Source organism: Sabethes cyaneus, chromosome 3, assembly GCF_943734655.1.
Source record: "Sabethes cyaneus chromosome 3, idSabCyanKW18_F2, whole genome shotgun sequence".
Classification (NCBI taxonomy): domain Eukaryota; kingdom Metazoa; phylum Arthropoda; class Insecta; order Diptera; family Culicidae; genus Sabethes; species Sabethes cyaneus.
In genome coordinates, this window is record NC_071355.1 from 45,306,308 (window position 1) to 45,378,396 (window position 72,089).

A 72,089-nucleotide genomic window follows, 5' to 3' on the forward strand; every position below is an offset into this window, starting at 1 on the left:
TTTGCATCATTTCTGTTTCTGAATCCGAAATGTTTTATTTCAAAACTTTTTCAAATTGTAGCGCAGACTTCAACATGAATTTTCACTTATTGTACACTTTGACGGCAAATCCTAATTTTCCAGTGAACGTTTTAGCGGCCATGTCGAGTCGTGAGCGGCCTATTTAGTTGAGGATTGCTGATATTCCATTTCAAAATTTTTTATGATGCCAAACGTTAGTAAATATCCGTAAACGTCGATTTGCGAAATTTTACCGAACGCTCGGCTGTCCAAATCTCGGCAAAATTTAGCCGACTTCGGCGCTTTTTTTAAGTGTGTAGGTTGCACGTTGGTAATCTTCTCAACTAGTGTCTGTTGCTCTTGGTTCTGCTCTGTTACTTTTTGCTTTGATCTTGTACTCCGCCAAAAGTTGTCCGCAAAGACGCACATGTCCTCCATGAACATTGTCAAATTTATAAAAACTATCGGTCTAATGGAGAGTTTGTAAATTGTCAGGTTCGTACGACGGCTTATGTCTGATGATCGCAGTGCCTTGCGAAGGGCAAAGTAGGCTCGATGTCCTGCTTGAATAAACCACTGGATGTCCTTATTTGTGACTACTCATTTACTAGTGGTAGGGTTGTAACGTTCGTGTTGCACACAACGCACAGCAGCTTAAGCGCCACTCCGGTTTAGGAGGCTGCTGACGCTTTTGAAAGTCCGGCTATGAGACTCTGTAAAACGGGCGGGTTAAAAGTGGCTAAATCACACCGTTCATCTGACTTTTCCTAACAGGGGTTAAACCAATAATTATTCGTACAGACTGATCGATTAATATCTACAAAATCTCCAAAACAAATGAACTAAACGAATCGAGACGATACGCGAATCTAAATGAGAAAAGATCTTACCATTCATTAATTCGAAAAACAAACAAAAGTTCGATATCTTTCAGGTGGTTTTCAAACTAACAGGCTGTTTATTGAACACATCAGCCTACTGGTCCCGGGACAGGGTAAAGCTACTCAACTTAAGGCTAACAATGGCAAACAGTCTTATTTGCTAGCACTTGCGGTTTTTTGATTTGGTTCTTCCACACAGTTCGACAGCACAGGCCGAACGGTCCTGGTAACACAGGCAGCAGCGATCAATCAGCTGATCCAGGCAGTCAAGCTGATCCAGCTGTAAATGAAGAGCGTATAGCGTTTGCCACCTTAGGGTGAGTGGCAGGCGCCGGTCCGTAGCACGTTCTGAGTGCGCTGAGTGGAGCAGTCAATCCTATGACTTATGACAGCGTGTTCGATGGGTCCGCTTAGCAGATTGGTCTTCTGCCCAAGCCGGAATAAACACCCCACGTTGAATGGGGAACCCTGTTCAACGTGTACATTCGTTATGCGTATGCCTAATAAGTTATTTTAGTCACCGCAGCACGAAGCTTACCTGCTAGTTTTAAGTTTTACGGGCACGAGTCACTTCCTTTTGGTAACTCCTATCCTAGCAGTCGGTCTAAAACTTTAAAAAATACTTATAAGGCCTAACCTTGCTACTCTAGCTCCTTCTCACCTTAAGCACGGGTGGATTTTACTAGCAAAGTCCTTGACTTTGTCAACCACCTTGAAATGCACCTTTAGAAAATCGCGAACTTTGATTACGGAAGAAAAGTTTAGTTTGAAGATCTCCACTCAATTAGCAATGGAGTTGGTCGGATCCCTTATTTATAGCATTTTCGGCATAATAGCAATCGAAATGCTATTATATTTCGCGACAAAGATTAATTCTATCAACCTGTACGATTTATTTCTTGTACATCATTCGCGATTGTTTGCAGAACAATCTCGAGCGCACACCAGTGATTTAAATCACTCAACCATTAGGCAAAGCGAGATGACCAATTTGAGTGGCGCCAATAGTGAGTACGTATCGGCGCGATCGACAGTAACTCTTCTAGTAACCGATAGGTGGCTATTTTCGTAAGTTGCTGTGAGCTTTTTATTTCTAGTGTGCAATTATTGTGCGGTTACGTGCAATCTTCACAGGGATGAATTCATGGCTTACAGGGTTGTCAAGTCTGAAAATTACAAAAACCGGCTGGTCGGTCCTGCCTTCAAAAAAGTTGGGGGGGGGGGGGGGGGGTTGTGGCAGCAAAGCATTGGAGGATTTGCCTGGAACGGTTGACAGTTTCCCGTGTAATGGGAAGAACAGTCAGTTGTGGAGATAGCGAACGGTAGGACATCACAGTCGAAACCAGAACGAACATTGAATTGATTATTGAAGTGTAGCAGATATAGTAGGCATAGCATACCTATAGTAGAAATTTATATAAAGAGTGACATTGAGTGTAAAACCGATCATTAGCATTTCAGAAGCTCTCGAATAAACATTGTTTTAAATAGCTGTCTACAGAAGATAGCTAGTATCAGAGTGACAACTACTTGCTTCTGGCGCTAGTGGTGGACAATTTAATGTATACATATTACCACCAGAAGCAAAGTATTGTCACTGCAAAACTGGCTATTTATCTTCAATAATCCACTGCTCAGGATTGCTAATAAATTTATCAAAAAATTTACAAATTAGACAAAAAGTACAACCCATTACCCATTGATGGAGTTGAGCCGGATAGTTGTAATCCTGTGCCCCAATTCGGTACTACCTAAATAAACCTAATGAACGTTACGAGATTCAGGAGTAAAAAGGAAACTTTCGAAGGAATTTTATAAATAACCACGCTAATAATTTTCGCGTGAGACTCTAAATAGGTGGAAACTCCGCAATATAAACAATTTTTAATTTTTTTAAGTTAACAGGAAAGCAATAATTTGTGTTTTGATTTTGTTAAATTGTTTTCAAATGCACATAGCAATAACTCTGAAATCTATTGAGAATTGAAGATAGACAATGTTAATACTCTGATAAATGTTACATACAACGCATGTAGCATGTGTATATGCTGTATGTAGCATGTATGTATGAAGAATCCTATTATTAAAACGAGGTCGTATCTTGTCACAACTCCTCTTATTTCCCCCCCCAGAAAACATTTCTGGCTGCGCCCGTGCCAAAATGGCGAAGTTGCAAAAGGAGGCAGAACGGAAGTTGACCTAACAATGCTTATGGAAGACTGTAGTGTCGCAGTACCCAATTTCTACGAGATCAAAAGGGATGGAAGAAGTTGTTTGTCCTATCTTCAAAAAGCGTGATCGGCTCCGACTGGTCGTACTAGCGCGAGCATTTTTATCACCGGACAGATCTAACAGAAATGTCAGGAATACAACGTGCCCATGGATCATATCGTTATTGACATTAAAGCAGCAGATAATGTATGAACACGTGTTTACGGACAAACTGACACGACCGATCAGAACTATTGAATCGAGTGATTGTTTCGCGCGAATCTCTCGGGACACTCTCAATTTCCTTCGAGAAGCGGCTTGGGTTTAGACAATGTGACGGCTTATCCTGCATGCTTTTCAATATCGCTCTTGAGGGGGTGATCTGAAAACAGGACATCCGAACAAAAGGCACGGTTTATAGTATGGGTATAGAACTTCTAGTCTTTGCAGATGACTTGGATGTCATAGCCTGGATCTTTGCGACGGAGACGATAACCGTTGACGGCGATGAATTAGAAGTGGTAGATGTGTACGGGCTCGCAGGGGACCGCCGGCAACACTAGCAAGGAGAAACAGCGGCGCAAACAAGTTGAAAAACCTGGGCTTTTGCCCTTCGTAATACACCGCGGTACGAAGCTGACAATGTACATAGCCCTCATTAAACCGGTAGTTCTTTATGGATTTCAAGCTGCGACGCTACTCACCGGGACATTCCCTTCCTTGCCGTGTTCGACCGGAAGGCATTAGCCGAACTAACGCACATTTCTAGGGGGGCTATAGTCCCCGGTATTTTTTCAGACCATTTTTTTGGTCGGCCAGGTCCATTTTTCTAGAAGGGTAAATCTAAGCCCCTCCTCACCGCCCCTCCCCACTAGTTCCGCCAATGCCGGAAGGTGCTGCGGATAATAATATTGATAATACAAACTGAAAGCAGAGAACTACAGGCGCTACTTGAAGACGCTCATCGTACATCTGGTTTCCAACATGCGAAAAGGCTGAACTCGAAAGCAATTTGCGGCTGCTGAAACGCCTGGAAAATTGATGATGAGTGGTCCAAGATCGACCTGAATTGAGACGAATCATTTCTTCGCATTGCATGTGTTTTAAAGCCTTTGGTATGAGAAATTTCATTTCGACCCTTTTCCATTTCTCTTGGCACGAAGTTTCTTGAAGGCTTAATTCTCAAGATATTTTTATTTGGAATATTGGCTTTTATACTTTTTATGTCATTTGGAGCGTTTCCAACTCAATATGCTGCAAAATAAACCATTTTTGTCACGATTTTTCATTCATCATAGTTTTTGGTCAAGAGACTTCAAAAGAATGAGATTTTTTTTTTCAAAAAATCGTATCTTGAAAATTACTTATATAATCAAAATGACGTCACGTCAAAATCACTGGAAAAGCAAAGTTTTCAAAATCATGATAAAATTTTGAAATGAAATCTGACTGCTCTTCTTACATACATTTAAAAGCAAATTGTTGCAACCCGATGTTCAGATCCTAGAAAAATTACTATAGTTACACAAAGAAAGTAGAACGTATCCTTCAAGAGCAACATTTATTTGAAAACACTATGTTAAAACGGGTCACAAAATTTTGCACTCATTTTTGTAATCGGTTCGCTACAAATTAAACAACAACAAACAAGCCACATAAAAATTTCATTGCAAGCTTTATGTTCATAGAACAGAATTACAAGAATTTGCGAGATATTTTAACAAATATATACAATAAAACGAGTCGCTATGAAGATAAACATGAAAAATACGCACGTTGAATATGACAAACGGGTAGCATATAAAAACCAGCAATTTTTATATGGCTGCCTGGCACCATATATTCAAATGCATATGACTAGGGCTCTATTTTGATATTACACTGTGACATATATCTGGCGCCGAATAGTATGACAAATCTTGATCATATATATGGTGTCATTTGATCATTGCCATATAAATATGGCTATTACACCGCGACATATATATGACATAAGACAGTATGACGGGCCGCCTCCATATGTATGTCGCCATATTAATTATGCCATATTTATTTGGCTATTACACCTATATGACAAATTTATATGGCAAACTAGTCATATTTGTATGCAAGTGTAATAGTACCTTAACTTTTGGCAGTTTCAGATTATGGGGGTTTCAGATTATTCCTACGAATAATAGTTCCAAAGTAACTATAATGCTAAAATGAAAGACGGCAGAAAAAAAAGTTCTACTTTTCACCCTTTTGGACCATCGTGCAGTGCTCGTATCGCTTCCTTTACTGATCCCTCCGTGTCCTAGGGTACGAAAGTAACCCCGTTGGCTTCGTACCACTCCAGGACATTCTTTAAATAGTGTCACGAAGCTCCGACCAGATGTTCGTAGAGCCCTCGTGTTACAGTGATAAACAATACACTCTAAACTACTTCTATTCAAATTTTCAAGAGAAAATACTTATTGGGTAATTTTCTACAGTGTTTTCCGTGATGCAATTTGATGTGAGACACCCAAGGGACTGGCAACCCTATCCCTACTCAATGTGTTTGACAGTAGCCAACATCTACTGCCGGCGTGGGTATAATTTGCAAAAATCTGGCTAAAATTTGAAAATAATACCCAACTGCCATCATACCAGCTTTGCAGAGTGAAAAGAACAGAACGTCCGTGGAGACACCTTTTATAGTAAGTGCACGTAAGTTTTTCTTTAGCAAAGTAACTGTCTCAAGTCCGTAGAGGACTATCGGCCTGATTATCATTTTGTACATCGTCAGCTTTGTAAATATATAGTGGCGGCTCCGTAGCCGCAAGATCACCGAGTCTGCTTTGACAAGCGAGTGGTCATGGGTTCGAATCTTAGTAGGATCAGGCCATTCGATGTCAAGTTGCTTTAGCGTGGGTTTATTCTCAGGCCCCTCATTATCCTTCCTTCATGCTGAATTCTATATGACCCTCATAAAGCACTCTTGACAGTGCAAAAAGTCACTCTGATAGTTAAAATGTACTGGTTAACCTCGCCAGGAATGGCTGTAATTGGAGACAGTACTGGCAGTGAGGAGCAAGGTGGGTAAAGTAGAGCTGGGATCGAACGAAGGGTAAACCCCACTACACACAAGCACGCATAAAGTTTAATAAAGTTTAATATCGTTCATTCAATAGCGATTATTGCACAAAAATGCAGTGTAGGTTTTACAGCATTGATGAGTCCATACAGGTTTTTTTTTCACTTTACCGTCGTAACGTTTCGTAAGATGTTGTCCCACGAACACGGTTAAACAGAAAAAATTTTACCCTGTCAGGGCGTAACCAGAGGATATTTTAGAATAAACAGAAAAGCTCACTTGGAGGTAGTTTTTACAGAATGAAAGAAATTAATATACTGACTTACCTGGGGTAGAAAAAAAAATCATCGACGCTTTGATCATGAACAATGCTTTTTTTCTATTCTAAGGTAGGTATTGCTGCTTTGTCGTCATCGTCGATGAAAAAAAAATTGTTTATTCTCTCGACAGGAGCGGTTATAATAATAATAGATTCTAGAAGTATGCATCGGTATTGCTTTGACAATCGGAAATATTTCATTCAGAGGTGAAACGAATGAAAAATCGAGACTCGTAGAGCTGATGTACGATGCACTTGCTTCAAAGGGAAAGTAATTTGTACTACCTATAATAAAATTTCATAAGCTTCAAATGAACCACATCCGCAGGGGGTGCTTAAAGCTAATCAAATTGCGGATGCAAAGTGGTATGGGAAATGATGTACAGTTCAGTTCGCTGGTTGGTTGCTTGGTTGAAGCACTAGAATTACAAATTACATTTACGGTTAGACTTTGTGTAACTCGTTTACCCCGTTTGATCGGTACGTACGATATTACATGAATGAGAAGTGAAATTTCCGCCTTGCTCTAGTCATTCCACAATGGGTTCGAGTAAAAGCAAAACCGAAAAAAATACATAATTTATTATGAGAATAGCTTAATATGAGCAAATTATCAAGTATAAATATATTTCAAAAACCTAAACTATTTTGGGGGAAATTGAAAAAGATTTTTTAGCCAGTAAACAAAGTTTAATGCTCACAATGCGGAACGCACCGAACCGCAGCTACCGCTTGATGGTTATTAGTTCGCGCCTAAACCGGAATGAGCTGGGCTTTCCCGCACCTTCGAAGGAAACGTGCTTTCGAGTCAGCAACAAACAACAACGACACGGCGGGCGCGGTGGGTATGGGCTTTTAGGTTAGGTGCGGACCCGCGAAATTCGCGAGAGGAAAAACAAACTTCAGTAGGATAGAACACTCCGTCAGTCACTGCTGCTGCTCTGTGCTGTGTTGAGCTGTGATGTTTTATGAACAGCCGCGTGTCCTGCTTCAGGGATGACAGCACAGTTTGCTGCTGTGGCCCTGTTTAGGCTAGCAAGCAGTTTGAGTCCGTCAGCTGAGCAGCAACCGGACCGGAATGTTTATGATGATGAAAACTGAAATTTCATCTTCCTGACCTGCCCTGGCAATGCCCGCAGGTTTGAATGAGAAGGTCCATTACTAACTTCTGTTGCCATGGGACGTCAAATAAAGTGGCCCTGAATGGGTGATGAATGAAATTGACTGGTTGGCTCATTAATTCTCGATTATAACCGTACTAGACTCGGTAAACGTACTAGAAAACAGAAAGAATCAGTGGAATTTTGCTTTATGAAACATATTCAATTGCACTAGAATTTTTCAATTTACATCTAGCACATGCCAGTACTTGCTGTGCACCTAACCCTCCGAGTGCCGGTCAACAAGGCACGGCAAGTTGTGTTTTACTTTGCTGGAACCGAATCTAATCCAACATACGGCACCCCGGGACAGACTTAACAAGTCAACACCGATACAAGAAATCACCACGGTTACCTGTCAGTCCTGCAGAAGTCAGTTCCACCTTGTTTTTTTTCTTATCCCTGGTGAGTCTGCTGCTGTTGCTGCTGAAGCTGAGCTTGTGATGGAATACTTTAGCTTCATATTTATTCATTTTCCCCTTCCGAGAACTGCTCTCAGTGCTACTACAATTATACACACCATTGCATTGCTGTTCTTTGTATGTTTTCCTTCTTGGACCTAGGGGAAAATCATTTCCACCCTAGATGTTGGATCAGAAAAATAAAGTAGTTCATCATTCCTACGAAAGTTTCTTCTTTACGAACCGGCTTTCCATAGTAAATTTATCGCAGTTTTGTTATATTGTTCTTTTTATGGCTTAACCAACAACGGCACTGCAAATATCAACTTCCAACCTTTCCGATCTTCGCAGCATTCGGCGATCCGAGAGAGAGTGATATGTGCGAGGAAATTATTCAGTCATGTTCGTTTGCAGAAGCCTGGATTTTCGCAAAATATTTATTCTGGCTGCTGGATGCTGGGCTTCCTTGGTTCGGATGAAATAACACACGCGGTTAAACAGAACATCATCCATCGGAAGCTTAGCATCTCGCAGCTTCGCTTTCCTGTGTTTGGATGTGTAAAAGTTTTCGCATGATTTATGCTCAGTTGAGTTGCAACCAATAGAATGGCTTCGATCGGAAATACACAATGTTTGTGCTGAACGAATGTCGCATCTTTGCGCACATACTACGAAGAGATTTACTTATATTTACATATCTATCTTTTGAAACAAATACCTAATCTTAGGGAAGATCATCGAAAACTTTGGAGTCTAAGAAAATCATCTAATTCGATTATATCACACATGAGAAATGTACATGAATAATAACGTATTTAATACATTCAATTTACATTTAGCACTAGTTGACAAACTTCGTATTGCCACAAATTAAACTGTACTGTACATAAAATTGTTAATTTCGAATGACCTTTGTCACAATTTCGAGTTTTGCAAGTTTCTGAGGAGTTCAACCTTAGATGATTTTTTGGCAGTTACGTAACCATGAAAGAAAGGGTAGTTCAATATACAAATTTTCAATTTTTCCTCACAGTAAAGTAGAAAACCACATTTCTTCAGTTTGCCTTTGATAATTGCATAATATCTCACGGTGGGACGGCAATCCGGACAACTTGGTGAATCGATAGTTGTTTCAATGAAATCGATCTTGTTCGCCTTACACAACTTGACGACATTCCGGCTGTAATATCAGCTTGCCAAATCAGGCCTTCAGGACCTTTGTGTGATCGTATGAATGGCTAAATCCTGTTCTGAAGCCATTCCTTGTAAACTTTTCATTGTTGCCCTAGCGATGTAAACCTTTGTCTTCTCCGCAACTACTCTTGCCAAGTCATCAACTTACAGGGAAATTTATCTGCATAAACAAATTTGAACCTACCCGCAACGCCCCTTTTACGCTTGGCAAGGTAAAATTTGTCACCATCTATTTGTTCGAGATCCATTTTTGCGTATGTTTCATCGTCCATCAAAATGCATCCTTTGTACATACTTGGTCAACACTTGCTCGTACAGCTTCTTTGCACGGGTTTTAGCGTCCCGCTGAAGTGTTAGCTGGCGCGATATGACCGTAAGCCTTCTCGCATACAAATTCGCCGAACTGTACTGTGGCTCATCATGAACTTTTTCGCTAAATCCCGCAACGAGGTCCAGGCTTGTTGGTTTCGGCCGATCCAACGTAAGGGTCTCCCGGTAACGTTTGAGTACATTATTTTCAGTCGATTTTAGAATTTTCAGGAATTTGGCGATCTCTTTTCCTGACCCCGTCGGGTTCTCAACGAGAGTGTGCAGAATATTTTCCAGCCTTTCGCGTTCCATCGTCGATAACTTTTGACTGTGTCCCTCAATCTTAATGAAATTATCACTACTGAAATCATCCGGATCAAAACGCAGTTAATAGGTTCTCGATGTGACAACTAGGGACGCTGCAGTGAATAAAAATAAGCGACCAAATTCTAACTGAAACACACTTTACGTAGAGTTATGATTGATGACTTCAGGAAGGTAAAGGTACTACTGAGTACTTATGTGGTACTGGGTATCAATGATACTGTGTATCAATGACCGGGCAGTTAGCCTCGAGGTACGTATGTTCGAATCTCAGCTGGCTGGGTGCAGCTAGAGTCAATAGGATTATTGCGCTAGTCCCGTAATTGTCCTGTACTCTAATAACCGGCTGCGAAGTCTGTCGATAAAGAAGGATTAAGTCTTAAAGACGTTTAGACTTTGCTCTTTTGGTGTTTCGAAGACAAGATACGGTAGATATTATAACTATTAAGCGTGTCCTAACAAAGTAAATAAGTAAGCTATGTATGAAATTTAACGAATTTCAACACAACAAACAAGAATAATTTCGGGACTGCACCAGCAATGTAAATTATCAACAATTGATCTGTAATGATATCATGTATTGATTTGTTTATTTTATGCAGGGGGAGAATGTGGCATCCTGGTATTTATTAGATACTAGATGACCCGACAAACTTCGTATTGCCAAAAATGAAACTGTGCTGTACATAAATCCTGGGGGCTACCTCCCCGCAGTGGCCGGCGGCTCCGCGGGCCGGTCGCTGACAACACTCTCGGCCTGCGGCCGCCTCGCCCTCAATTATCTATAGGTACCTATAGTAACACTATAGGTAGTTTCTGGTGGTCTTGTTATTGACTAATGTTTTATGGAAGAGTCTAAAATTTCTCGAATTCGATTAGTTTTTAAGTTACGCAACAATTTCTGTTCAATTGTATGAGAGTCCGCCCTCACTACCACAGTTGATTAGTTCTCGAGTTATGGGGAAATTTGTGTTTCATTTGTATGGGAGCCTCCCTCTTGTAGTAGGGAGAGGTCTCAGTACACCATAGAAAAATTTTTGATCCCAAAAACCCCCACATGTCAAATTTGGTACCATTTGCTTGATTAGCTCTTGAATTTATGAGGAAATTTGTATTTCATTTGTATGGGAGCCCCCCCCCCTAAGTATTGCCATTAGAGAGAACCTGGCCAAATACCGACGAGCTAGGAACCAGTTGACCACGATCCTGAGGAGAAAAAAGCGCCAAAAGGAGGACAGAGATCGTGAAGAATTAGAGCAACTATTCCGAGCTAATGACACGCGCAAGTTTTACGAGAAAGTGAACTAAACTCGGAAGGGCTACACACCGAAACCTGACATGTGTAGGGACGAGGGAGGGAATCTAATTATAAACGAGCGTGAGGTGGTCGACAGGTGGAAGCAGTTCTTCGATGAACACCTCAATGGCGAAGTCGCGGAAGGAGGCGGAACGGAAATTAACCTAGGAGCGCCCATGGAAGATAGTGATGTCCTAGCACCTGATCTCCAAGAAGTCAAACGAGAAATCAGGCTGCTGAAGACCAATAAAGCCGCTGGGAAGGACCGCCTATCTGCAGAGCTTTATAAACATAGCGGCGAAGCGCTAGCAAAGGCTCTACACTGGGTTATTTCGAGGAATTGGGAGAAGGAAAAGCTACCGGAGGAATGGATGGAAGGAGTGGTTTGTCCCATCTACAAAAAGGGTGATCGGCTAGACTGCTGCAACTATCGTGGTATTACGCTGGTAAACGCCGCCTACAAGGTATTCTCCCAGATCCTGTTACGCCGGCTGTCACCGGTAGCACAAGGTTTCGTAGGGAATTATCAGGCGGGTTTCATGGGGCCTCGCGCAACTACGGACCAAATTTTTACTATCCGACAGATCTTGCAGGAATGTCGGGAGTACAACGTGCCCACGCATCACATCTTTATCGATTTCAAAGCAGCATACGATACAGTCGATCGAGACAAGCTATGGCAGATAATGCACGAATACGGTTTTCCGGACAAACTGACGCGACTGATCAGAGCTACATTGGATCGAGTGATGTGTTTCGTACGCATCTCTGGGACACTCTCGAGTCCCTTCGAGACGCGGTGAGGGTTGAGACAAGGTGACGGTCTGTTCAACATCGCTTTTGAGGGGATGATCCGACGAGCGGGCATCGAAACGAGAGGCACGATTTTTACCAAGAGTAACCAACTTCTAGGCTTTGCAGATGACTTCGATATCATTGCCAGGAACTTTGCGACGGCGGAGGCAATCTACGCCAGACTGAAAGCGGAGTCTAGGTGAATTGGGCTAAAAATAAATGCGTCGAAGACCAAATACATGAAAGGAAGAGGCTCAAAGGTAACAAATGCGCGCCTTCCACGGACGGTAACCGTTGACGGCGACGAACTAGAAGTGGTAGTGGAGTTCGTGTATTTGGGATCGCTGGTGACCGCGGAGAACAACACTAGTAAGGAGATCCAGCGGCGCATCCAAGCGGGAAATCGGGCCTACTTTGCCCTTCGTAAAACGCTACGATCAGGAAGCATACGCCGCCGCACGAAGCTAGCAATGTACAAAACCATTATTAGACCGGTAGTTCTTTATGGACTTGAAGCCGTGACGCTGCTTACGGAAGACATACGTGCCCTTGCCGTGTTTGAGCAGAAAGTGCTGCGGACGATATTTCGCGGAGTACAAACTGAAAGCGGAGAGTGGCGGAAGCGTACGAATCACGAACCACAGGCACTGCTTGGGGAGACTCCCATCGTACATCTAGCGAAAGTTAGCAGGTTACGGTGGGCCGGTGGGCTCGTTAGGATGCCGAACGATAGTGCGACGAAAAAAGACCTCTTCAACAACCCCACCGGCACCAGCAACAGGGGGCCCAACGTGCACGATGGCTCGACCAGGTCGAAAGCGATTTGCGACTTCTGAGACGACTAGGAAATTGGCGACGAGTGGCCCAAGACCGAGTTGAATGGAGACGCGTGCTTGAAACAGCACGAGCCACCCCGGCTCTATGCTGCTGAAGAAGAAGAAGAAGGTAGCCCCCCCTCTTATAATTTTATTAGGTTCGGGGGCATTTTTTGTATGGAAAACCGGCTAGACCCTTTGTGTTTCATTTGTATGGCAGCCCCCCTTCTTATCATCTTAAGAACCTTCATCGGCCCCAAAAACCCCTACATGGAAATTTTCACGCCGACCGGTTCAGTAGTGTTTGATTCAATAAGGAACATACGGACACACAGACAGAAATCCATTTTTATAGGTATAGATTAGAGGATTTTCGTAGAATGTGTAATGTGTATTAATGACACATTATTAAGGTAGTTTCCGGTAGCGTGTAACCGGCACAGAGAGACAGTGTCGGAGTCGGTTGACACGTAAATGGGACGAGCAGTCAGTTGTGTTGTTGTGTAAGATAGCGAACGGCAGGACATCACAATTAACATTTGTAAAAGAGTTTCAAATTAGGCCTAAAATGGCCGAAAACTTCTGAAGGCCTGAATCCCAAATTAGGCATAAATGCCAAAAAGGGCCAAAATAGAAATGAAATATGACTTCAGCTTATAGTTAAACTTAATGGGTTAAACTAAATTAAACTTAAAAATGGGTTAATCACAGAAGTGTCGTGGGCGCAAAAAGGGTAACTTGTGATGAATCTGTTTTTGAAATTTTTTCGACCGTCTGATATTTTAAAGAAGCTGAAGTCAGTTGCATTCACACGGAATAAACGAAAAATTCATCTTTCGTACCATCAAGTCGTACGAGGAAACTGGTTCATGGAAATTACTTCCCAAACCTGGCCGTAAACGCACTGTAAGGACAACGGAGGCCATCAAACGATTAAGAGAGCGAATTCGACGGAAACCAGATCAGTCTGGATGTAAGATGGCCAAGGAAGTGGGAATTTCACAGTCAACCGTGTAGAATATTTTGAAAGTTGATCATTCTATATGAAAACTAACGGGTGCACAGTTTGACTAAAAAGCGGAGGGTTGTAAGAGTCGAAAGATATCGGCAGCTGCTCAAGCGGCACGGTGCTTGTGACACTCTGTTTTCGGACGAAAGAATGTTCCTGCTACTTGATGCTCACAACCAAGAAAATGTTCAGATATATGCAGCACATATCTCCGACATTCCTGCGGACAAACTGGCTGTTCAAAGGTTCCAAAATGTTTCTAGGGTGATGGTGTAGGGATGTTTCTCCAGAAATTTTAAGATTCCATTGCATTGTTGTTCATTGAATCTGGTGTCATCGATAATGTTTTGAAGAAAAATTTGCTTCCCACCGTCAAAAAACACTACAAGAATGCTCCATACTGCTTCCAACAATATTCTGCAGCGTCTCACCAGACGAAAGCTACACAAGCTTGATGTGAAGATAATTTGCTGGATTTTATTTCTTCGAAGGAGTGGTCTACGTCTTCGCCAGATTTGAATCCACTCGACTTCTATGCATGGGGTTACAAGCTAGGCAAACTAGGGAGCAGCAAAAGATTGACTGTGCATACTTTCGAACAACGTTTGAAGAAAATTTGGGATGATATGCCTAAGGATATCGTGCGATTGTGACTCAACAGCGATTGTGACTCAACAGCGATTGTGACTGGTAATTAAAGCAAAGGGAAAAAGATTGAAATTGGACTAATTTAAGACAAATGTTATGGATGCTTTGTACACGAAATACACTCAAAATTTAAATTTATACAAGCGGTTCGGTCCACTATTTCGAGGTATTAAAAATGTAATTCTTATTTTTTAACCATTTTCGACCAATCAAGTGCAAAAGTTCCAATTTTTGAAGACCTCGTGACAGTAGTGACCCCGTTTCAGCGAGAATTACTCAATAAACTTGTTCAAAGACACCATTCTTGAAAAAATACGAATTTGTACGCTATGATTTTGATGGTTTTGTTCTGCTGCATGAAGATTCTCGAGGTATTCTCCATTGGATTTAGATCTGTAAATAAGCATGTTTCAAACGACATTTAAAAATGTGTAGACTTTAGAGAGGTTAAACTTCCATAATGTATTTTTCATAAAATTTCTTCAACTTCTTCGCTCCTAAACTCCTGGTAATTTGATATTTGATTTGATATTTGAGAAATAGCGACCTGCCTAAATATTTCCATTCCACTTCCACGTGTTCTGCTCTCAGACTGCTCAACTGCTGTCAAGGTTCTGGATGGAGTTGTCCCAGAACAGGAAACTCTATCTAGGCGTACATCAATGAACTGGCACCATCACCTTTACTAGAATCATCTTAATTTGTAAAAAAGAGCAAGTAGAATAAACATTAAACATGCGTCACCATGCGTCTCCATTGTAGCTTACTCTTATGGAGGCGCTTTATATTTTACCATTGAACAGAGCATTCACTGCTTCCACAGAAATAAATTTTACCTATCTGAAAGCGTCTGGACAGATTTGCTACCTTGGGAATTTTTCCCCGCTGACAACGAGCTTTTAAGCCATAACCATGACGTGCAATTCCGCCGGTCATACTTTTTCAACGTAAATACAAACTGACAACAACTGAAGGCAGTGTGATACCGGTCGAATTGGAATAGGTTTTCCCGGTAAAAAAATTGTACGAAGATAAAGGACCGAATCCATCACCCGTTCGAAAGGATCGAATCAAAACAGAAAGGTCCGGAAAGGCGAAAAACATTCTGTTCACGAGCTTTTTATCAACGGCTTTCATGATGCCTACCATCGTCGGCAACAAAGGGCACCTTAAAAGTAGCAGCGACCATACCAAACCATGCCATTCCACAGCACAGGCTTGGCTGCGACGGAGAAGCAACTTTTATTTGTTGACCCATCAACCAGCCATCCAGAGCGCATGTATTTCATTCATGATTCCCGCTGCTTTGCTCTTTTTTTTGTTTTTAACGCGTAAAGCCAACTGCAATCAATCCGCACAGCCGCGGCTGCTTCTCACCAAATGCCGATAGCAGGTCGACCCTAGGAAAACAAAAACCTAGTGGTGATAAAGTATCGGTAGTAAAAAATTTGTCAAACCCGCCGGATATCAAGCATTTTACCACTCGGTCCATTCTCCGACCGACCGGTCTGTTGCATCCGGTGAAATTTATTTCATCACACACAAACTATAACCCGAAAGCTCATACATTTCATCAACCGACATACTGCAGAGGCCCGAAGCATAAAGCTGATTCTGAACTTTCATCAGAACAAGTGAAATACGAGGCTGCGTGTGTAATGAATGATCCGCGAAAAAGTAGAAAAATAAAAATTCAACACAAATTTTAATTCTCTCCGTCGAACAAAAAATAAAAAAAAAACGCACTCACAATACTAGTTTGTTTTTCAATTAAAAATATATGGTTTATGAGAAGCTCTATCGAAGTGATAACTGCGTCGATTCTTGCCGGGAATGTACACTCATGACTGAATGCTGGGTGAGAGGAGGTGGTGGACACTACTCACGACCGAGAGAACGAAATTCAAAATAAATATATGTATTCTCATATCGATCTGCACAGCAAAGCGAGTATGTGCACAGCACTTTGGCATTCCAGTAAAGTCCCAATATTTGCTTTGAGCTTCTCCGTGTTCCAAATTTCATCAAACTGCGGTGCGGTGAACCTCAATCCCTGCCTGTCTGCCTGCCTGCATCGTGGCATTCCCTTTTTCGGCACAATAATCGGTTTTGTTTTTCTGCTCCACTACAATCGATGCTGCTGCACCGATGCGATGATGGCGGTCCAGCGATTTTTGAGCCAGCGAACCGATTGCTAATGGAAGAACAACAAAAAATTATAATTCCTTTTTTGAAAAGCGATCTTTCTACTCTACGGCCAATCACAGTCGGAATTTATTTCAACCCAAATTCAAATTACTATAGCTTATTTTTTCACTCGAACTTCGAAGCAGTAACTTCCATCGTGGGAAAATATTTGCTAAGCAAGAAAAAACTTTGCCAGTAGCAAAATAAACCGTCCCAACCGTCAAACAGCACTCAAATTATCTATCCCCTGCAATCACTCTGCAGCCTTTTTATGAAGAAATAATAAAATCGATCCTCTGTATCGTGACGTATAAACAGCAAACAATAAAACAAACTACCGAAAGTGCCTTGCACAATAAAATAAATTGCACTGTTGCATAACATGTGAGCTTTCCATTCCGATATTAGTCAAGGAAAGCACAGATGAGAAAACGGCAAAAAGCTATAAATCGAGAAAAGAACTTCCAAGTTCGTGTTTTCCCAAACAACGGTAAAAAGGCCAATGATTTCTCCGTCCTTGCTCTCGTCCCCGTGGAGGCCCGGCCGGCCGGTCGGCAGCTCCGGTCGCTCGTCGGAACTGAAATAGCTCGACTGCAGAAAGCTCCCCAATCCAATGATTCCATATTGATTTCCGTTGAAATTTTATCATTATGAAGAAAGATCTTCAACCCCTGGGCCCCCCATGGTCCGTTCCCACTCCGATTGAGTGCTGAGAAGTAAAAGACAGAGCTGGAAGAGACGGGAAAAAACTTTTCTGCCCGGAGCCTTTTTTTATTGATGGCCTCCGGATTGGCCAAATGGGATTTCTAATGTACGCCTCCGGGCGTGTTCGGATCGCACACTAATTGTGTGCGGCCCGTTGTTGTCGGAATGGATGTAAATTAATTTTATGCTTTTGCTCGGTTTCTCAGTAATAGTGTGTTATATTTGTTTTGAAATTCTCTTTTGAAAATAATCCTTATATGATCTCGAATTGAGGTAAGCAACAATTATTAAATGCAATGAAATAGTTAGAAATAAAACAAATTTAAGTGGAATTACGAGCTAATTAAGTCAAAGAAAAGAAAATTAAAAACTTATTTTCTATACACATCCAGACGGTTGACGTAGGACTCACATTAGGTAGGGGTTTAAAGTAAATATCTGAATATCAAAAGAAACTTTGATATTGACGGCTCTAAAATGGAATGTAATTCGTGATTTGTGTTGACTATTGCACGCGTTCGCGTTCTATGATCCGGATCCAGAGGTGGGCATAACCAGATCGTGGTATTGCTGTTGTTGCTATGACCGTCCATTGAAGCAAAAGTTAGTTTAATTAACTGACTGCGGGCAACGTAGGCTCTTATATGATTGCTAAAAGTCTAAGAAAACTGCTGTTAGCGTTTCATCCTTAGAAGCCTGCTCGTGTTTTTATACGACGATTGTATTTGGCAAGCTGAGAAACCCTGAAAAAAATGTATGTAAAATGTAAATTCACGTTTTCTCGCTTATTCTCATTTTTCACTATGTAGCAATTAAATAAATTACAGAGCAAGATGACAAAGTATGGCCCAAGAAATGCTTATTTAACTGGCTACAGAGGACTGGTGGTGCTCAGCAGTCAGGTCTCTGAACGCGGTCGAAAGCGAGACGATATCGACGATTACCGACACGACGACGCACCGAATTGTTCATACCGTTCGTTGCGACGGTAGCACAAGGTATCATTGCTGAGATAGAGTTTAGAGCGACGCATGTTCTGATGCTGGGATAAGCGATATTCTGTTCCAACGTTATTAAAACTCTACATCTCTGACACATTCCAGCGTTACGGGACACTATCCCGACTATGCAGATCGGTTCCTGTTTCATCAAATCCCTGGCATTCTAGTGGAAAATGAAGTACTCGTTAAACAACTATTTTACAAGGTATTTGCCAAAAAATTAGTGAAACAGGAGGCGATTCATAGGGTAACAATCCCAAGTAAGAAATTTGGGTTTTATTACACTATTATGATTGCATTTAAGACCAAAACTGGTCTTGAAGACCACCATAAGAGTACAATAAAATTCACATTGTTGCTTGGGATGGGTGCTAATTGTGTCCCGTAACGCTGGAATGTGTCCTCTTCTTTTTTCACAAGATAAAATATGATTTAAAAACTACTTAATTTAAAAGCGTAGAAAAGATGTCTTTACACACTATAGTAACAACCCAGTCAGCATTTTTAAAGGTATAATTATAGATTACAAATAAGAGTTACGTACTGATATGTATCCAACAAAATCGTATTCGATGCGCAAAAGCCGCTTATTCGTAACATTTTGGAGGCGATATATGCACTGGGGAATAATTTTGAGCGATACACTTATATAGGTATTTCAATACGATAGGATCCGATTAAGCGCTACTAGCTACGTACAGCTATACAACTTTGTGCTGAAAATCCTATGTTTGTTAGCTACCAGCATTATAAACGATAGAATATCAACTTGTGCGTGCTTTATTAGGCTTTATTTACGAATCCGAGTTCGTTAAGACATATTTACGATAATTTTCGTACATTGATATACGAACTGGCTGGGAACTCGGGTTTTATTACACTCTTATGATGGCATTTAAGACCAAAATTGGTCATAAATACCGCCATAAGAGTATAATAAAACTAACATTGTTGTTTATTTTAAGACCACCATTGGAAAGCTGAGAAAAATGCTACAAGAAACATTCATCAAATTAGATGTGCAAAAGCATTAACTAAATGAAATGCAAAGGCATTATGAAACAATTAACAAAACAAAAATCGGTTGGGGGGCTCATGGTGAAAATGGAGATTTATTGATAGAATCCAATATGGCGAACAAATCCAAGATGGCGGCCAAAGATTTATTGCTCCATTTGAAAGCCCTGTTCTTCTCCTTTGTTAAGCGTAGCTACTAATAATCCCCCCCCCCCTCTCTCATACCTTTCCGCACTTTCTCTTTCACTATAAAAATTTGCATTACTTTCTATTATTGCCCTTCGTCAATTGTAAAAGAACTACCGTTCCAAAAAAATTTAAAAATTCGACTTTTTTTTAAATTGTTAGGCCCCTTGTCGAACGAGGGGTTCACTGTTTCGAGGTATTAAAAGTGTAATTCTTATTTTTTTACCATTTTCAACCAATTAAGTGTAAAAGTTCCGATATTTGAAGACCTCATGTCAGTAGTGGCCCCGTTTCAACGAGAATTACTCATCTATATATATAAAAGTGAGCGTGAGTATGTTTGTATGTTTCACCATAACTCCAGAACGCCTTGACCGATCTCCACCAAATTTGGCACACATGTTCCTTGATATTAGAGAATCAGAATCAGGTTGAACTCCGAAATGCCTTGACCGTTTTTCATCAAACTTGGCATACATGTTCCTTGACAAAGTTTTGTTTTTCGGCTTTGCAGTCAAATTGCTAATTAAAACGAACGTTTTTCTTCTACTTCCGACGTTTCGATTTGTATTAAATCTTTCTCGAGGATTCTATAAAAAGTGCATTTACAAAAATTGTTTTGTTAATATAACATTTAGACTTACAGAAAATTATCATTTTTCGTCTACTGGCTCTATTGAGTTGAGCATTAACGGTCACTTTTTTAAACGGTGCTAGCATTCTGTAGCAAAACGTGTCAAAATATCACAAAATATCACAATTTAAAAAAACTTCAAAATTCGAAATTTGGTACTTGTTCTTTGACATAAGAGAAAGGCACTGGTGGGTCAACAAAAAGGGAGGGGGGGAGGTTCCCTAATAGGTGGGGGAGGGTTCCTAATAGGGGGGAGGCCATAACTCCGAAACGGCTTGACCGTTCTTCATCAAACTTGGCACACATGTTCCTTGACATAAGAGAATCGGCACTGAAAGGTTTGATAACGAAATGTTTAGACGGTTCACCCATAAGTGACGGTAGGACAAAAGGAGGAGCTGATGATCGGAGGTTGCTGACAAGAAGGGGGGATTAGCGCCCATATGACTGTAACAATTTATCCGTACAATAGAAAAAATCAGAATATGAAACACTAAACTGTAATGCTCGCAGCTGTAGATTTGTCAAGTGTAATTATGCACCGAATCAAACTGAATTTCAAATTCAATAAAATACAGTAAGTAAAATTCTAAAACAACACAGTGACAGAAAGTTAACCCAAGCTTCTTAAAAATAGTACAAAGTAGACGCTATGTTATTAGATTGCACAATAGGACTACGACACACAGATATGACAAAAAAACGATTAAGTTTTTATAAGTCTCATCATAAGTTACAGCTAGAAAAACTACCTAAATTATTGCACAATTCCAGAACCCTTTTTCTTTTTCGGTGAAATAAATCACCGAAACGTCGGATACGTAAAAGCAAAATAATCGTTTGCTACATCCACTTGACTGAAAAGCCGAAAAATCGTCAAAGTATAAAATCTTACATATTTCGTTGACGGTCTACTAATAGGCATCAGGTTTGGTAATTTGACTGCATGTCAGTTGAGAAATGATTTGATAATGATTTTATTACAGCAGTAGTGTTTAAACCTTCACTGTTTTAAGAAGTTTTATCAACGCAAATTAGTTCTAAAAGTACTAATTTAGATTTATTTTGCACTGCAACCTTCAATACATTTTTTTTTGCTGGATACTATATAATAAAATCTATGTTGCGCGTCTTATACTTGCCTTTGAACACATCTTTCATTAAGTTTAATTAAGTTTTTATGCAAACAATGAAACTAAAAAGAAAATAATCAAATTGTAACGTACTATTTGAGCTGATAATACACAAACTTGGTATCACCTGCATGTTAAAATAGTGGGCATTAAGGGAAGGAACTGTATCTATATTCGTAGTGCTGCGCCAAGCCTACGTTTGTGTCCCGAGACACAGACCTTTCTACTTTTTTTCACATGGTTTTTTGTGCCTTTTCGAACCCGCAGTATTTTCTGCCTTGGGATTTTGCAGAGGATGCTATTGAATTTTCCTGCCGAGTCTCATCTAATGCTTGTTCGTTTTCTCTTAGCGTATTAGATTTTTCTTCTGAGTCTCCTTTGACATCAATGATGGTCCGTACATAGCTGCACCCTGGCATACTGAATATGGTGATAGCAACAAAGGGGAAATAGCTTCATGCTATTCATCATTAATGGCGCTTATATACATTGAAGATTTCCAGAATGCAATGCAGCTTTAAAAATCTGCAAACGATCAATCAATTTATCTGCTAAAAATTGAAATAAATCAATAGCTCAAAACCTGTATAACTGCTTAAATATATACATAATCCGATACTTGAATCACACTGAATAAAGTCATCTTTTCGATAACGATCGTACTTAACCATTTTATACATCAATGGCCGTATCAATCAATTTCATTCGTGTATGGTCTTACCGATTCAAAAATTTACATTTACTATGGTCGTACCGAACCATAGATTTCATTCAAAGATAAGCGTACCACATGTTTTTACTTATAAAGGGTCATACTGAACCATTTAAATCATCTATGGTCGTACCAAACCATATGCTTCATTCAACAATGATTTACCGAGTCTGCTTTGACAAGCGAATGGTTGTGGTTTCGAATCTTAGTAGGATCAGGCCATTCGATATCAAAGTGACTTTAGCATTGGTTTATTCTCAGGCCCCTCATCAGCCTTGTTTCATGCTGAATTCTATATTATTCCGATAGTTAATAGGTTTCGATAGGTAGTTCCGAAGTTCCGATAGTTCTATGCCCATTATAGTTAAATGCACTGGTTTAGCAGCGCCAGGGATGGCTATAATTGGGGACAGCGCTGTCATGTGGAACGAGGCGGATAAAGAAAAGAAAGCATTGGAGGAAGACTTTCCAATTACATAAAAGCACGCATAAAATTCAATAAGCATATCGCTCACTCAATAGCGATTATAGCAAAAATAAATGCAGTGCGAGTTATACAGGAAACACCCGGGTGGTATCACAATAGATCAACGATACTGGCCGCAGTGATGAGTCCATACAGGAAAAAAAAGTTGGCCCTGTGAATCGAGTCTACAGCAGAAACGAGCCTGTAACTGTCGCCATTGTGCAGAACCTAATTTGCCTGGCACAAAGTATTGCCCAAAACATGCTTATTCAACTGGTTGCAAGCGGCTGATGGTGCACGACAGTCAAGTCGATACCGATGATTGCCGACACGACTGTTCATACCGTTCGTTGCAATGGTAGCACAAGGTATCACTGCTGAGACGGAGTATTGCGCGTCGCATTTTCTGATGCTGGGATAAGCGATATTCTGTACCAGAGTTATTAGACCAGTTTATGCATCCATAAACTCCTGAATTGTCAGAGTATAAAATGGAGAAGGTAACATAAAGCATCTAATATAGCTCTGGTCGTCCACAGTTCCTACCTAGCGCAACCGCGTGGCCGTACCCGGCAATATTCCATCCTTGAAATGGAGTAGCCGAGTTAGGAGGTGTGGTGTCGTGTGGCACCGGTTGCCTAACCTTACAAATGTACAAATGTTCGATTAAGGCAAATGTCTTTTTACTTTGTTATAATAATAACAAATGTGTAAGAAAGCGTACAAAAGTGACAGTCGATGCAAGATCTGGAGGTAAAATCTCATATACTGTTCAATTCCGTTCGACGAAAAATCAATATACATCCATAATGATTTTTATTTGTTGTTTTTAAGAGGATCAAACAAGGTGTTTAATGTTTGATGTTATTCTGGAACCATCCTGCTGATATACCAACATTAATAAGATTTAAGGAAAATGCAAGATAAGCACTCTGTTTTCATTTGTGCATTAGGCTTATACAAATTTGAAAAAAAAGTTTATGTCACCCCCCCCCCCCCCTCTTCAAAAATTTTCGAAATGTGAAGGGGCAAAAAAATAAGCGTTATAACATTATGTTACATTCTTTAGTGATAAGCAGGTTTTTAACATTTTTTTTTTGAAAAAAAAAAACAAAGTGAATTTTTTAATCGAGCAAAAAAAAAGCATAGATTTTAAGAATATTTATTTAAGGTTTTAACGTTAAAAACCGAATCTATTCTTGCTTATAATATATACGTTATTATTTTCTATGCAAAAATATACGAAAAAAGACAAAAACGAAGGAAAATTTTTTTGGACGATTTTCGGAAATTCCATTGTTCGACTTTCCATTTCTGTTTCGTGCTAGAAGCTTAATTCAACTCGGAGACTCATTTTTCGAGTTTTTCAAACCGTAGAGCCCACAGACAATTGATTTTATAAAAAGAAATTTGACTCATATCCTACAAATTATTTTTTTGCCCCCAGATTTTTCAAGCCAATTTCCAAGGAATGGGGTGACAACAACTTTAAATATGATTTGCAATGGCCTAATATGCAAAAATAAACACTGGTTTCTACTCTTTTGTTTAGTTATTGAAGTTTCAATATTATTTTTTTCTTGACCCCCCCCCCTCCCCTTTCAACAATATTTTGAGACCAGGACATAAACTTTTTTTCAAATTTGTATAAGCCTTATTATTCAAGAGAAAAAATAAACTATTATCATATTATACTCGATTTTACTCGGGGCCCCTTTGTCTCTCAGTCACTTGTACATCTGTTATTTCTGGTTTATTTGTGTCTGACTCTGTCGTAGTCCAGCGTAAACAATTTTGTTAAAGTCGAGGGAGGAGCGCTTGATGAGAAGAATGGTAGACTGGATGAAACTTCGATATAAGATCAAAAATATATCGCGTAGTTCAATTGGTAAGTTGGACTTTAACCCAGACTCTCTCGGTTGGCGCCCGAGTGTTTTGACAACTAAACTATCTCCACACGGCACCCTATATTAGATGGTCTCACATCTAGTTTCCGTCCCTCCAGTCCAGCCATTTGCACGCACACACATACGTTTCACCCGCCGACGGTAATTATGTTTTGTATGATTGTTCATTTTGTTTCTACCATCGAGAAGATAAAGGATTATTGACTGCATTGTGGTTAAAGCTAAGCAGTCTGGTGCCGACCGTCACATCGATCAGCACGCTGTTGTTTTTACCACACCGGTAGTGTTTTTCTGTTTTATTTCTCTTTGACTCTGTCGCGGTCCAACGTGAACTATTTTATTAAAGTGCAGGAGCGTTTGGTGAGAAGAATGTCGAGAAGAATGGTTGGCCTCATATCGAAGTCTCCCATCAGTCCCATCTCCACTTTAATAAAACATCTGTTATTGTAACGAAAAGTTTCATTATGCAAGAAACAAAACCCATTTTTTCTTCATTTAAATGTGTCTACTCCCCTTGTCAGTTTCCCTTATGTTATCCCCCAGCTACTTGTAAATATGTCTTTTTCGCGATAATCACTATAAACCGACACCAAACCTTTTTAGGTTTTTGAACCTCCCCTTTGTTAATGGCCACTCTGTTTCCCCGTTCAAAAATCCAGCAAAGAACAAAATTGGTCATGAAAACCGCCATAAGTGTACAATAAAACTCACATTGTTGCTGGGGTATGAACCGAATTATGAGCCCTAAACTCGAAAGCAATGAATGATGCGAAGAGAAAAAAAGCGATAAAGATAAATGACACATTCCAGCGTTACGGGACACTATCCCTACTATGCAAATCGGTTCCTGTTTCTTCAAATCCCTGACATTCTAATGAAAAATGAAGTACCGTGCCTGCGGGTAATTCCGAGCAGCACATTATTCCGCGCACTCATCCTAAAAAACAATTTTTCAACCGTAAATTTCCCTAAAACATCATTAATAAGTATACTATCATGGAATACCATGTTCCTTTATTGTTTTTGGTAAAAATTGACAACTTTTGCTTCGTTAGTCTGGCCAAACCAAAGGCTATTTCATTGCACGCTGACCAAAACGTGATTTCCGAATGTTTTCTTAACAATTGTTTGTCCAAACATTTTTGCTTGAGCCATTTTCCGGCTTTTATGCAGTTCTAATCTATTAACGTTGATGAATGCAGTCCATTTCTTATTTAGTTGTTGCCATGTATTATTATTAGCGCGCTTTCTTATTATGCTCCAAGACGTTATGTACATGCTTGTCTGTGTTGCTAAGTCTGTTTGTCTATGGTTCCAGTTCCTACCAGACGTCCGGACCTAAAATGTACTCGTTTCAATTTTGGACTAATTTTGCCTATGGACTTTTTTTAGGAGGAGATATTTACGATAGTTTTCGTACATTGATATACGAGTTGGTATTTGCTGGGTTTTTTACACAGATCATAACATTATCTGCGTCTTATCTGCGCGAAATTACCAGCAGTCACGGTACTCTTTAAACAACTATTTTACAAGGTCTTTGCCAAAAATTGGTGAAACAGGAGGCGGTTCACAGGGTAACAATGGGTGTTAATTGTGTCCCGTAACGCTGGAATGTGTCAAATGTGTGTCGTTCCTGTGCTGTGCATGTGATTGTGAGGAATCTGCTGCTCGAGCCAAAGATGCTGATATCTGATACCTGATTCCTGCGCTGGTTGCTTCGGACGTACGCAGATGAGTGATTATTGTGCATATAGAAAGCAAAGTGAGTTTTATTGCACTCGTATAGTGGTTATCATGATCAATTTTGGTAATAAAAACCATTATAAGAGTGTGATAAAACCCAAATTGTTGCCTGGGTTATGCATACACGTAGACCTGGGCAGGTTTGTTGGATAAACACGAGGTTAATAATAAATGGCATGATTTATAAACCAGTTCACTGCGGGGTAATAAAGCAATGAAGTAGTAAACTATATGCGCCTAGTAAAGTAAAGTGCGCCTATATTTTATGTAGGTTTTATTTCTAATTCCCGTCGTAGTAAGTAAAGCCATTCTAATTTTCATCATTTGTTGGATGAATTTAATGAATACTCCAAAAGTTCTTGTGCTGATTTGACTAAAACACGCTTACCTTCCGATCCGTGAACTTAGAAATCACTGAAAAGCGATTATTAAAGCATATTATTGAAATTACGCAACTGACTTTATTTCTTAAATTCGTCGTACCGTTTTAAAATTCGCCCATCAAAATTTTTCATCGTCCGAACTGAAAATCACAACAATGTTTACGAAGCCAACGCGCATGTATTTGTGTAGGACGGCATGACAAATGTTATTCTGCAAAATTTCTGCAGGTTAGGCAAGTTTTCCTGGCTGTAGAGTAACGACAATGCCTTGCGTGAGTTATTTTTATTTATGAATGACGGAAATTAATACGATTAGTCGACTTTTTCTTCTTCATCGCACGAAAAAAACGTAGGAAATTTGGCTGGGAGGACTTCTTTAATGATAAAAAGCATTTAAGTAGATCTCAGCTCACTTTGATTGATCGCGTATGATAGACAACAAACTAAAATATTAGGGAATAACTAGTTTTGAATTGTGTGTCATAAAAATGCTTTTTAATAATTTGTGTTGGATAGGACGGGAATAGGCAATTACGACGAAGCAGCAACATACCCTATTTATTCTCTTCCCTTGCCCACCTAACACTCTGTATGAATTCTATTACTATGTGATTCTATTACTTTGTTTTAATAATTTTCTTTGCCAGAGGTACATTTAATTTCAAAGCTCATAGCGATTCGATGGAAAGGGAGGAGCTACCTATAGTTTTCTTTCAGAATATTAAATTGTTAAAACAAAGTAATCAAGATCTCTGACCAGATAGTACGTGGAAACCTCGTCACGTGGTGTTTATAACTTGTCATCACGGGTTGAAGAAACAAGGAGAATGCTTACAAGTAACCGGTACATGCATTTATATGATTAATATCATGTTATTAGTATCTAAAAATTAGTATTATTGGATTTCCAGGAATGAAATCTGCTATGTGAAATTTTGACACATAGAAATTCTAAGGGTGCATTATAGCGGGTTTGACATAAATTCAATCAATTTAATTGGTAATTTATTAATATATGCCAACATATTTCTGTTGGCAGATGCGTAATATCAAAGGTTTGCTGCAATTAAACAGGAAATGTGGAATATAAATGTAAATGCGACATTCTTCCAATAACCCTAAAGGTTACTTTTAAGCATCCCATTAAATCATTGCCAAAGGATATGCACGTGCATATTCGTCTGTAACAAATAACCGAAACCGGCACCGGATTGTAGGTGTGTAGGTACGTAACAACATGAACAGTTTCCTCTGATGCGCATCATTGTATTTAATATTCGCAGTAAAATAATAAAATAATGATTATCATCGCTCTGCGATGCGATGTCATGCAGTTGTATGGGTTGGCCGAAACCGGTGCGGTAGTGGTGCGGTGCGGTGGTATGATGGCAATAAAACAAGCGGTCCAGCAGATCGGGACCAACTTTAACAATCGCAAAAAAGGCAAGCCAAACCTGGGGGGAAGTTGGGTTTCTCACCGGTCGGTGCTGGTGCTGGTGGTGGTGGTGGTGCGAGAAACCGGAATTCACTTGTTTTATTTTTTATTTTTTACTTTCAGATATTTACGATTTCATCTGAACAAAGCTGCACCGATTTATTTTCATTTCGATGTTGCTGTTTTTTGTTTCATTGCCCCAAACAAAAAAATAACCGTATGTCGATGACGCCAGTAGTGAGTAAATTATATTATTTTCCGCAGAATCTCTTCGGCCGGCGCTAGTGCCAGCCCAGCCCAGCCCAGCGTTAGGTTGGACCATCGGAATAAAAAATGTGTTTTTGTTTCGACTGCGGAATTTGCGAACCTTTGATAGGTTTGCTATTAACTCAATTGAGCGAAAGGCCATTAAAATGTGTAATAAATTCAATAGTGCTTGACAAAGTGTCCCATCATCAGGATCATTATTATTTCCTTGTTATCTTTTTTTTGAACTGCTGGGAAACATCATTCACCATTACTTACCGGCTGTTATTTGTATCCAACGATGGATTAACGAAACCAAAAAAACAATGACAAACAGAAAATCAATGAAACACAACTGGTTTTCTTTTTCACTTTGTTACTCAGATTGTTAGTTGTTTTTCTTGTTTTATACAGGTTTCTTTACTTTAATACCACTTCATACCACTGACTGCTCTGCTGCAGTTGTTTTGCTCTTCATTAAAACAGTACTTAAAATCCGTATTCATCTCAATTTACATCCAATCCAATTAAAGTACTCCATAAACATTGAACATTCGTTTTGGTTGAGCAGGTGTGCGAATGAATGTAACCCTCCGTAACACCGGCCGTTTCCCCTTCCCTTTTTCCCCTTTATTATCAACTAGTACTTAGCTGGTTCGCTTCACCCACTTTTTTGTTTAAACACACTCTGAATGTTTTCATTTCGTTTTGTCTTTTTTTGCTTGTTTCTTTACTTTCATTTTCGTTTGTTTTGTTCGGTGAAGGTTCGATCAACTTGAGTGATTGTGTGAGTGAATGAGTGAGTTTTTTTTTCGATTTTTCCTTTCTTCGCCGGCTGTGTTTGTTTAGTTTCGAACTTTAATTTAATGTTCTTGCATTGAATTTTATTTTATCTAGATAGGTTTGTTTCATTGTTTTTTCCATTAGTATTACTAACTTGTAGAAAAGAAATAATGTACAAAGTTTTCGTGTTTTTTTTTGGGGATGGGAATCGTATTTTTCGGATCCAAACCGCTCGCGTTTCGATGTGTTGATGTGTGTTGAGGAGTGATACAAATTGGCTAGCGATTATTTACGATTTCTCGTGTGTTTTTTTCTCTAACATGTTTCTTGTTCTAGGAGTTTGAAGACGGTTTGATATTGATACATCATACGTAAAATAACCAACGCTAAATGAAAACTCTCTGAATTTGAACACAGTGAAGTTGGTATGGATTTCTCCCTAAATCAGGCAACTGGAGAGACTAATGGAGGCGCCAAGTATTTTCTAAAAATGCTCATTTCCAGTGGATCAATTTAATGTCGTCAGAAACTTAAACCAAACAGCGTCAGTCATTGTGCAAACAGCAATCAAAACCGACGGTTTGTGGACTGTTTCATCCGGGTTTTACCGATCTATCAATCGAATACGGGTCGAACAGATCACACTAAAAACTCCTGTCTCCTGTGCCCCCTTCCCATCTCCCAGTCCGATATTGCTCAATGGTTGACTGAACGGAGAAGATCAATACCAACCCCTTTGTAGTTGTAGTCGTATAGCTTTATCCATAGAATAACATAGCAAACATCAACAATCAACCAATCAACATAAAGGATATAAACGTCACGGGCGGGTGGTGGTGATGATGGTGATGATGATGATGACGACGACGACGATGTCGACCGACGGTAGGTAGAACAATAAAAAGAGCACCATTCGATAATGACGATTGTTTCCCCGTTCTCCCCCAGTTCTCACCTCTTTGGGGGAGAGGTGTAGCTCCCACTCTAGCTGCTCCTTGCGGTGCAAACTGTATGTTATTAGAACCCGAGCTGAATTTCAGAATGACCCGGCCGCGGGCGCGGGCGGGGAGAGCACCGGTCACCCCAGGCCCCTAGCGGGTATATGCTTATGCATAACAATGGGGAATCAACAAACAAAACAAAACATTAAACAATTTCACCATCCGTTGAAGTGCAGGGTCGCCCGTGACCGAAATGCAATCAAACTCGCATCTCGCTCATGGCTGCGTGGGGCATCTGTTGGGGGCAAACTTTCAGGTTCTGTAGTTGGGTTCCACCGGAATCCTGCTGTTGCTGCTGTTGTTGTTGTTGATGGTGGTACTGTTGCTGCTGCTGTTGTTGCTGCATGTGGGAATGTGAGTGATGCTGGTGCGAGTGCTGATGGCCGCTGGAAGGCGGTGGGGGCGGATGCTGCGCCGTCGACGATGATGACGAGTGAAGGGGCCGGTTCTCCGGCGAGCTATTACTGCAGGATTGCGGCCGGCCGAGGGTGGACGTGGCCGCATTCGAGCGCATGTGAACACCGATGGCAGTTCCGTTTGGCGGTAGTTTAATTTGTTGAGCCTCTAGAAATAATTAGATAATGATAATGTTTGGTTTTCGCTTGGTTCTGTTTAATGGTCGAACAATTTGGCCAGTGATTGGGTTGGTTTCGGTTTCGGTTGATTATGGTGGAATTTATGGTGACGTGACGGGCGGATGCGGGTGATTTAATCGGGTTTATGAGAATGTTGGGATTATCCGTTCGCTGTCAGGTGGTCTAATCGAAAGCCCTCAACGTCACTGGCTGTTTGAATATTGATAAATCGGTGTCCATGCTAGTAGAATCCACTGTCCCCTGCTGATACTATTAAGAGACAACGCAAGAGAGAAGTGCTTTAAGCTAATATTTATTCTCATCATTCCATAAGCAGCAGTGTTATTTAAGCCCCGTGAAAAACTTCTAATGTATAGTTTACAGCACACATTCTTGCTCAAAAATGCACAATAGTTTCTGTTCTCACAAGTTTATTATCAAATTGTGTATGATTTGCTCAAATGTCAATTCTAGACAAACTGGCAATAGTTTGCTAATGGTAAGTTTGAAAAGTTTGTTCGACAACTTAAATATCAAAGCAAAATGATTGCTCATAACCAATGACCCAATTTTTGTAAATTTTTCATCACTAAAATACTAGCAATTAATTATCGATTCCATTATCGTGGAAAATTTTGGAAAAATCTTTTCCCAAATAATATTTTTTCTGGATTGCTGACAAAAGTTAGTTTGCTTGGTTTAAGAGCTATGAATTTGTAAAATTGCTATGTTAGAGAAAATCGGAAAATTTCGCTTTGAGTTTCCTAAGAAAATATGAAACCTCGAATTTTCCGTTCATAAGTCCGTCAACTGTGTCCGTGTAGATACAACATTTGATAAAATTTGGTAGAAGATTGTCCGATAATTTTGACGAATGCTTCATTTTTAGTTTAATCATTAAGCACCTGCTGGATTTTGGAGTTGCATTGAGGTCCAGTAGGGTGTCCCAAAATAGCACTATGTCAGAAAATCTGGGGTAATGAAACTAATGAAACCAAAGGTGCTTTTTATAATATCCCTAGGCTCGGTCAAGACTGGAAGGAAAAAGGGCAAAATATTAAAATATTTAAAAGCTGGATATTAAAGTGTCCCAAAATAGCACAATGTCAGAAAACCTGGGGGCTCACCCCTCAAATGATTGCTTAGGGTGTCATAACAAAACTTTTATATGGCGTCAACATTGGTTGACACATTTGAGTTTTATCAAAAAATGGAATTTTTTAGGACTAAGTTCAAAAAAATATTTTTTGAGGTGCTAAGTTAGATGAAACAAGGTACAACAAGGAGCTACATAAAATGATCCATTGGTGTGAAAAACTTGTATCGAAATAAAAGAGTTTTACCATCATAATTCGTTTGGGCTGTCGCTTAGTATTTAGGCCGGAATTCGATCTTAGACCCTAATGTAATGCTATGTATGTTAGGCTAAACCACAGTTTTCATCTTTAGAGTCTATAGTTTTCGTTAAGGTGAAATTAGTCGTTATCGATTCTGCAAATTTCAAAAGCAGTTTTTTTGTTTGGAACAAAAATTTTGTTCATGAAAATATATTCGCTGTGGTCAGATTGGCAAGAAAAATGCAGTGAATACATTTCTATAAACAGAATCCCGCTTTTGGGCTCAAAAACTGCTTCCAAAATTGGGCTCTCCAATAAAAAGTTAATGACTGCTAGTTTCCCGTTAAGAGAACCGATTTAAACGATGCGAACAGGAAGGAAGAATAGGGTAACGACACCAGAAATCGCCTGTCTCTGATTTTTCAACATATTTTGTGCAAAATTCTTTGTTTTCTAGGTAAAATGTAAAAAACGTGAATTGGTGATTAATTTTATGCACTGAACTTTACCCAGCTAGCATTTTCATATGTATATAAAAGATAAAAATTAGCATTACGTACAGATATACATGCTAATAAATCGTATTTGATGCGCAAAATTGGCATATCCGTACTATTTTGGAGGCGGACTTCGTGATTAGAAATAAATTTAAGCGTTACAACTGTATATGTATGTATATACGATAATATCCGATTAAGCGCGACTCGCTTTGTAATGCTATACGATTTTGTGCTGAAAATCGTATGTATGCCAGTTATTATCATTATATGCGAAAGAAAATCAACTTGGGGCCACTTTATCAAGCTTTAATTACGATTTCGAATTTGTTAAGAGATATTTACGATAATTTTCGTGGATTGATAAACGAGTTGGTGCTAGCTGGGTACTCTCTCTATCATATTTTCAATGAGTGAGAAATAGAGAGAGAACGAGAAGAGAGAGTGCAGAGAGAGGAGAGAGTGATGAGAGAGAAGAGAGAGTGAAGAAAAAGGAAGAAGGTGAAGAGAGAGGAGAGTTAGTGAAGAGAGAGGAAAGAGAGGAGATAGAGAAGAGTAGAGAAAGAGAAGAGAGAGAGAAAAGAGAGAAGAGAGAGTGTAATCACTGCATTTTGTTTTCAAGAGGTGGAACATGCACGACTATTTTGAAATTGTATAAATAATTTGTATTTGAAGACAAAAAACCAGCAATCTGTTGTGGTTTCCTTCTCTCAATTCAATAGTCCGGTAAAACTAGTTTCAATCTCAAATCCAATTTTTACTTTAATTTAAGTACATTTTCAAGTAGGATTCCAGTATTGAATTCGAGTACAATTTCATGTCTAACCACAAGTCCACCTCAATTTTAAGTCCAATTTTATTTCCAATTTATAGCCAATTTCAAGTATAATTTAATTCCAAATTCACCTCTGGTCTCCAGTTGTTGCTAATGTTAAATTTAAAGTCTTATTTTGAGTCCAATTTCAAACCTAATTTAATTATGATTTCATCTCCGATTTCCACTCCAATTTCAAGTACGACCTTAAGTCAAATTTACGTAGAATGTCATGCCAATATAATGTTCCATTTTAAGTCCAATTTCATGTCTAATTTAGTTCCAATTTCAGCCTTGATTTGAAGTTAATTTTAAGCCAAAAAACAAGTCTAATTTCAAGTGCAATTTTAATGCCGATTTTAAGTCCGTTCAAGTCCAATTTTATATCCAACATCAAGTTTTTCAAGTCCATTTTAAAGATCAATTTCAAGTCTGATTTTATTTTCAATTTAATTTTCAACTCTGGTTTGATGTTAAATTTCAAATCCAATTTAAGTCTAATTTCAAGTTCAATTTTAGTTCCAATTTAATGTCTCACTTTATGGTCAGTCTAATTAAATTGCAATTTCGCTTCCGATTTCAAGTCCAATTTTAACTTGCATTTAATGTCTTAATTTAAGTCCAATTTCAAACCTTATTTAATTACAATTTCATCTTCGGTTGGAAATCCAATTTCAAGTCCAGTTTTCTGCCAATATGATGTCAATTTAAATTTCAATTTCAGCTCCGATTTAAAGTCTAATTGAAGCCTGTTAACGTGCTCAATTTTACATCCGGTGCAGGGTTGCCATATGTACAGGTTATTCTGTGTTTAACAGATATTTGAAATCTTCTGTACAGAATCTGTATGCATAGAATACAGATTTTCGTCAATTACACAGCTTAAACAGATTTTTGAGCTTTTACAATGAGAGTGAAAAAGACGGAAATAGTTAGCAAAATGACTCTCTTTCACTCTCATTGCTTTACTTTGGACAGATTTTTGCGCAGATATTTTTCTTCACTGTTTAGATGGCCAGATTTTTCCAACTAAAAACACAGAATTATATGTGGCATCCCTCCGATGTCAAGTTGTCCAAGTTTAATCTAAAGAAATTTTTTTTTGTCTAATCCTAATTAAACTTTCAACCCCAATTCGATGTTTAACTTCAAGTCCTATTGATGTTCCAATATAGGTCCAATTTCAAACTCAATTTTAGTCCCACTTTAATGTCCCTTTTTAGGTCAATTTCAAGCCTAATTTATTTCAATTTCATCTTCGATTTCAAATCTAACTTCATTCTAATCAAAATTTCATTAATTTTAAGACCAATTTAAGCTAAATTTCTTGTCGGATTTAATGTCCCATTTAGGTCAAATTCAATTTCAATCATACCTACAATCTTAAGTCCAATTCTTCAGTCCAATTTCAAGTCCCATATAATGTCCCATTTTAATAAAGTCAATGTCAATTTTAATCTTAAGTTTAATTTCCAATCCAGTTTCAAGTGCAATTTGAAGTGCGATTGAGGTCCAATTTCAAGTTGAATATAATGTCTTATTTTAGTTCCAATTTCAAGCCTAAGGCCATTGCAAATTATTTTTAAAGTTTTTGTCACCTCCCCCCCCCCCCCCTTGGAAATTGGCTTGAAAAATTGGGAGGCAAAAAAGTAATTTGTAGGATATCAGTTAGTTTTTTTATAAAATCAAATGTCTGTTGACTGTGGGCTGCGGGAGTTGAGTTCACGCTTCTAGCATCAAACAGTGGAATTTCCAAAAATTGGCAACAAAAATTTTTCGTTCGTTTTTGTCTTTTTTCACAGATTTTTGCATGGAAAACAATAACGTATATATTAAAAGCAAGAATAGACTTGGTTTTCACGTTTAAACTTTAAGTAAAAATGACTAAAATCCATTTTTTTGGTCGAATAAAAAATTCTCTTTGCTTTTTTTTCGCCCCCCCCCTTCAGTGGCCCAACACCGGAGGGACAAAAACTTTTTCAAATATTAGTGATGGCCTAATTGAATTATAGTTTTATCGATTTCAAATTCAATTTCAAGTGTAATTTCAACGTCCCATTTTAAGTAAAATGTTTAGTGATAAATAAATCTCAGTGTTACCTTCGATCTTAAGCCCCATTTCAAGTCCAAATATGATGTCCCATTTAAAAGTCAATATTACGTCCATTTTAAGTCCAATTTCAAGCTATATGCGAAATTTAATCCAATTTCCAATCCAATCCAATCCAATTCAAGTCCAATTTCAAATGCGATTGAGGTCCAATTTCGAGTCCAATTAATTATCCCATTTTAAAGCAACATTCAAGTTCATTTTAATTGCAATCTTGACTCCGATTTAAAGTCGTATTGAAGGCAAATTTCAAATTCGATTTAGAGACCAACTTAATGTTTAATTTCAATTAACTTCAACCCTGATTTGAAGATTAATTGCTAGACGAAGTAAGTCTTATTTCATGTCCAATTTCAAACCTCCCAGTTGGCTTCGACCTAATAAGCCAGTCGTCGTATGTTCGAATCTCGACTGGGAGAGGCTGCTAGAGTCAATAGGATCGTAGCAACTGATCCTGCAATTGTTCTGCACTCTAACCGGTGCCGGGGCTATAGCCCCCCTAGAAATGAACGCTAGTTCCGCCAATGTCCAATTTAATGTCCCAATTCAAGTCACCTTTTAGTACAAATTTAATTTATTTTCTTGATTTAATTGCATTATCACCTAGCTGTTTTCAAGTTCCATGTCAGGGGTGGTTTCAAGTCCACTTTAAGCCCAATTTATGTCTTATATCATGCCAATGAAATGTCCCATTTTATGGCCGATTTCACGTCTAATTTAATTTCAATATCGTCTCCGATCGCAAGTCCAATTTTAAGTTGAATATAATATCTTATTTTAAGTCCAATTTCAAGTCTAATTTAATTATAGTTTAATCTTCGGTTTGAAGTCCTATTTTATGTACGATTTTAAGTCCACTTTCACATCAATACAATGTCCCATTTTGAAGCCAATTTTCGGTTCATTTTAATTTTAGCTACATCTCCGATTTAAAGTCCAATTTACGTCAATTATCAAGCCCAATTTTAAGATGTCCAGATCTAATGTAAAGATTAATTTCTTAATTTTAATTAAAATTTCTACCCTAACTCGATGTTTTATATAAACAGCAATTTAATGTCTTAATACTGGTTGAGTTCCATTTTAGTATCCCGTTTTACGGTCAATTTCAAAACTATTTTAATCGAAATATCGAATTCAAATTTTCAATTTCATGTACGGTTTCAGTCCAATGTAAGTCTAATTTAATGCCAATCCCTGTAATTGATTCTAAGATCAATTGCATTTCCAATTTCAACCCCGATTTAGAGTTAAATATCAAGTCGAATTTCATGTTCAATTTAATGTCCCATTTTAGTGCGAATTATGGTCCATTTTAATTCTAATTTCATCACCCATTTGAAGTTTAATTTCAAGTGCAGTTTGAAGTGCAATTTGAAGTGCGATTTAGATTCAATTTCAAGTCCAGTTTGATATTCCATTTTGAAGTCAATTTTAAATTTTGCAAGCTTTTTTTATATCCAATTTGAAGTTGTTCAAGTACCCATGTAAAGACCAATTTCACGTCTAATTTTCATTGAAATTTCAACTCCAATTTTGGGTCAGTCCCGGCCTAGTGGTTAGCATTCACGCCTCTCACGCTGAGGACCTGGGTTCAAATCCCAACTCCGCAGAAGTTACGAATGACCCAAGCTGGTTAAAGTGACTATAATCGAACAAAAAAAAACTCCGGTTTGAACCTGGAATGAAATAAAAAGAAAACTTAGTATTCTACTAAGACGCTCCAAAAACTTCAGCCCGATTTGAAGATTAATTTCAAGCCCAATTTTGATTTAATGTCTTAGAAATGTCGCCTCCGATCTCAAGTCCGATTTCAAGTGAGGCAAGCCCAATTTAAGTCTAAATTTTAGGTCAAAATAATGTCCCTTTTTATGGAAAATTCACGTTTATCCCATTTTATGGCAATTCCATTTGAATATATTTTAAGTTCTACTTCAAGCCTAATTTAATTATAGTTTTATCTCCGGTTTCAAGTTCAATTTTAAGTACCATTTCCGATTTCATGCCAATATAATGTCTTATTTTAAAGCCAATTTAAAGTTAATTTTAATTCAAATTTCAAATCCGATTTGAGGTCAAGCCCAATTTCATATCTAATTTCAAGTTGTCTAATATTAGTTGAAATTTTATCCCAATTCGGGGTTTAATTTAAATGTCCAGTTTAAAGTCCCAAGACAGGTCCAATTTCAAGTCCTATTTTAGTTCCATTTTAATGTCCCATTTTACGATCAACTTTAAGTCTAATTTAATTCCAATTTCACCTTCTATCTCAAGTCCGATTTCAAGTTAAATTTAACATCTTAATTTGGGTCCAATTTTAGCCCCAATTTAATTCTAGTTTCGATTTCAAGTTCAATTTGATTTGATGAAATTTTAAGTGTTATTTGAAATCTAATTTCATTCCAGTGTAATGTCCCATTTGAAGTCCAATTTCATGTTTAATTTAATTCCAATTTCAACCCGGTCCCATTTGAAGTCCAATTTCGTGTTTAGTTTAATTCCAATTTCAACCCGGATTTGATGTTTAATTTCGAATTCAGTTTCAAATCTAATTTCAGTGCGATTAAGGTCCAATTTCGAGTTCAATTTAATGTCCCATTTTAAAGTCAATTTTAAGTGCATTTTAATTTTATCTCTACTACGATTTAAAGTCCAATTGTTTAATTTAATGTCTATTTTCAAACTGTCAAGCAGGCTTCATTCTCTGTTTTTTGCTCAGTAGATGCTAATGATGCTTTCTTCAACAATAATGTAGATAATAACTAAATATACAATTGCCGTTTACACTACTTCTTCGAATTCTGTTTCGTTGAGGCGCTGCAGTTAAATGAGGATCTACTGAAAATGAAAAAACTAAAAATGAAGCCTGCTGTCAAGTTGTTCAATTGAAAGACATACTCTATGTCTAACTTTAATTCCGATTTGAAGTTTAATTTCAAGTCCGATTCAAGTCTTATTTTATTTAGGTCTAATTTTATGACCAATTTAATGTCCCAATACAACTCCAAAGTCAAGTTGAATTGAATGTCCTAATTGAGGTTCAATTTCAAACCTAATTTAATTCCAATTTCATCTCAGATTTCAAATTCAATTTTATGTTCAGTTTAAAGTGTGATTTCAAGTTCAATTTTAATTCAATTTCATGTCCAATTTTATGTCCCATTTTAAGTCAAATAATTCCCATTTTAAAGTCAATGTTTAGTCCATTTTAATTCCAATTACAGCACCGATTTGAAGCTTAATTTGAAGGCTTTTGAAAAGTCAGTGGGGCTCCACCCTCTATCTGGCTATGTCTGAGCAGGTCAGGGAGGGGGAAATAGAAGTCGGTTAATAGAAAGAAGTAGCGTAGCGGATAAAAGTCATCTGATCTGCCGTTTGAAGCGGCGGTCTCTCGCATGTAAGCCGGTGTCTACTGGTACACCGAAATCTAGGAGCGATCCGTTAATTTTAAATCCGAACGAGCGAGAGTGGGTAAGGACCGCATACTCCCAGACGGCCAAGTCATCAGTCGAAGGTCGGGAGCGCTATTTTTCGCACCGCATCATTACCGCTGATTTGAGTTCGCATTTTATTAAACGAAGGACAATCATATTCGCTATTGAGATTATTGTACCAGCCATTATATCCATTAGAAATTAAGGGAGATTAAGTTAGTACAAAAAATGACCCATTCGGTAAAGCTAGTCATTCGACACCGTAACCTTCTTGTAATCCGACTGATTATTTTAAATTTCAAAATGTCATTCAATGTCCATTTTTATCTTTACCGGAATCATTTAGTCTATAAATTCATGTTTTACATCTTTCACATATTTTCTAAGTGAATTTCAATTACATCTAAATACAAATGCTTCATAAAGTAAATCAAATGACTTATCACGCTCAATACAATATGGTCGGAAACCCAATATATATTCAACAGAAATGAAGATCGCTTCCTTATCTTACTGCAAGCCTTTGCAATCTATTATCTTTATGATATTAATTGACAGACAAACAGATAAGCCGTTGACCCATTTCTCTGACAATCACTCCGATATAGGATAAAACCATTCCATCGGACGGAAGAAGTTCATTTTCATTGCCAGCCAGTAATTGTGACTGCAACGTCAAATATGCTTGAACATTATTTACACAGAACTCAGCATCTCAATTAACTACACTGCCAGCAGTGTCAAAAGAGCCGTGAGCCAACGATTTTCTCGTTACGAATCCTAATGTCATTATGGCGAATGTGAGCATAACGATCCGGATGAGGTGATGGATGATGAGGTTGAAAGGAGGGGTTTGGGGTGGGTGGCTGTGATACAAATGTGAAGAGTGCTCATGCCTGATCGAGTGGGAAATTGATGGCGTGAAACAATCTTTCGAACTACAGACTGCACTTACCCGCGTTCATGCTGGCCGCATTGATGCCGGTGTTCCGGGGCAGCGTCATGCACTCATTCCGATTGTAGCTCATCGGTATGTGCACCGTGCCGGGTTTGGGCAGTGTCATCATGCCGGTGCCACCGGTGAAGGTTGAATTTTTGATCGGTATCGTAATGTGCTCGGTGCGCGGCTTGTACGAGGTGTTATTAGCCAGTGGGATTTTTGCATTATTTGTGGTTTGACCTGATGGGACGTTACAGTTTCCACCACCGTCGCCACCGCCTCCACCACCCCCTCGGCCATCGTTGCCGGGGGAACCGCTCTTCATCACATTTATCTGCATCGAATTGGAACAGATGTGCGGTGATTTGACGTCGCCGGCAAGGATGAGTGCCCCGGTGTCGTGGTTTTCCACGTCTACTATCACGTTGGCGGACTGCGAATGACCCAGGTGGTAGTGGGCGTGCTTAATCGGATCAAACGGTCCCTGCTGGTGCATACCCCCTCGCTGCTGGTACTGCTTCTGCAAGGTCTTCACCTCCAGCCGCGTTTTGTCCCGCTGGTAGTAGACACCGGCGAAGATCAGAACGTTCAATATCAGCAAACTGCATCCGATGGCGATGGTGACGCTCAGGGCAGTCGAGTAGGCGGCATATCCGGCCGCCGCCTCCAGTCCGGCCAGGGTGTCCATCGTGGCATTCAGCACCGTCGACGTGGGCTGGGTGTAGGCCGTGTAGTTGCCAACTGGCATGCAGGTGGTCAGCAGTGACGGTTCCGCGGTCGTCATACCAACTGGATGAAATAAAATAATTGGAATGTGAATTTTTATCGACATGCCGGTGTGGAGCTACATTTGGAAGGATTGGTTCAACTCGATTATATCAGTGAAACGAAGAGCGTATCTTCTGGGCTGGCTGGTGATTGCTTTTCACGGTTTTAAATCTAACCGATGCACCGCATGCACAGCAAGAGATGCAGTCGTAAAAAGATAAACAAATTGCATTGAATTTGGCACTACAACTGAAAATTTATTTGATCGTTAAAATCAAGTGACTATCAATACAGAAACTTCGCAACCTCCGGAATGCAACACTGCTTTTGGCAGGTAATGAACTAACGCTGCTCGTTTTTTTTCTCTCTCGAAAGGAAACTCATTCCAACCAAATCGGTTTCCACGTAAGCAGGCAAAGAACTTGGCAAAGAGTCTTGAGCAAACAGTTTCGCAAAGTGCTGAACCGGTCACAAACGGTACCGCAGCCGGAACGGATGCCGGAAGTTGGGGAACAACTTTTCAAAGTTCTGCCAACCGGAAACAAAAACCATCACCATTTTTTTCTTCGTTCCCTTAAACGTGTCCGTATAAAATGCTAGTTGCAGCGCGAAAGCGTTGCAATGGATTGTGTGCTACTGCTGCCCTCCGGGGATCTGACCGGTCAGAAGAAGAAAAGAAGAAGGTTGGACACGGGCACGGCCCGATTAGAACCATTCTCAAATCTCCGAGTGGGAACGAACGAGCACGAGATGGCACAGGATGGATGGCGACTGTTTGCATGCTGGTGACCGTGCGTGTGTGTCGAAAAACACTAAAGAGTAGAATTACTTTTTTGGTGTATTTTTAGTTTTCCACTTTGTTGCTTTTCGCACGCCAGCAGCTTTTCCGGTCCAACCGGGGGGGGGGGGGGAGGAAGTTTCGCTTTGCTATGTGGTAACCTCAGCGGGTTGTGTGTCTATTTTTTTTTGTACTGATAGGGGTGTTCTTGAAGATAGACCGTTTGAGTGTGTCACGTTCGCAGAGAGATCTCGACCATCCCTTGACAGTGCAGAACATACGCGTCTGAGCTTGATGCACAAGGGAAAGCATTGCTTTTCCTAGGTTGAAAACTTCCTGAGTGTATAAAATGTGCCAAAGTTCATTCCCGGAGGCGAAGTTTGCAACGGATTGCTGGCAAGCAAAGGAAAGAATCACGTTCACTGCCAGCTAGTGCAACCTACGAGTCGGAACATGGAACACAAATAAAAGACAGCCCTAAACTAGCATTAGCAGTTGGTGACAATACATATAGGACGTACGTACCGTTGCTGTGAAGCGAATGTCCGAACTGGGGCCCATTCATGCCTCGTCGCTTGAGATCCTGCTCCAGGAAGGACAACCGGGAGAGACCATTCGGCTTGACGATTCCCTCGTAGATGTCCAGGTCGTCATGGTTCTTGAACAGATTGTGCCGCGCCACCACGTCCTCCATGCCGGCTTTGTGCAGCTCCGGTATCAGCCGGAGCCAGATCGAGAGCTGGTGCGCCCGGAAGTGATTTTTCATGCGAGGTTTCATGCCTGCAAGCGAGGGTCATTATGATGGTGGGAATTATTGTGTGCTTGTTTATAGAATGGCGAGAGAAAAAAAAATTGTTCAAAATTAGGGCAGCAGTAGAACCTACCGATTTCAAGGTACTTCTGGTGGACGGGATCGTATTCGTCCCAGTTGATGCTGCGGAAGCGATTCCGTTCCTTGGATGCCGTTAGGATGGAATCCTGCCGGTGGTGCTCGTTTGGATTTCTGCAAAGTTTGGAAAAGTTATAAGGTGACAAAGGTGTTTTCCACGTAGTTGCAAACACATATGTTAGAAATTTTTAATCTATTTGCAGCTGTTACCCAATAAAAAGTTGGCAAATGCTAGAAAAAGTTATCCTAACATTTTACGTGTGAAAATGTATGACACGTTGGTAGCGATCGAACCCAATGGTAGAGCCCATAATAAAAATTTATGATTCTTAATAAAATCTATAAAAATGGGTCGCAAGGAGAATGCGATAGGTCACCGATTGAAAAAAGAAAGAAATGACGTTATATTAATGGACTGGTTTTTCATCAGATGCAAACCTCATAAAAAAAACGCATGTAAGCTGCTCTGGTACCTACTCGAAGAACTTATTCGCGTCAAAAATATTTTTGATTTGTAATTCTAGGAACGAAATTTGAAAAATTTATACATTATTGGTTTCGTCTGACATGACGTATAAACAAATGATTTCAAAAGGTCGAAGTGCAAAGGAACTTGGCAACGCTGGCCGGTTGACACGATTGTTTTTAACGTCCGTGTATTATTATAAATTCAAAGTGTTAACTTACAATTTAATTCATAAAAAGTAGTCTACTTTGCTAGTGAAATCGTCGTTTTGCTGCCTAAGTGATGTTTATAGTGAAATTGTGCTAGAATTGTGGAAAAAAATCAATTTTATTCTTAACAGTACAACGCTTCCAGGAGGGGTTCATTGTTTAAGATTATTAGGCCGAAATTCGGCTTCTTGTTGTGGTTGCTGCTGATGTGTTACCTTGCTGCTGCTGTTGTATTGGGGTAAAAATTTTACTTGTGATACTATGCTGAATTGAGTAGAAGTCAACTGTGAGTACACCTATAGAGACATTTGTGATAACGCAGATTGTTCGTAAGCTTTTCGTGCTGCCCTTAGCCGCCAAAACGGTCACTTGACAAACGTTAAGCAATCAACGATCTCTGTTTGATTCGCATTTGGTCTTGCTCCTGCAATAAGAGTATGATATTTGTGAAACACTTTGCCGCCCAAACGGTCACTTGACGAGCAAATATCTGTCTCGTTAATTAATGAGCGGTTTGTTCTGGTAGGTTGGAAAACAACTTCAACGTTCGGTTTTGGAATAGCAGTAGTATCTGGATCCCATTTGCAGCTTCATTTTGATAGCCTATCGGTGGCGCGATACACATATACAGACTCAATAGAACTGCTTGTGGATACGTTTTAATTTGCATCTCAATCTTGTTATTCTAGTACTGCATCTCTATCAACACACATTGGTCGCCGTTGTTTTCATTTACGTGGCATTTTGATACCTATGTCAGCGAATTGCATTGCCATTCAACTCTCTGTTTACCTTTCGATTTTATTATTTTTTTTTCTTGATTCAGTTTTAGCTTGCTTTTCCTAATTGCTTAGAATGGACGACGCAATTATCTGTACTATTTGTAAAAATGAAGAGGCCGATAGCTCAAGAGTGTTAACATGTATGTACTGCTTTTCGAGCGCTCACTTCAAGTGTAAAAAATCATAGGGAATGCAGTACGTCGTATGAAAGATATAGATTACTTCTGCACACCTGATTGTTCCGCGATCTATCAACGCATCGTTATGACGCAGAATAGCAACAAAACCTTGCTGTCATCTTTTGCTGACGAGATAAAAGCAACAATTTCTGCTTCTGTTGCTAGGGAGTTACAAGCGGTTTCAAACGAGGTCAAGCAAATTGCCACCACAATTGAAAATTCCCAGGAATTCTTGTCCGCCAAATTTGACGAAATTGTTACTGATTTCAAGGACTTGAAACTGGAAAATGAAAACTTGAAGGCAGAAGTAAAGCGTTTGAAGAAATCGTAAACTCAACTTCAGGGCACTGTTCACAAGTTAGAAGCTAATGTCGACAAATCTGATAAAATTTCCTTGGGTAATAATGTAGTTGTATGGGGTATTCCGGCAGCCCGCGGGGAGAACATGCGGCAAATTATTGAACAGTTATTTTTGTGTCTTGGGCTAAATGAAAAGCTTGAAACCGTGGTATCAGCTGAGCGGATGTTTACCAATTCCAAAGATAGTAATGCTTTGATTCCCATTAGACTCGTATTTCGCGATAAAGAATCTAAAGAACTGGCTTTAAACAAGAAGAAGCAAATTGGGAAATTGGTATCTACCTCGATTGATGCAAAATTCACTGTTAACGGGAGGACATTGAATGTAACCATGCGCGATGAGTTAACATCACTGTCCCTAGAATTGCTTAAGGAGCTCCGTGAATCCCAAGAATTGTTAAATGTAAAGTTTGTCTGGGCAGGTAGGGGTGGCGTTGTTTTGGTTAAAAAGGATGAAAATAGTAAGCCAGAAATGGTTAAAAATAGAGAGGATCTAAGCCGGGTAATGAATCACTACATGAAATCTGCACACTTATTGGAACTTTCAAATGTTTCTAGCCAGTCTCCTTCGCCCAAACGTAAGAGAAACGCACAATAAAACTTTCTGGTGCCGTATTTTAATTCAGTTTTTATTTTTAATCCTTTTACAATGAATACCATACCGACTATGATACACAATGTCTATTGCAATAATTTACACGAATTTAATAAAAAATGTGATACGATTGTCACAAATGCTTTGAATGTTGTTCAGTGGAATGTTAGAGGTATAAACGATTTTGCGAAATTTGATGAAATTATTTATTTTGTGGATGAATGTAAAGTGGGTATTGACATTTTTGTTGTCGGCGAAACATGGATGAAGAAGGAGAATAGTGCTATTTACAGTATACCAGGTTATCGAGCATTTTTCTCATGCCGTGATACTTCTGCAGGCGGTTTGGTTGTATTTGTAAGGAATTCACTGGAACATAAATTGCTAGATAGTCAAATCATCGATGGCCTGCATTATGTACACTTAGAAATTAAACACCTGGGTCATTTGTATAATGTCATCGGGGTTTACCGTCCACCTTCGTTTGACTACAATGAATTTCAAAAGTTTTTGGAGGGTTGGCTATCATCTGCTACTCCGTCTAAACCATTTTTTATCATTGGTGATGTGAATGTTCCAACTAATCTGCAAAATAATAATGTTGTAGGCAGATATAAAAATTTGTTGGAATCGTATGGCTATGTGTGTACAAATACATTCCCGACGCGGCCAGTAAGTAATAATATTCTGGATCATTTTATTTGTCCTATCGATCTCGCCGCAAAACTGCAGAATTATACGATATTTAGTGATATTAGCGATCATCTTCCTGTTATTTCGTCTATTTTACTGAGTAATGGGAAACGGCAACAAGAACTAAAAATCAATATAGTCGACCGTGTCAAATTACACCATGAATTTTCAATGTTTTTAAATGATTTTTGTATTAGTGATGATACTGATGCTACACTAAATACTCTAATCACAACTTACAACAATCTTTTATCCGCATGCACTAAAACTTTCACCAAAACTGTTAGATTAAAAGGGGAGCACTGTCCTTGGATGACGTACAGCCTTTGGAAATTGATTCAAATAAAAAATAATTGCTTTGAAAAAGTCAAAAGTAATCCCAATGACACGCGCCTTAAGGAAATGCTTACTCATGTTACGAAAAAGCTTCAAGCTGCTAAGAAACGGTGTAAAAGAGAATATCACGAAAACATACTTGAAAGTTCTAATCATGCTAATATTTGGAAAAAGTTGAACGAAATTTTTGGACGTTCAAAAACTAGTGACCAAATAAAATTGCGAATTGACGGAAAAGTCTTAGACTCTGATCGCGAAGTTGCTGAAATGTTTAATAACTATTTTGCTACTATTGGAAAGAACCTGGCCGGTAAACTCCCAAAGTCTAGCTTCGATTGTTTGAAACCTTTAAAGTGTGTTAGTAACTCTATCTTTCTGAGACCCGCCAGCGTGAACGAAGTCACAATTCTGATAAATCAACTTGATGTGAAAAAAAGTAGAGGGCATGATAATCTACCAGCAGACTTGATAAAAGCCAACGTACGTCCATTTTCCGAGATAATCGCGAAGCTCTTCAACAGAATAATAGAAACCGGGGCTTATCCTGACATCTTTAAAATTGCAAAAGTCTCGCCTGTATTTAAATCTGGTGATACTTCTGATCCCTCTAACTATCGCCCTATTTCAACATTATCAGTTTTGAACAAAATCATGGAAAAACTGTTAACAAACCGGCTTGTAAACTTTTTCTGTGCTAATAATGTTCTGTACAAGTTTCAATATGGTTTCCGGGAAGGCTGTGGAACATCAACCGCCATTATAGAGCTTGTTGATAAGTTGATAGAAGAAATTGACGACAAAAAAATCGTAGGTGGTTTATTTATCGATCTTAAAAAAGCATTTGACACCATAAACCATGAAATTCTATTAAAAAAACTTGAGCGATATGGAGTTAGAGGAGTCGCTAATGACTTGATAAAAAACTATCTAACAAACCGGAAACAATTTGTTGCTGTTAACGGTGTTCATAGCACTTTACGATCGATTGACATTGGAGTTCCGCAAGGTAGTAACATAGGTCCTCTATTGTTTTTGGTCTTCATTAATGATATTGGAAACTTACAACTTCAAGGCATACCTAAACTGTTTGCGGACGATACGGCATTGTTTTACCCTCGCGCTAATGTTCAGTCCATAGTAAAAGACATAGAATCGGATTTATCAACTCTTATTGAATTTTTTAATGGTAATCAACTCTCGTTGAACCTATCGAAAACAAAATACATGCTTTTTCACTCGTCGCGAAAAAAAATCTGTCAACATCCTGATCCGCTCGTCGGCAATTTGAGTATTGAAAAAGTTGTGTCTTTTAAGTACTTAGGACTGCATTTAGACTCTTGTCTTTCCTGGGGCACACATATTAAGCATGTATCCAGCAAAGTTTCGTCGTTATGTGGGCTTATGAAAAGAGTACGCTGCTTCGTGCCGCATAAATCATTACTAAAATTTTATTATGCGTGTATCCACTCTATATTTCAGTATTTAGTCATTGTCTGGGGTCACGCTGCTAAATCAAAACTTAAAAAGGTTCAAACGTTGCAAAACAGATGTATAAAAATAATTTTCAATTTACCGCATTTATTCTCGACGTATTCGCTTTATACAAGCTTAGATCATAAAATTATACCCATCTTAGGATTGCGCGACTCTCAAACTATCATGTTTGTACATAATGCCTCACATGACCGAACTTTCCGTAGTAATATTATATTTACGACCAGGCGAAACTATCCCTATACTAGACATTCGAATGAGTTATTAAGAAGCAGAGCATCTACCAACTTGGGTCTACAACGTATCACTAATTATGGTCCATCAAAGTACAATTTGCTTCCAAATGAAATAAAAACAATAAGAAGTAGTGTCCTTATGAAAAGCAAGCTAAAACAGTATATAATAAGGAAGGTAAATGAGTATATTATTTAAACGTGTCAACCATTTATACATGTAGGTTTTTTCTGGCTTCTGCTAGTTTTTTCCCTGCATCTCGATTATATAGTAGTTTAAGTAACTTATCTGTGCCACAAACGACTTCACTATAAAGCTATATGCTTTTTCTTCTTTTTTTTTGTTTTACAGTTTTACGTGAATCCCTTCGAAGGAACTAAGTTCCATTGGGATCTCACTTTGTTTTTTTGTTTAGCTAAATACTCCGCGTTGTTATTTTCTTATATTTTATTTTTTTGTATGTGTCCACTACCAGGGGGTTCTCATTGAGAGCTCTTTGGTGTGGGGGTCAGAGGAGGGTATTAAAAAAAAAAAAAAAAAAAAAAAAAAAAAAAAAGTGATATTCGAAAATTAAGAGTTTCTCTTTATCTACATTGGAGACCACTCGTGCCTTCACTTTTTATAACATTTTTGAACTTGAAGTCAAACTAAAAATATGAAAAAATATACTTGACTTTGCGGTTCAAAGGTACATGGGTACCAGCGAGCCACATGCCCTGGCGGGAGTTGTGGGTTTTCAAATCCACCCCCCCAGTGACCGGTGCTTCCGACGGAGGGTCGCCGCAACACTCGCGGCCTGCGCCCGTCTCGCCCTGAATCATCTTGTGTTACTATAGTAATGTTCCGATTTTGTCAGCTCCCGATTTTGTCCACTCCCGATTTTGTCTACCCCAGATTTTAACAGCTTTTTATTCCGATTTTGTCAGCCTATAAATTTTGTTTAACTTTTGTGCTTTTAAACATAATTTATAAAACTTTTTAGCCTGCATGGAACTATTTTGATTCTCTGGGGAGAGTTTTTGAAATACTTTTATAGTAAAAGTTTTATAGTTCCTAAATAAGCACAGATAGAGGTATACTATATTCAGCAATGTGATTTATTTTTACTATTTGTACAACTTTGTAAAACATGAAAAAGTCATAGAATAACTATAAAAACAGCTAAAATAGACAAACTGATTTTAACGATTTTTCATTCATGAGAAATAGGATTTTTGTATCTTTGGCGAAGAGATGGAAGGTTACTGTCTTCAGCAAAATTTATTGTGATAATATGCTGTAAAACTTTGCAGAACATATCAATATGTTATATTGAAACTGAAGAAAATTAAATTTTTTAATGCACTTTTAGGGGGATTAATCAAAATTTAAATTCCGCTGGACCCTCCTTCAGTGGCCGAACACCGGAAGGACAAAAACTTTATAAAATATTTGTAATGGCCTAATTTAAAAAAAAATTTTTCTTGAAAAAGTTGCAGAGCATACTAAAATAAGCAATTTTGCTGATTATAGTAACTATCCATCTCTTACCGGGAGCGAAATATAATGATGTGCCAAAAAGGAGCACTTAAAAATCAATTATGCTCAATAACTTTGGACACAATTTTTTTATTGATTTCAAATATTCTATAAAGCTATTCAGTATGCTAAAATACATATTTTCTCTGAAGACTGTTTTTCACGAAGATGCATATTTAATGAGTTATAAAAATTTTTATCAAAAAATAACATATTTTTCAATTGATTTTTCTGAGATTCCTTTGGAGTGCTCCTGATGCAAATATTTTTTTTGATAGATAAAATATAGTACTTTCACCCAATGGTTTCACCCAATTTAAACATTGCAATTTCTTTTTCATTTATTTTATAACTTATTAAATATGCGTCCTAGCGATAAACAGTCTTCAATAAAAATGTGTATTTTAGCATACTGATTAACTTTGTAGAACATTCGAAAGCAGTAAAAAAATCGTGTGAAAAGTTATTGAGCATAATTGATTTTAAAGCGCACCTTTTTAACACGTCATTATATTTCGCAACCGCTAAGAGATAGACAGTTAATGTATTCAGCAAAGTGGCTTATTTTAGTATGTTCTGCAACTTTTTGAAGAAATTTTTTTTTTTTGAAATATTTAAAAAAAACAAAAGTTCGTATCACCCTAATAGGTGGATTCACGGTCACCCTAATAGTGCAGAAAGATGCGCTATATTTTATTATTAAACTTCTCCGAAGACACCACTCTTGAAAAATCACGCATATTTTACCCAATTGCTAATGTCGGCGTTTTTTCAAAATTTTACCACTGTGCAAAGGGATCTCAAATCATCATAAAATAAATTCATGCCTTCAAAACCCCTCACATATCAAATTTGGCTCCATTTGCTTGATTAGTTCTCGAGATATAAGGAAATTTGTATTTCATTTGTATGGGAGCCCCCCTCTTAGAGGAGGAAAGGGTCTCAGTACACCATAGAAAAAAACCTGCTTCCTAAGACCCCAACAAGCCAAATTTGGTTCCATTTGCTTAATTAGTTCTTGAGTTATGAGGAAATTTGTATGTTATTTGTATGGGAGTACCCCCCTCCTGAAGGGAGGAGGGGTCCTTATTCATAACAGAAAAAAATTTGCCTCCTAAAACCCCCACATACTAAATTTGCTTCCATTTGCTTGATTAGTTCTCGAGTTATGAGGAAATTTGTATTTCAATTGTATCGGAGCCCCCCCTCCTAAAGAGGGGAGGGATCCTAATTCACAATAGAAAAAGTTTCTGCCTCCTAGAACCCTCACATACCAAATTTGCTTCCAATTGCTTGATTACTTCTTGAGTTATGAGGAAATTGGTATTTTTTTTGAATAGGAGCCCACCCCTGCTAAAGACGGGAGGGGTCCTAATTCACCATATAAAAAAATTCTTGCATCCAAAAACTCCCTCATGCCAAATTTGGTTCCAGTTGATTGATTACTTCTCGAGTTATGCAGAAATTTGTGTTTCATTTATATGGGAGCCCCCCCCCCCCCTCTTAATGGGGGAGGGGTCTCTAACCATCATAAGAACTTTCCCCGGGTCCAAAAAACCCTACATACACACTTTCAAGCCAATCGGTTTAGCAGTTTTCGATTCTATAAGGAACATACAGACAGAAATTCATTTTTATAAGTATAGATAGATAAATGTATAGAGTAGGGCGGGGCATAGGTGCGATGTTTGAAGTTGTCATCAATTTTCGTGAGATATAAAGAAGGACAACAACATAATATATTTTATAGTGATGCAGTAACTCAATGTCTTCACATTCAACTATAAATCTTCTGCGGTAATAGTGTTTTGCAAAATAAATTCTTCTTTCTTCTGATCAAGTGCAGATTCGCACTTTTACCCCACTAGCGGGGCAAAAGTGCGACTACCGCGAGGGAAAAGTTCAAAGCTCGAATCCATGAAATTAGCCCAGCAGTAGCTAACAAAACCATATTATCTTCAACCTGCGTTATGTTTCGGTAAGGAATATTCTCAATTTGCACCTTTTCTATTTTGTGCTGGTATATTGCAGCCTCCGTTAGATCGAAACTTTTCCAAACGTTTGTTTTTTGTTTCATCCGCGGAAACACATTGTTTTTCTTCGACCAACATCTGTAGAGTACACAGTTTTCTGCAGATCTTTCATTTCTAGTATCTGTAATGTAGTGCCTAAAGCTGTATATAATTGGCTATACAGTTTTGCCTCGTCCATGAATCGCACTTTTGCCCCTTTCGTGAATCGCACTTTTACCCCGCTAGGCGCTTGACAGTGTTAGATTAAATTACGGAAAAGCGAAATATATTTTGTAAATTATTTTCGCCGTATTTTCAAAACAGATATGTGAGTGATGTAAAACGCTGCTACAAATTTTCAACAAGTAATATCCTCCTGTTGATATCGTATTTGCCGTATAACGAAAAATTACATCAAAACCGCCCTAAAATAACATTTGCACATAACTCAGCAACTATGCTTCGTAAGCAACCAAAGTTTACGTTAGAATCAAGCTGTCAAAGTAGTCACCCATCCATGCCAATGTAGAAAATTTACTCGGAATCTGCATCGATAAATCATTGAATCGCACTGTTACCTGCATCGCACTTTTACCCCTCCACTACGGGCCAGAAATTGAAATTTCGGGACAAATATATTTGCGGTTAAACGGCGTGTCTCAGCTCAATGTAGTCTTCGGCAACTTTTTGAATGAAAAAATGATGCATCTTTCGAAGGGGTCTTCCAATATTTACGAGTTACTTTAACAACAATTTAAGTAATAACTTTTTGAGTAAATTTTTTTTTCAGCTTTTTGGTTTCAGAATATAAAAGATAAACCAATTTTAAGTATTTTTTCTGAAGATTTCAAACTTCTATCTTTTACCCATTTTCAGCAATAGACCTTTGTTTATAAACGACCCCTCAAATTACATTTCTTCTTGTAACATGTTTATTTCAACAGACAGCTGAATGTGATGTTCTAGACCACATTTTGCACATAAAAGAGGAATATTTCTGCTGGAGACTGTTTTGCTTTTTCTGCATTAATTAATAACATATAACTGATTTTAGGCTAAAAACCGTTTGATGAAAAATGTATATTTTTTCAAGGGTGGTGTCTTCGGAAAAGTAAAATAATAAAATATAGCGAATCTTCGTGCACTATTAAAGTGACCATGAATTTACCTGTAAGGGTGATAAAAACTTTTGTTTTCTTAAATAATTTAAAAAAAAAAAGTTTTTTTCTCCAAAAGTTGCAGAAAATACTAAAATAAGCAACTTTGCTGAATAAAGTAACTATCTATCTCTTACTGGTTACGAAATATAATGATGTGTTAAAAAGAGCATTTAAAAATCAATTAGACTCAATAACTTTGCACACGATCATTTTATTGCTTACAAATGTTCTACAAAGTTATTTGGTATGACTGAAGTTTTTGGAGCGTCTTAGTAGAATACGAAACCTAAAAATAAAAAATAAGAAAACTTATCCAATTTAATTCTACTATGTGTATTTTATTCAATGACAGATACGTATTTCGCCTACGACTTGCAGGCTTCCTCAGTGTTCCTCAGTTCGAAAACAGACACTGAGGAAGCCTGCAAGTCGTAGGCGAAATACGTATCTGTCATTGAATAAAATACACATAGTAGAATTAAATTGGATAAGTTTTCTTATTTTTTATTTTTAGGTTTATTTGGTATGTTGAAATACATATTTTCTGTGACGACTGTTTCACGCTAGGACGCATATTTATTAAGTTATAAAATGTATGAAAAAAATCCGCACTATTCCCAGGTATTCCCAGGTATTCTCTGAAATACACATTTGGGCAGATAGCTTTAATAATTCCCTACAAATTGGTATGCAAACTAATTGCAGATACTTGCAGATGGCTAAGATATTCGGATTTTTCATCAAACGGTTTTTAACCTAAAATCAGTTATATCTTATTAATTAATGCATATAAAGCTAAACAGTCTTCATCAAAAATATTACTCTTTTATGTGCAAAATATTTTCTAGAACATCACATTGAGGTGTCTGTTGAAATAAACATGTTACAAGAAGAAATGTGATTTGAGGGGTCGTTTATAAACAAAGGTCTATTGCTGAAAATGGGTAAAAGGTAGAAGTTTGATATCTTCACAAAAATTACTTCAAATTTGTTTATCTTTAATATTTTGAAACCAAAAAGGTAAAAAAGAGTTTACTCAAAAAGTTATTACTTAAATTGTTGTTTAAGTAACGCTTAAATATTGGACGACCCCTACAAAATATGCATCAATTTTTTATTCAAAAAGTTGCCGAAGACTACATTGAGCTGAGACATGCTGTTTAACCGCAAATATTTTTGTCCCGAAATTTTAATTTCTGGCCCATAGTGCCCTCCTTACTCTATGTGAAAATAATCGGAATTTTCAATCATACTCAACAATAATGTATGCTTTTTAGACACAAGAAAAAGCACAACCGCTAAACTATTCTATAAAAATATGGTTCAAATTGTTTTCAAATAGTTCTCTCAGTATGCAATACTCGTTATCTAACTGTTCCCAACTATTGGTTAACGGTGAGACAAAATTACGCCTTTACATTTGTGGTTGTAACTAATTTATCTTATAACCAAAACGACTGAAATTTTTTTTAGACAACTAGAAGGGTATACCTTTCAAATGAATTGAAGAGTTCGTTGGCTACTTGAGTTTATAACCCTACTTTTAAAGAGGTTATAAAAACCTTCTAAAAAGTGGGTCACTTGGTACTTTTATAACTACTGTCAGAAGGCTGTGGGGGTCTCTAAATTTCATTAGCAGTTTTATAAACCTGCTGTTGAAAACCATTTAATATGATTTGATAAAACCTGGATTGTTACGCCTCTCTTGATTGAAGCAATTTCTCATGGAAATACAGAAAAGGGTGAAACCCAAAAATACTGTCAGACGCGATGGAAAGTAAATGAAGGAAATTATCACATATAATTCGTAAAAATGCAAGGGCGGGCCAAACCTAAGAGAATTTACTTGGGCAAACCTCGACCATTTTGACACTAAATAGCGATAGATAGCGGGAAAATGCCACGCTGTAATATTTGTGGAGCTCTGTTGAGTGTTTCTTGATAATGGTAACTGGCTTCCCTACATGTTACATGAAGGTATCCCAGGTAAGGTAGCTTTGAGTTTAAACAAAACTTTCGTTATCAAAGTTTTCATTTACAATTGCTATATTAAAATTCTTTTTTCTTTCTTTATTTTTGACTTTGCAAATCAAGCTACTTATAAATCATTGAAGAACAGTAAATGTTTTTCGTGAAGAACGAAAATTGAATAAACTGGAAAATATGATACAGATTGGCAAAAAAATTAGTGAAGTGGTATAACCGAAAATGCACTCGACCGACAATAGGTAGTTGCAGGTTATAAATATGAATATAAATTCCCATTAAAATCTCAGGCAAAATTTTCTCTTCATTGATTATTTGCGTGTTAGGCTTGATAGTACTTACCCGGTTCGCGCAAAGTTGGCCCAGTAAATCATGATCGCCTCGGACAGGGCGACCTCGGATTTGGTGTAGTTCTTGGGAAAGTGATTGAAACCGTCGACCAGTGGTGCACCGAATACGTAGGGCAAATCCTCCCCGTGGACCGTTCCCATTCGTTGCGGGTAATCGCCGTCCTTGGTCTGATAGTCGAACACGTAGAAGAAGCACATCGGACCGGACGGTTCCTGCCCGGGCAGCGGTGGCGGTGGGGCTAGCATGTCGCCCGTGTGCACCAGCGGTGCCACGAATTGAGCATCGGACAGGGCTGCCACCGCGGCGTCCCGGGTGTTGATCGGATGCATACTGGTCCGTTCCCAGTCGGTGTATTCGTTAACTACGGTGTAGAATATTTCACTAAGATGGTACGTGTAGGCGTTTCGTACGTAGGTTCGGAGGATTCGGTCCCGCCGTTCGCCTTCGAAACCACTTTGTATGTCCACTGCACTGAATCGCCACAGCGCCTCGCCGGTGACGACTCCGAACAGCAGGTCGTATCGACCTGCCGCTCCTTGAGATCGTTTTGAAGTTCCTCGGATAGGAGCTTCGTCGATGTCTTGATTGGTTCGACCCGGCCGGATTACCACTCCATCGACCGATGGTCCGAATGCACTGAGGAAACTCGGTGGCTGAATGTCAGCTGCAAACAGCTCCTCTAGTGGCACATCCCGCAAACAATCCACAATTTCCTCGTGACTCTTGATCAGATCCTCCGGAATTGAGCAATTGACTTCCTTCGCTAGACGAAGTGCGTAGATTACGGGATCCTCGACGAGCGCCCAGGACGAGTAGGCGGACCCCGACAGCAGGATGGCCCGGTGAAACAGTCCGGGCACCATCGTCGGTGAGGTCATTAGGAAGTTGATACAGGCAGCCCCACTACCGTGACCAGCCAGGGTCACCATCGAGGGATCCCCGCCGAACTTGGCAATGTTCTGCTGAACCCAGTGCAGGGCCGCCATCTGGTCCATCAGGCCGTAGTTGGCCACTCGAGCCCGGATTTCCGGGCTTGGGTTGGCATTTAAAAAACCTTCGGTTTTAGGGGAGAAAAAGTAAATCGATGTTAGTTTACAATAATTGGAGGACGCTGCGTTGTTTTTACCTAAGATTCCTAGTCGATAATTCAATGTAACTACAACTATCTCTCCGTAACTGGCCAGCACGGTTCCATCGTAGGGATTCCCGCTGTTCCACTCGAATGATTCTCCGTGTAAAAATACTACAACAGGTAATTTTTTGTCGCTTTGAGCGGCTGTAAGTGATAATGGAGTAATCGAAATCATTGATTATAGCTTAGTTGATGGGCTTCCTGAAATCGGCTCACTTACCGTGTGCAGGTGAAAATACGTTCAAGTACAAACAATCCTCTGACTGGTTGATTAAAAAAGGTAGCAAACGTTTCAAGTACTCTAGTCGTCCTTTTGGCATCTTATCTAAAGCTGCTGTTTCGTTATTTACATTCGGCAGCCGCTGGGGGCAGACGGGGCTGAATTTGTCAGCTATCCGGACGCCGTCCCAGGGCGAGGGCGTTCGGGTTGGACTAAATCTGAAATAGAGAAGAACAAAACATGGAAGGGGTTAATTAATTGCTATTCGGGAGTGTGCGCGTGCTTTCGTTTGTTTGACACTATTTATTAATGAGTGGTCATTAGTTTCGGTGTATGATAACAGCAAATTGTTTGTCGTTTGCATTACATTTTTGTGAATGTAATTTTTGCTTTGGTAAATCAATGGAATTGAATTATAAATGATTAGTAGGATTTGATCAATTATGATAGTTTATGTCAAACTTGAAATAATTCAACCAACTGGCACACGCTGGCATTTCCCGCCACCTGATTTCTGCTACGTCACGTCACACGAAACATCAATAAAAACAAACTGCACTGGCATGCAAACTGCAGCAGCATTCCCCACAGCTGTTGAAGTTGTTGCTTTGCTAACTTTGCTGTATTCAATTAGACTGCATAAAAATGCAAAACTGTGTAATTGCGTTTGCTCCAATTGATTGCCGGTTCGTTCTCGGCGTTGGCGTTGGTACACAAGGCGCTAACGCCAATATTTCGTCCTGGTGTTATTGGAAGGGAAGAACCCTTGCTCTGATTTTATTGCTCAGAGGAGCAGGGAAAAATGTATAAATTAGTTTTTCTTTCCATTACGAAGCAGATCTCCATATTGAGGGCAAATTTGTAGTCAGCAATTTTATGGTTTGCTCTGGGGCAAGTTTTTTTTCTCGATTGAATAAATAATATTTTATTCGTTTCTCATTTCGCACCCTGCGGTTGTTTGATGTAATGATGTAAAACAACGTGAATACAATTTCTGTAATTAGGTCGAACAAGTTTTCTGTTCATTATTCACCCCAATTGTAATATCGTCAATCAACTTTTTTCACCATTCAAAAAGGCCTCGTAGTAACACGAATTCCCAGTACTTCAGTCCGCATGCACACCGCAAATGCACATTCATCGAAGTATTCAAGAATCCCAGCTGCTTTCCGCCAGAGCTCGTGGGATTACGCTGGAAATGGCAGGCGTGTGCTACTGCAGCTCATGATGACGGCTTATTTCGAAAAAAAAAAAAAGTTTCATTCAAGGATATGCAATTCAAATAACAACAACATTCATTTACCGGGAGTACTACAGCAACCAACGGTGGAGATTCGAGTTTTCGTGGTCGGACTGTATAGGAATTGAAATGCGAAATGGGATATGCAAATTGAAAACTGCCGTGGAGTAGCTAGGTCTGCCGCTTTTATTCACCTGTTCACCGGGCAAATATGTATGTCGAGCACTGAAGCAGTGCCGGAAATTTGGAATATTATGAATACGAAACGAGAAGCGATTCGCCGCACTTAGTTAGGCATTACTATCGATGTCAGCATTTGGACGAGCGGCGTTCCCATGGCCATAGAATAGTAGGTATTGCTCCTGCGAGAAAAAAAAAGAAACTGTACGTACTGCAAGCACTGCAAGACTGCATTGAGCTGTTGCTGCATTTTGATGATGGAAATCAAATCAAGTTTTATTCGTTGCATCAGCAGACAGTATGATTTCAATCCAATTTTACAAATGTCATTTGAAGGTACAACCATCAACCATTATTAAGCTTCCTGTAAAGGTTGTTCAAAATTCGATTCAATAACGCGCTGGACTAATGTAAGGATTAAGCCCTTATAAAACTCATAAAGAATGCTAATTCGAAATAGTTTGACTAACGAACAATATAAATAAATTAATAAATTAAAGAATGGGAAATGATAAAAAAGGCAACAAAAAGTATGGTGGTCTGTGCCTAGGGAACGAACATGTGGTTCACGTAGGACAAATAAAGGCGGGTGCAATTTGACAACGTTCGACAATTTGAATATGTTCATCAGTTTGTAACGAAAACTTATATTTTACTGTATTATAATAAACCCTAAACCATTACCCCTGTCCGACCTGGCAATATCGAAGACTTTTACTAAAAATTAAATTTTAACCCTCAATTGGCCAACCGAAAGCTCAATGAACCGGGAACAGCACACTGGTCCAGAACCTTTCTTGGTGCGCATTAGCTTTGAGCGGGAAAACTTGGTTTTAGGTTTATGGAACCTATGGAAGACTTTTTTAAAATTAAAAGTTCTATCGTTCAGCGGAATTTAAATTTTGATTAATCCCCCTAAAAATGCAATAAAAAATTTATTTTTCTTCAGTTTCAATATAACACATTGATGTGTTCTGCAAAGTTTTATTTATTTATTTATTTATTTATTTGCAGTCAATCGTGTGTAGACCGTGATACAAGCTTAACCTAATGTTATCAATCGATTACATATTCTATTTATGTTTGCTCGTTTCTGCTAGTTTTCTGTTGTTATTGACTTGAATTACTTATTGTCCTAAAATATTGCTTCAATTTGTTTTTTTTAATTGTGAAGTCAATAAAATTACAATGTTGGTTGTATAGCACCATCATTTGATTTATGGGCCCGAATTTAGCATAATTAGTTCGATAATGATCCGTGGCAAATAGTGTACGAACACGTAAGTTTCTAGTAGGTGCGTAAAAATTTAATTTAGATAAGAGTTCGGCAGAGTCAATACGTTGTGAGACTATGTCATTAACAAATGAGACCATTGCAAATTCACGACGCGCCTTTAATGTTTCGATATTTATAAGCTTGCAGCGGTCGTCATATGACGGAAGAGGAAGGCTCGTCCAATTTAAATTACGGAGTGCGTACAACAAGAATTGTTTTTGTATTGATTCTATTCTATTTATGTGTGCATTGGCAAACGGAGACCATACCACGCTACAGTACTCAAGAATTGAACGAACGTAGTAAATGTAAAGTGTTTTTAATGTGTATGGGTCTCGAAAATTAAAGCTAAAGCGTTTTATGAAAGAGAGCATGTTGCTTGCTTTACAAGTAATTGTATTATAGTGATCTATAAACGTTAATTTTGAGTCTAGAATAACTCCCAAATCTCTAATTCGTTCACAATTTTCTATCATTTGATCTCCAAGGGAGATGTTGGTTATAGGTGTATTTCGTTTCCTACTGAATTTAATTAATTTACATTTGTTCACGTTTAGTTGAAGTAAGCTCTTCTTACACCAATTATAAAAAATTTGAATTTCGTTACAAAATGTGTTGACATCTGTCTCATTTTTTATTTCTAAGTATAATTTCATATCGTCGGCGTAAATAAGGATTTTTATATTCTTGAGAACGAATGAGATATCATTAACGAATAAAATAAACAATAGCGGTCCTAAATGAGACCCTTGAGGGACTCCAGAAGTGACTTGAATGGGATTAGATATTTTTCCTTTAAATTTAACAATTTGCTGGCGATATGTGAGATATGATTCGATCCATATTAAAAGTTCTTGATGTATACCTATTTTTTGCAATTTGAAGAGAAGCATTGGTATATCAATGCGATCAAATGCTTTACTAAAGTCGGTATATAAGGCTTCAACGTAGTTTCCATTATCCATTGCGTTAAGCGAAAAGTTAACAAACTCGAGTAAATTTGTTGTGGTTGAGCGTCCTTTGTAGAAACCATGTTGTGTATGAGTAATTCTATTTTTTATTTGCGAGAATACCTTCTTATTGACAATTGCTTCAAAAAGTTTTGGAATACAAGAGATAATTGCAATACCCCTATAATTATGGATATCAGATTTCTTACCAGCTTTGAACACAGGCACTAAGAAAGATCTTTTCCAGATGCTTGGGAAAATTCCAGATTGAAGGGACAAATTAAAAAGCCAGAATAGTGGAGTAGCTAGCTCTGTTGCTAGTTTCCTTATGAATGCTGGAGGTAAACCGTCTGGTCCGGGGCCTTTTGAGGAATCTAATGTTTCTAAGGCGTCTAATATTTCTAATACACTAATTTGTCTAACGTTTACGTCATTTGAGGATTCTGGAAAATGTGTAAAGTAGCCGTAATCGCGATCCTCTTCTGTGAATGTACCATAGATATCTCGGAAGAAAGTGGCAAAAAGGTCGCAAATTTCTTCTATGTTATCTGTGGTTTTTTCGTCCAAATGCATTCTAGATGGAAAGTTTTCTGATTTTAATTTTGATTTTACATAGTTGAAAAAGTTTTTTGGTTTTGATTTTATTTCACGCTCGGTTTTTTGTATATACTCTTCAAAGGCAACATTTATCGCTTGGTTTAGTTGATCACAGAGATCAAGATAACTTGCTAAGTTATTGTCATTGTTATGGTTTTTGTATGCTTTATGTGCCTTTTGCTTGCGATTTTTTATATTTTTTATTTGACTGTTGTACCATATAGGATGCTTTGAATGAGCCTGACGTCTTCGTTGTTTCATAGGCACCTCGTCTTTTAATATTTCAAATATGAGCTTATAGAAGGCTTCGACAGCCATTTCTACATTGTTTTCATTTCGAAATACATGTTGCCAATTAATATTGTGAAGCCTTTGTTTTATGTTCCCATAATTTGCGGATTGAAAGTCCGATACTTTTTCATATTCGCACTCGTAGGGACGCAGATTTTCATGTATAAATAACGAATATTCGATGGCGGTATGAAATACCTCGTTTTTCCATAATGGAGTTTGCGATTCAGTTACGCAGAAGTCTTCGCCTATGTTAGTAAACAATAAGTCTAAGTAGCAATCTTGCCTATTCTTTATGTGATTAATCTGATAAAGGCCCAAGTTGGCAGATTTGTCAAATATTAATTGCAAGGTTTCGTTTTCACCAACGACTGGGAGAAGAATGCTCTCGTTGTCAATGTCTGTAATGAAGTCAAGATTGCGTTGGTTGAAATCTCCGTATATGTGAAGCTTTATTTCAGGAGAGAGCTCAGATAAGACATTTTCCGTGACTTCAAAAAACTTTTCATAGTTTTCTTTACGTGCATTGTTTGGAGGAAAATAGACGGACGCAAAGATATGTGTCTCACCAGCTATTCGTGCTTTCGCCCATACATGTTCAAATTCGGTAAATGATGGAGTGATTATGATGTCTGAGTCTAGCTCTGATAGAATAGCAATTAATACACCGCCACCTGATTTCATTTCAGACAATTGATAATTACGATCATTTCTATAGACATTATATCTATTACCAAAAACTTCCTCGCTATGTACACTATCATCCCAACTAGTTTCGGTTACAAGAATTATAGAAAAGGAGCAACATAAAATATTCTTTTGAATTTCATTAATTTTGTGAGCACTTCGCATGCGGTTTAGATTTTGGCAGTATACCGAAACTTCAGTTACCGTAGAATAATTAAGCGAAGAAGTTGATGGGGTTTCAATGATTAAATTATTTGGTATATTTTCCAAGCAATGTTTGGAATGAGTATTAATAGTAGCGTGGTTATCAAACATATTTACCGAACTATGACTTATTTTATCAAAAACACGAGTGTTGCTGCAGGCAAGCCATACAATGTGTAGCAGAAGAATTGGATGCCATCGGTCGTTGCGGTTCATCATTTGTTGTGTAAGGGTTGAGCGTTTCTCCCCGCTGAAATTGTATAGCAGGTCTCAAAGGTGGTCCAGAGAAGTGATGTCTAGCAGCCGCAAGTAGTACTCTATCCGGGGGAAGATGATTTCGATGATTGCTGATGTTATTGTGTTGTGGGTGATCGAAAGAAATATAGCTGTTATTCCTGTTGTTGTTGTAATTATTCCTGTTGATATTGTTGTTATTCCTGTAGTTGTTGTTGTAGTTGTTATTCCTATTGCTGTTATTGTTATTCCTGTTGCTGTTGTTGTTATTTCTGTTGTAATTGTTGTTGTTGTAATTTCTGTTGTAATTGTTGTTGTTATTTCTGTTGTAATTGTTGTTGCTGTTGTTGTTGCTGTTGTTGTTGTTGTTGTTGTTAATATTTCTGCGGTTGTTGTTATTGTTGTTGTTGTTGTTGTTGTTGTTGTTAATATTTCTACGGTTGTTGATATTAGTCCGGTTACTATTACTGTTATAGTTATTTGATCCTCTGTTATGATTGTAACTCCTGTTGTTGTTGTTGTTGTTGTTGTTGTTGTTGATGTAGTTGTTGTTCATAGTAGCACGTAGTTGACGTTGAGAGCGCTTCTTCCGATTTCGCCACGCCTTGAATTCCTTAAGTTCCTGCATTTCGCGTCGTTTTATTTTTTCATCGTATTTCCTCCAGTCAGCAGACCAACGCTTTGTAGAACCAATGAATCGCCATCCCGAATGATCATTGCCATTATCATTATTCAATTCCTCAGCTATGCTAAGAGCGGGTGCATGTTGGGGGGATTCTAATTGAGTAACTTTTTCCGATAAATTGTGTATCGCACCCATAATCTCTGCTGCTGGCCAATTATATAACATGTCAGCAGAGACGGCACCATCATTTATTACATTAGACGTAGTTGAAATCGATTTAATTTCTTCGCTGATCAGTTTCAAGTCAGCTGAAATTGATGACGTCATTGTTTGTAACGTAGCAGCTATGTTATCGTTGAATGTGTGCATCGCTATTTCCATCATAGAGGTCACGTGGTTTTTAATCGACGTAGCATTACCAGCTGTGTTTCTGCCGGCCGCCAGCTCTTTTTTAACGTCAGCGATTTGTGTTTCAATGCGCTCGATCGTTTCATGTATGGCGCATACATTATTTTGCTGTGTTGTTCGATGAATCACTTCGGAGTGATTATTAATTACTTCAACTAACTGGGCTTGTTCCGCAGTTAGCGATTTCAGATCTATAGCGACATTTATTAGTGTTTGGCAAGAACTGCAGCACGGCAGTATATATGCCAGTGGGTCGATCTTTCTGTCTCGTTTGCGTAGGGATCCTCGCTGAACTGTAACTCCGGCACAGGCGGCATGAAATGATCGTGTGCATCCGACACATGTCAACATTACTGAATCTACGGCAGAATCCGCCAAACAAATCTCACAATTCATGTTCACAAAACTAAACTGTAAATCTAGCACAAACAAAACGAACAAAATTAATACGTGTCAAGCGCGAAAAGTAACGCGAGCAAATTTAAATACGTCTACACTGTTCAACGACTGGAGTATTGAGTATTGTATTTTACAGCATATTATTAAAAGAAATTTTGCTGAAGACAGTAACCTTCACCAAAGATAGAAAAATCTTATTTCTCATAAATGAAAAAATGTTAAAATCAGTTTTTCTATTTCAGCTGTTTTTATAGTTGTTGTATGACTTTTTCCTGTTTTACAAAGTTGTACAAATAGTAAAAATACACAACATTGCATAACATAGTATACCTCTATCTTTGCTTGTTTAGGAACTATAGAACTTTTACTATAAAAATACCCTAATTTTGATCCCGAATTACTCGCAAGAAGGTATCATTTTATTCAAAAATTCTCCTCAGAGAATCAGAATAGTTTCAAGCAGGCTGAAAAGTTTTATAGATCATGTTTAAAAGCACAAAAGTTAAACCAAATTTATAGGCTGACAAAATCGGGATAAAAAGCTGATAAAATCGGGGGTAGACAAAATCGGAACATTACTGTACGAATTTTGACAATTTTTGCATAACTTGTAGCACTACCCACGTAACATTGAAGTTTTTATTAGACTCCTATGATGATTTTTATGATGGTTTGTCATAAAAGCCATTATAAGCGTGCAATAAAACTCGAATTGTTATTTGGGTAGTCAATTTTAAGTAACTGGTTTGAAACTAGTATGCAGTAGACGAGACGAGAAGTAAGCTTACTTAAGGAGCTTGGTTATAACTACGGTTACACCGAAACAATAAATAACTATTCTTGGACACCGTTTACAACACTGATTCGCATTCATCAATTTTCACGAAATTATTGATAATACCATTATGATAGGTTGATTTAAAGTATAATTGTCCTACACCTAACAAGTGGACAGTCAGTTAAAATATAAATTAGCTAACGTTCTCTGCATCTTACTCTACTGTACTGACACTCTACTTTACAGCTATTTGCATGCTTGACAGGAATACAATTGAAACTATGTAAGGAATTGCAAGCAGCTAACTGACGCAAAGCAGCAAATGAAACGCTCAAAAACTATTCTCGGATAAGACAGTCGCTGTTTTTCGCCACTTTGAGAGTGGCTGCATCACGTCACATCTCACATGCACAAATATCTCTTCAGCCCCGTTTCCGTGCAAGACAACAGTTGCGAACAAATTCTTGCCGAATATGGATGCAATCTGGCAAAAGGAAAGGAAGATCGCTCAGTTTTCTATAGCGTTTCACTTTCAGGACATCAAATTGGACTAGATTCAATGTTTAAATATAAAATCAAAAGGCGACCCAGCCACAGGCTGAAAACCTCTCTAATATAGAATAAAAAAATATATAAAATAGGTTGAAGAAGAGGTGTGGTTTTGCACTCAGGCGTGTTTCCCAAGCACAGACATCAAATTGGTATAGGTTTAAACGTCGTAAAGAATCTTCGATCTGTTATTTTTCTTTTTCTGTCCCATCTTCACTGCAGTGTTGCCACATGTACAGATTTATTTGGAAAAGTACAGATTTTTCCGATTTTTTTGGTACAGATTCTGTACGGTACAGATTACAGATTTTTGTCATAAAGTACAGATTGGTACAGATTTTTTTGGGTGTCAAAAACTCATTTTTTTCTTTCAGTTTTGTTACTCGAAATCAATAGAGGAGCACCTCTTGACTTGGATGCAAACAAAACAAACGTGTCTGTGTTAAAGTTTAGCAAAAATATGTACAAATATCATAGAAATCAGTAATTTGCGATTTTTGTATTTTTTTAAAGCAAACCAACCAGGTTTTCCTATGTAACATATAAACTTAGTGGTAAAGATTTTGGTACAGATTTTTGAAAGCAAAAGTACAGATGAAAAAGATTTTTTTTTACCTTCCAACACTGATCTTCACTGTACAGTAGACTCTCAGAAAAGTTAACTCTCTGAAAAGTTAATTGTTCAGAAAAGTTAAGCGTATATCAGCTCTCATGCAACGCTCTAAAAAGTTAATTTTTGCCTTAACTTTTCTGAGAGTTTGAATTTATTGGTAGCCCAAGCGTTTCTTCACACACGTGTGTTTACCTTCTATCTTTATTTCTCATTTTTCGGCTTATTGTCACCTTTCCACAGTTTCATACAGAGTCGCATCATAACTGGGATTAATTTAAACTCTTGTATCGGACAGTTGCAACAATAGTTCAATACGGGTATATAGTTACTTCAGGATTTTTGGAAATATACTGGAAAAGCGGAAACTCAGATTGAATTTTATATGCAAAAGAAGGAACAGCAAGGAACTAAAAATTAGCGCGAACGCTTATTTTTAATCAAAACGTAGACTACGAAGAAACAAAAGTAAACTAGTGTAACCGACTGTTTTAAACTTAGTGAAAGGTATTATTTTATAAAAAACTATGAAACTAAGTATTATTTCATAAAGATTTTGCTACATATTTCATTCTATTACAACTTCCAGGTACATAAAAATATGTATCCTATATCTCGGAATGCACTTTTAGCTTTTGTGTTCATCATTTTCAATGACTTTTAGGACTTCTCAGAAAAGTTAATAGTTCGGAAAAGTTAATCGACCGATTCCCCAATCGATTAACTTTTCCGAGAGTCTACTGTATTTGTCATATTTTTTTTTTACCTTGCCTTTTACCTTTACATTTACCTTGCTTTTCTCCCGTTTTTTTGCTGCTTTCCGCCCGCTGTTTCCTCTTTCTTTTTCTCTTTTCAATCCTGATTGTTCTTTCTCTTGTCTGTTCTATTTTCATATTTTTTACTTCTAGTTTTGGCCCCATTTTCTCTAGTGTTTTGCTTTTTTGTCCCGTTAATTCCTTGTTTATTAATTGAAATTTTCATCTGTTCCATTGTTTCTCTTAGTATGTACTACGTTTCCCTCTTTTCTGTCACGTTCTATTTTTCGTTATATCCAGTATGTCTTGCGTTTTCATTTTTTCTCCACATTTTCCTCTTTTTCTGTTTTCGTTTCTCAATTTTCCTGCCCTCCTGGTATTTTATGCTTTTATTTTGTTCCTTTTCTATCACGTTACTTTCGTTTTTCGCGTCGTTTTTCTCATTTTCTGTCCAGTTTCATGATCGTTTTTCCTTCTTTTCTCACATTTCTCTTATTTTTCATTTTTTTTCTATATTTGATGTCCCATTGTGTCACGATTTTTCTTTCGGTTTTCTTTTTTTCATGCCAGTTTCGTCAAGCAGTTCATGCAGAGTCGTTATTCTATCATTACTCAATTTTCCAGGCCAAAATATTTTTCTGAAAGTTCGGGTACACTACTTCTTGTTTATGGTTAGACACGCCAGTGCAGTGGCTTAACCTTCTGTCTGAACAAAAAAATACATGGGGTCAATTTGACCCCAAAATTCAAACTTCTATATCTCAGCGAAATCTGGACGGATTTCCGAATTTTTAGATGTTTTAAAAAGATAATTTAATGGACTAAATGAAATGAACTAAATGATCAACTTTAGCGAGAACAAGAACGATTTGCACTAGTAGAACCCAAAAAATTTGCAACCAAAGAACATCGATTTTCCAGATAAACGCCACCTAGCGAGCAAATCCTGTAAAATGCCACAAGTAACTTTGAAGATCTCGTGCTAGCGTATCAGAATCACGTCAGAAATCTGAAAAAAACTGACTTTTCCAACTTTTTGTTTTACTTTTTGTGTTACCCCTCCTTGTAAAAGGTCGTTCCCGCCAAGTCGCCATGCATAATTTTATCATTTAGTCCATTAAATTACCTTTCTAAAACATCTAAAAATTCGGAATTCCGTCAAGTTTTCGCTGAGATATAGCAGTTTGAATTTTGGGGTTAAATTGACCCCAATGTACGTAAGTTTTTCGTAATTGTCGTAAATTGTCGCAAAACTTAAGTTTTCGAAATTTCTTGATCAAATAACTTCTATAATAAAAGATCTCCGGTAGACACACCTAGTCGCGAAGGAAGTAGATTAATTAATTGAAAAATAAACCCCCCCTCACCTTCCCGCTCTTTCCCCTCCACTCCGAAAAAATTTCATTACTTTCCCCTACCGTCCCTCCATCAATTGTAGAACCACCGTTTCTAAAAAATATTAATATTAATGCCTAACCGCATTTCAAGGTCCAAGACAAAACACGAGTTTGGTCTAAAAAAGTTATAGTTTCTCAAAGTGGCCAGAGGTCAAATTGACCCCAGTGCACAGACAAAGGGTTAACGATATCGGAAAACGATCCGGAAGATGAAAACAAATTACCATAGAAAAATATAGAAGAGAAATGAGGAATGAAAGATAAGAAAAGAAATGAAAAGAAATTAGGATCTGGACAATAACTGAGAATATGAGAGAGAAACTGGGAGAATTAATTTAAACAGAGGATTAGTAAATGTAATAAAATTGAAAAGGAGGATGTAAATAATAAACGGGAAAGTGAAAGAAAATTGTTGACTTGAAATGGGAAATCAAAAAGTGTAATCTGCAATGCCCTTTCAAGCAGAGGCCCGTCTAAAATTCGAAATAGTTATGCAAGAACAAACAAAGAGAACAGACAATTGAGAAACGTGTAAAGAGAATGAAAGCCTTCTTATTGTATAGCAGAAAGATGGAAAAGGCGTAAATAAATTAAGTGGAGTAAAAATAGATACAAAGAAGAAAGGAAGGAAGGAGGAATGAGGAATGCAACCAAGCACAACAGAAATGGTAAAAAGTGGGATGGAAAGCAAATTGTGAGAAGAAAATTAAATGGATCGAAACGGATAGTGAAAAAGTGGAAAAGGGTCAAAAGATAAAGGAATATTGCAAAATTGGATAACAATAAAATACCTTCCATGGTAATTATTCCAAAGATCGTCTTATCTAAGAAGGCCCTCCTTGAAAACCAGTTTTTGGGAGGAAAAATGTGATGTAAAAGAACAAATTTGGATTTCACGATTAAACTTTCTGTAATAACGCTTGATTTTTTCGCTTGTGTAATTAAATTTCATTGCTTTTTCGGGGGGAAAATGGGACGTAAAATGTAGAAAATAGTGGGAAAGAGGAGAAAAGAAGGAAAGCGCTAAAGAAAACGAGGAAAATTAGAAAGCAAATGAAGACAAATTGGACTGAAGAGGATGGAAAAAGGCAAAAATGGCATACAAAAAGAGAAAAAGAAAAGATGAAAATGCTGAAGCAGGAAAGTTGAGAAACGAGAACAGAAAAAAAAAGAAAATGGAGCAAAACAAATGAAAATGGAAGACAAACGAATAAAACGAAAAACAGAACGTGACAGAAAAGGAGGAGAAGTAGGGCATAAGAATGAAACAGACAAGATAAAAAAGTAGAACAAGAGTTAACAGAACAGGAAACAAAAAATTAAAGTGGAAAAGAGAAAAACTGGCTTGAAAATGGAAGAAAAAAGACGAAAAACGCAACAGAAATGGGTAACAAGAGAAAAATCAGGACTAAAAATGGCGAAAAAGCGAACAGGAAGAAGAAGAGAAAGAGGAAACAACTTGCAGAAACAAAGAAAAGACGTGAGAGAAAAGGAGGGAAAACGAGACGAATAGAGGAAAGATGGGACAGAAAAAGAAAAACACGTGACAGAAAAGGTGCGAAATTGGGAAAGAAAAAGAGGGAAAACAAGACAAGAAAGGAAAAACGAAACAAAAAATAAAAGAAAACTCATCCAATCCAATCCAATTACACTCGAAAGTCCGGGGTTTTCAACCTAATTGGCTGGTTTTCAGTTTTTTTTCTGTTCCATCTTTCCTATGTGTGTAACGTTTTCCTTCGCTTTTCTCGCTCGCCGGTAGCTTTCTCTTTCCTTTTCCTTTTCAGTCCTAACTGTTTTTTTTCTTTTTTCTGTTACGTTTTTCGTCTTTTTTCTTCCATTTTCAGCGCCATTTCCTCTATTTCAGTGTAGTTTTTTGTTTTCTGTACCGTTAATTCTTTTCTATTTCTATAATTTTCGTCTGTTTTGTTCTTTCTCTTATTATGTCCAGGAAATGTACGCCTTTTCTGTCACGTTTTGTTTTGCGTTTTAATTTTTTATTTCCATTTTCTCCTTTTTCTGTTCTCGTTTCTCAATTTTCCTGCTGCGATATTTTCTCCTAGTTTTTTCCTCTTTTTTTTGTTGTTTGTTCATCTTTTCTCATTTTCTTTCCAGTTTTTTTTAACAGTTTTGCTTATTTTCTTAAATTTTCTTCTCTTCCATTTTTTTCTATATTCATTTTCCTGTTTTTCCTTCCATTGTGTCACGATTTTTAAGTCGATTTTCTTTTTTTCCATCATACCAGTTTTCCTTCTCTAAGTGATTCGTCATTCTACGATTACTCGATTTGCCAGGCCAAAACATTCTTCTAAAAGGTCGGAAACCCCACCAAAATAAATTGCCATAGAAAGGTGTAAAAGAGAAATATGGAATAAACATGAGGAAAGGAAATGGAAAAAGATGAAAAAATTAACCTAAAATGAAAGCTGAAAAATTGCTGCGAATATGACGGTGAAATTGGGAAAATAAATTTAAGCAGAGGGTTAGTAAATATGCTAAAATGGGAAATTAGAAAGGCCGAGAGAGGACGTAAATGGTGAACGAAAAAGGGAATTGATGACTTGAAATGGGAAATTAAAAAGTGTAATAAGAAAGGAAATTATAGAAGCCGAATGTGGAACAAGAGAAGGAAGAATGTGGAAGGAAGGAAGAAAGGAAAAAAGGAAGAATGTGGAAGAAAGGAAAGAAGAATGTGGAAGGCCGAAAAGAAGAATGTGGAAGGAAATAAGGATGAATGTGGAAGCAAGCAAGAAGGAATGTGGAAGGAAAGAAGAATATGGAAGGAAGGAAGAATTTGGAAGGAAGAAGGGAGGAATGTGGAAGGAAGGAAGAATTTGGAAGGAAAGAAGAAAGAATGTGGAAGGAAGGAAGGAAGAACGTGAAAGGATGGAAGAATGTAGAAGAAAGAATGTGGAAGGAAGAAGGGAACAATGTGGAAGAAAGGAAAGAAGAATGTAGAAGGAAGGAAGGAAGAATGTGGAATGAACGAAAGAAGGAATGTGAAGGGAAGGAAGAAAGAATGTGGAAGGAAGGAGGGAAGAATGTGTAAGGAAGGAAAGAAGAATGTAGAAGGAAGAAAGGAAGAATGTGGAAGGAACGAAAGAAGGAATGTGAAGGGGAGGAAGAAAGAATGTGGAAGGAAGGAAGAAAGGAAGAAAGGAAGAATGTGGAAGCAAGGAAAGAAGAATGTGGAAGAAAGGAAAGAAGAATGTGGAAGGACGAAAAGAAGAATGTGGAAGGAAATAAGGATGAATGTGGAAGCAAGCAAGAAGAAATGTGGAAGGAAAGAAGAATATGGAAGGAAGGAAGAATTTGGAAGGAAGAAGGGAGGAATGTGGAAGGAAGGAAGAATTTGGAAGGAAAGAAGAAAGAATGTGGAAGGAAGGAAGGAAGAACGTGAAAGGATGAAAGAATGTGGAAGGAAGAAGGGAACAATGTGGAAGAAAGGAAAGAAGAATGTAGAAGGAAGGAAGGAAGAATGTGGAATGAACGAAAGAAGGAATGTGAAGGGAAGGAAGAAAGAATGTGGAAGGAAGGAGAGAAGAATGTGGAAGGAAGGAAAGAAGAATGTGGAAGTAAGGAAGGAAGAAAGAATGTGGAAAGAACGAAAGAAGAATTTGGAAGGAACGAAAGAAGAATGTGGAAGGAGCGAAGAAAGAATGTGAAAGGAACGAAGAAAAAATGTGGAAGGAAAGAAGGAAAGAAGTGATGAAGCTGAATAGAATATGAAAATAGTAAGACAAACAAGAAAGGAGATTAAGAGAAGCAATTTCTTCTTCTTTTTATGATGTTCAGGAGATTAAAACGACAAAGTTGACATTAGACATAAACCTGAAGTACAGTGATGAAATGATATAATCAGTACGGGTAATGAGAAGAGTATATTAGAAAGTGACGTAAACGAAAGAAGTTGAAGAAAAACAATAAAAGGCTGCGAATAAAAGATGTAAGAACAATAAACCTGAAAGCAAGAAATATAGACGAGAAAAAGAAATGAAAAAAAACGAAGAATTAGGCAATGTAATTTAAAAAAAAGATAGAAGAATCAAGAAGAGAAAAAAGGCACTCAGAAATTGTAAAATGAAAGTCAAGATTATCTGGAAAATGTAACAAAGCGAAAAGGAAAAATGAGATAATATGGGAAAGATTGGTGAAATGTTCTGGAGATGTAACAAATGAAATTAATTGAACAAAAAAGAAGATGTTTAAAAATTAGGAAAACTAATAGGAGAATAGATAAGAATTTAAAAGAAAGAACAAATGGAAAAAGTAAATAAGAAATAGACATTAAAGAAGACAAGGGAAAAGAGAAACACGTAAAATGGAAATATAAACCAATCCTTTATAAACTGGTTACGAAAACAGAAGTAAAGTGAAGAAAAAAAAAGAAGACATAACCGTAGGAAAATTATACCATCTGTGAGTAGTTCTGCAACATGAATTAGAACTAGTTAGTTGATTTACTAATTTTCTTTTCCGTAGTTCAAGCTAACATCCGCAAAATTTATCTTCTTGTTTCTCGAGCAAATTTTCCGAACATTTTTTAATAGATAAAATCATACTCAGTTCAATTCAACCAGTCAAGCAACAAGAAATCATCGAATTCACGTTGATATTGAAACATAAATTTAATAACGGAATAGCGAGAGCGCAGATAGAAAGTTCAGAGGAGTTTTTCAGCTCGGCGGCGGCTACAATCACTGCACACGTTTGAAAATCTATCCATGTTGCGAGCCCGGGAAGCGAACTGAATCATTAAAGACGGGCGCGTTTGTCGGTCATGTTCGGTCAATCCGATCGGGCTTTGAGGGCCAGTCTAGTCAAGTCTCTAGCTGCTATGCTTCGGCAATAAACTTGACAACGTGATTAGAATTCTGAGCATGCCGTCTGTTGGTCCAGTTTTCCCTCCACCGGTGTTTTTCGTGTGTACTGCTTTTCTCCAGTTTTGGATCGGACTTTTCGTTGGACGCAACTTGATAGTGCTTTAAAGTGCTTCCCGAATGCGGCCCTGGATATCGTTTGGAAAATCGCAACAGCTGTCTAATCTATCCCGATATGGTGCAATCAAACGGACTCAAGC

At 38.1% G+C, this 72,089-nt stretch overlaps 1 protein-coding gene across 1 annotated transcript; it reads right to left on the reverse strand.

Moving 5' to 3' along the window:
* Positions 1 to 9,485: 9,485 nt before the first annotated feature.
* Positions 9,486 to 55,941, reverse strand: LOC128739544 (neuroligin-2). The gene is made up of 8 exons (XM_053835037.1): positions 55,833 to 55,941; positions 55,607 to 55,756; positions 54,472 to 55,534; positions 42,101 to 42,219; positions 41,742 to 41,996; positions 39,686 to 40,459; positions 30,290 to 30,527; positions 9,486 to 9,894 (listed from the first exon to the last, which is right to left on the reverse strand). Exons 1-8 carry the CDS (start codon positions 55,930 to 55,932, stop codon positions 9,486 to 9,488), a joined length of 3,108 nt encoding a protein of 1,035 aa, XP_053691012.1. The 5' UTR covers positions 55,933 to 55,941.
* Positions 55,942 to 72,089: the final 16,148 nt, after the last annotated feature.

What these genes read in the sequence shown, in the direction of transcription:
- LOC128739544 (XM_053835037.1), bottom strand. Translation starts at nt 55,932, where the DNA reads ATGCCAAAAGGACGACTAGAGTACTTGAAACGTTTGCTACCTTTTTTA. An exon ending in CCAGAAGTACCTTGAAATCG is followed by an intron (nt 41,997 to 42,100) that starts GTAGGTTCTACT and finishes CCTCGCTTGCAG; the next exon opens with GCATGAAACCTCGCATGAAA. An exon ending in ATGCAGCAACAACAGCAGCA is followed by an intron (nt 9,895 to 30,289) that starts GCAACAGTACCA and finishes GGATGATTTCAG; the next exon opens with TAGTGATAATTTCATTAAGA.